General features: G+C 39.3%; 5 protein-coding genes across 8 annotated transcripts; 2 read left to right on the top strand and 3 right to left on the bottom strand.

Moving 5' to 3' along the window:
• Positions 1–1,170: 1,170 nt before the first annotated feature.
• Positions 1,171–3,519, bottom strand: LOC116250612 (xylan glycosyltransferase MUCI21-like). Its single transcript, XM_031624410.2, has 3 exons — positions 3,003–3,519; positions 2,811–2,879; positions 1,171–2,719 (listed from the first exon to the last, which is right to left on the bottom strand). The coding sequence occupies exons 1-3, from the start codon at positions 3,202–3,204 to the stop codon at positions 1,485–1,487; spliced, it is 1,506 nt and encodes a 501-aa protein (XP_031480270.1). The 5' UTR covers positions 3,205–3,519; the 3' UTR covers positions 1,171–1,484.
• A 13,842-nt stretch (positions 3,520–17,361) lies between these two features.
• On the top strand, positions 17,362–18,686 carry LOC116263589 (protein MIZU-KUSSEI 1). Its single transcript, XM_031643329.2, has one exon. The coding sequence runs from the start codon at positions 17,465–17,467 to the stop codon at positions 18,227–18,229; it is 765 nt and encodes a 254-aa protein (XP_031499189.1). The 5' UTR covers positions 17,362–17,464; the 3' UTR covers positions 18,230–18,686.
• A 3,014-nt stretch (positions 18,687–21,700) lies between these two features.
• On the bottom strand, positions 21,701–24,513 carry LOC116245628 (xylan glycosyltransferase MUCI21-like). The gene is made up of 3 exons (XM_031617088.2): positions 24,129–24,513; positions 23,858–23,974; positions 21,701–22,983 (listed from the first exon to the last, which is right to left on the bottom strand). The coding sequence occupies exons 1-3, from the start codon at positions 24,307–24,309 to the stop codon at positions 21,803–21,805; spliced, it is 1,479 nt and encodes a 492-aa protein (XP_031472948.1). The 5' UTR covers positions 24,310–24,513; the 3' UTR covers positions 21,701–21,802.
• Positions 24,514–25,783: 1,270 nt separating this feature from the next.
• On the bottom strand, positions 25,784–29,890 carry LOC116245950 (serine/arginine-rich splicing factor RS31). Of its 3 annotated transcripts, none has more exons than XM_050075632.1 (6): positions 29,767–29,890; positions 28,486–28,623; positions 26,903–27,015; positions 26,582–26,817; positions 26,082–26,333; positions 25,784–25,982 (listed from the first exon to the last, which is right to left on the bottom strand). In XM_050075632.1, exons 2-6 carry the CDS (start codon positions 28,589–28,591, stop codon positions 25,952–25,954), a joined length of 738 nt encoding a protein of 245 aa, XP_049931589.1. In that variant the 5' UTR covers positions 28,592–28,623; positions 29,767–29,890; the 3' UTR covers positions 25,784–25,951. The 3 variants fall into 3 exon arrangements, with proteins under 3 accessions (XP_049931589.1, XP_049931590.1, XP_031473449.1); XM_050075633.1 differs by lacking the exon at positions 29,767–29,890 and adding an exon at positions 27,152–27,510 and having other exon boundaries at positions 28,486–28,626; XM_031617589.2 differs by lacking the exon at positions 29,767–29,890 and adding an exon at positions 27,152–27,504.
• Positions 29,891–45,014: 15,124 nt separating this feature from the next.
• LOC116245710 (UDP-glucuronate 4-epimerase 1-like) lies at positions 45,015–47,313 on the top strand. Of its 2 annotated transcripts, none has more exons than XM_031617221.2 (2): positions 45,015–45,378; positions 45,516–47,313. In XM_031617221.2, exon 2 carries the CDS (start codon positions 45,683–45,685, stop codon positions 47,051–47,053), a length of 1,371 nt encoding a protein of 456 aa, XP_031473081.1. In that variant the 5' UTR covers positions 45,015–45,378; positions 45,516–45,682; the 3' UTR covers positions 47,054–47,313. The 2 variants fall into 2 exon arrangements, with proteins under 2 accessions (XP_031473081.1, XP_031473082.1); XM_031617222.2 differs by having other exon boundaries at positions 45,015–45,382.
• The last annotated feature ends 13,635 nt before the right edge of the window (positions 47,314–60,948 follow it).

Raw genomic sequence — 60,948 nt, 5'->3', positions numbered from 1 at the left:
AAGCAATTCCATTAATTATACCTGTAATAAGCTCGTTGATCTTGTATTTTGTTCCAGCTACTATGATTAACTTGGATCATCCTTAAGCATGACAATGCCTGATATCTGAAGTTGAAAAAGACTATCGACAGAAAAAATTTTGTGTTGAAATCTCCAGAAGAAATTGTGTGAAACAAGAATGCCCAAACAAGGACAATCCATCATCGAAAAAGATTGATGAATCACCGTCGTAACTGTGTAAAAGCCGAATCTAGCTTGGTCATTAATTTCATCTGTTTGTTCCCTTTTTTCCTTATTTTATGAACAAAAATGGTTGTAAAGTGTCCTGAGAAGTTCAGCATCTTACGTTCTCCCCAACCATAGTTCTCGCCTTCATCTGCATTAAGCTACATGCCACCAAATAGTCTTCCTCATGACTCAGGTCCTGTCTTCTTTCACCATTGCATATGGCTAGCTAAAAGGACTGTTTCGGCCAGTTTTGCTGCTATCCATGTGGGTGTCTCGGTCGATCGTCGAAACGCTACAAGGTTGAAATGATTTCGAAAATAAGGTATTTTTGTAGTTTTTAGTTATTTTAAATTACTTTTTATTTACTTCTTAATAAGCCAATCTGGACCAACATATATTGGCGAATACACATTATGTGTCAGCAAATCGATATGGTGCCGATTTCAATATTGGTAACACTGGTTTCAACTTCCAGTCCTTGTTTCATATGGCTGCACCACCAATGAGTGACCACAGTTACTCTTCTATGATTATCTTCGTGGGTTTAGGAGAACAACTAGTTTAGTTCCAATTGCAGAACTAATCCTAATTGCTGTTAAAATTATTTTTTGGTCATGTTTTGAGATCATGGACAATGAAATTACATAGCGAGGTAATGGCAGAGCTATAATCCTAGATTGTACACTGAGGCTCACACTGACTGAACTGCCCATGTCCAGATCGATGGAAGCATTGAGATAGATCGGTTGTCAGGTTGACTGGAATCAATGTGACACCATGGAGGTAATTATATTTTAATGTTGGATTTCATGAACCTCTCTCTCTCTCTCTCTCTCTCTCACGTATCACGTAGACGGAAGAATATCTTCTTGGAAGGTCCAAGAAATATCCTCGACTTGGTTAGTAGCTGGAAGGAAATACAAGCAAAATGTGTTCAAGATGAAGCATACAAATGAAATTCCTCTATACATTAACTTATTGAAGAGAGACTCAAAATGTGTTCAAGATGAAGTATACAAATTAAATTCCTCTATACATTAACTTATTGGAGACGGACTCTTTTGAATGAATATCTTATCTACACCAAGAACAGATCACGGATTCCCCTTCTTCCTTTCCTTTCCCAATACACAAAATCAACAGTCTTGATCAATCAAAGCTAGCATCACCATCACGGCACCACCATCGACAACCAACCATTTAAAAAATCCAGAAAACACAAAAAGAACAAAAGAATTTGATCAGTTTCTAATGACCTAAAGGGAAACAGACCTCCCCACCATCTCCTTTCTTCTTCTACTTACAGAATAGATATAGGCCCTCAACAACCTCTTCCTAAATCTCTTCATCTCCAATGTCACGATCTGCCCATCCAAGTACAGACGCTTGGTGACTTCCCATCCTTTCTTGTTCAATGATTGTGGGTCTGTCAGCACAGGGTCATCCTTGTCATACTGTGCATACAAGGAGCTCTCCCTTGGCAGAATCTTATAGTTGATGTATCTCAAACCAAGCTTCATGGCAGGATCGCCATAGTAGGTCTGTGCAGCCCAGTCTGTACCCAATGGCACCACTTGGATGAAAACAGTTCCAGGCCTCATGAACATGAAGTGGGTCATGGCTGCACCGTGAACACCCACCATAACATCACTAGAGTTCAGTGACCTGTATACCTTGGCCAGCTCCGTCGTCCGCGTCGGGCTTAACACCTCGACCTTGAAGCCAATCTCCTCGGCGACTTTCACCAAGGTCTCCTGATTCAGAATTGCTCTTGAACCATTCCTAGAGATGATGACCAACTTGGGATTGGAGATCAACCTCTGCCCCCTCTCATTTTCGTCCTCTTTCCTCCCTTCTTCCCCGAGCAACCCCCTGATTCTAGGCCTGTACGCATCATCCAGCAATCTGCGGAAATCCAACATGCTTTTCGGGTCGTCGCGCATCATGGACGAGTTCACAGTGAGCTCGTCATGGATGTTGAGGCCTACAATGGCTTCCGAGAAGCAGTGCCTCTGCTTGCTGTTTGCGAAATCAATTGGCGCATAGTTGCTGAGATGAGATAGAATGTCGCTGTACTTGGTTATCCACCAGCTGTGATACTCCAAGATGACAAACACCACCTCTTTTTTGTACTTCTGCGAGGTGATGTACAAGGGAATGATTCCATCATTGAACTCGTGGTAGACATTGCCCGTGTAGCCCCCTGTTGAGAAGAATATAGCAGGAACAGAGTGGTGAGCATCGCAGTGGTGGTGGTAAGGAGAGCTCGATGTCTTGACGAGTGTGAGCTCATCAATGGTGTTCATGAGGCTTGTTTCCCATTTCCTGGTGTACGGCTTGATCTTGATGGTCTCCTTTTCTTGCTTCTGTTCAGTGGTGTTGAGGAAGGCGGTATAGAGAAAAATCGAGTTTGTAGAAGATATGGTTCTTATGTCCCCTTTCATATAACAAACGTCTGTGCGGAAGCTGGTTCTGTCACAACAAACAGTCCCTGCACAATCAAGACATCCATATTAAGAGGGAGAGTTGAAGCATTCAAAAGTTTTTGCTGTAAGAAAAGAGACGAAAAGAAATGGGTGTACCGTTTTTGAGTATGGACGGACAAGGAGGGTTTCTGTTCACCGTTTCAGCAAGAAAGGTATCCTCCACGTCTGTACACGCAGAAAACAGGAAATGGGTTTTTCAGGGCTGCTTGTTAATACAAGGAAGAAATGGGAATCGATAAATATTTGGAGAGAGAAAAACAGAGAGAACCAAGTTACAAAGGGACTTACAGAACAAAGGTAAGTTGGTAAAGGCAGCAAAGAGGCGAGGAGCAAAGAGGAGGGTGCAGGAGACGACGGAAAAGAGGAGGAACAGACGGAGGACCCTTGGTCTGGTTCTTCTGTACATGTTTCCACATTCCACAAAGGTTTGGCACTCGTTCAAGGCCTCCTGACCTTTGCGCTGTCCATGACTTCTGTGATGCTGAAACATTTTCTAACCTTTTTTCTAACTGCTGCCAGACTTGCCTTCCGCTGAGAGAGAGAGAGAGAGAGAAAGAGAGAGAGAGAGAGAGAGAGGAACCAGGGGAAGTCGAAACAGAATGTGGGTCTCCTCTGAACCACGGTTTCTCGTTTTAAAAAGAGGGAGGGAGAGAGACGATCTATTAAATGGAGGCTACAAAATCAGAGTAATTGTTATACCAAAACTGAGGATGGTGAAGAGAAGGTGAGGAAGGGAAGAGGGAGGGCGTGTTGTGAGTTGTGACTGGCAAGGCACGTCTGGTTTTTGGTGCTCCGCAGAGTCAAATGCGTGTGAGAATGGATCTGTACAACCGTCGCCAACAATATGCCAGCTCTCTCTCTCTCTCCCTCTCTCTCTCTACATATATATATATATATATTCTTTTTAATTGAGTTTGCCATAACTATTGACATATACATTCAAAGATTATTATTCTTACAGAGATGGTAAGCAAAGTCTTGTCAGGCACGTAACGTAACCCCACACACGCACACATGTATATATATATATATATCACGGAATTGTCAAATTGATATGATCTTCATGTCTACATGTTTGCATCTCTATTCTTGTAGAATCCCGCCCACCTGCTGAAAACATCTTGACATGAAGATCATATCAATCTGATAATTCGGAGAAATTTACTTGTAAGTCAGCTCTCTCTCTCTCTCTCTCTCTCTCTCTATATATATATATATATATATATATATATATATATATATAAAAGGAAAGAGAGAGAGGGAGATGAGTTAATGGTGGTCAACGCGGTTGTAGATCGGCTGTCGCAATCCAGCAGCCGTAGGATGTTCTGAAACTGTCAAGCTATTGAGTATCAACAGGAGGTGGCTTTCGAAAACCATCAACCAACGAACAAAGAAAACCATCAACCAACGAACAAAGAAAACCATCATTGAACTGGAAAAGGAAAAAGGAGAAAGAAGAAGAAGCAACGGAGAAAAGCAAACTAACGTGGGGGGTGGGGTGTTTGGCAAACTGCTGCACCAAACAGATCATTTCAACCGGGTGGCAGATGAGCCCTGTCTAGTTAGTACATGGGTTTTAGCATTTTTGGATGTACCAGGTTCGAGTCCAACCTGATCACAGATGGATGGCCGGACCGAGCTCGGTCGCAGCCTTACTAACCCGGACCTACCTAGCCTTCAATCCCAGCAAAGTTGGTTCCGTGGCTCGAATTCAGTGCTTCCTGGTCGGCGAACTTGGTCCGATCAGCTCCACGAAACTGCGCCGGATTGGCGCATTGACTAAGTATAGGTCACAAGGGCATGGGTGAGCCTTGAAGGCGTGCTTGACCTTTCCCAATTTGAGAAGTAGGCCGTGAATCTTCCTTTGAATGATGATAGCAAAGACCATTCAACAAACTTGAGGTATGTTTGATAGTCTCGGATTTGAAGTTTTAAGGCAGATCTGAAATCCACAATTTGTGGGAGTGAGACCTATTGTTTAAACAAGTGATTTTAGAATTGTCGACTTAGACCCACTTTAAGTAGCAAATTCTGACTTCAGATCCTCAAATATCAGATCCTCGGTTTGGATCACCTTGGATCTAAGATCCCGACAGAGCTTCTTGCTGTAACAATTTAATTTGATAACGAAAAATTTGGTAGAATTTGAGTTCTATGATTGGATGGGTGGTGAATTTTTATCTATTAATACAGATTGAGTGGTTGACCAAGCTCATTAGTGGCGATCTAATAATAGGGCAGAAAAACAGTAATTTTTTCATAGCAAAGTAGGTGAAACAAACGGGATCCAAGAATGGGGAATGGGCTTTCCTAAGAAAGTGAGCTTTTCCTTACAGAGAAATCAGAAGTAAATGTTTCTTTGAAGCACTGTGCTGACCTATGAAATGAGTGCAAACAAACAGGCACAAGGATTTTCTCAGCTGAAAAAGAGTTCCATGTGATGTGAGATCCTCACTGCTTTTATTATCATTTTCAAAGCATGCTGACCTGCGGGAATGTATGTTCAAGCAAACTATTTTTACAAGGAAAGCGGTAACTTTTGTGAAATTAAAAAGATAACAATATAAAGCTGTGAAAAAACATATAAGAATGAACAAAATTTCAAGTTTGCTTCGATCGACCAAATTCAAATGAAGGTTTGAAGCGTTTCTCCTGCAAACTTTCTATTTATCGTCTGTGAACATAAAGAGGATGAAGCCGTGTTTGTTTAGCCTGGTATATATATATATATATATATATAAAAGCTAACTAACAAGCAGGAGAACATGTGATAATATTCTTGGCTTGGCAATGGAAGTGGCTTCACAGATACCAATGACGACTTTTCATGGTAAATAAAGAATAAAGAACAGAATGACTTGGCAATGTTTATCAGAATCCAGCATATCATACACAGGAAAAGTTAGGAATCATACCTTTTCAGCAGAGTTATATATAGTTGTTTTTTATTTTTCTTTTTTCCTAACTTAAGGGCATCTTTCTAGGAATCTTCGCATCTTATCTAACCAAGTTTATGAATTCCAAGTTTATGAATTCCAAGACTTATCAAAACCTGATGTGGCGCTATTTCCAAGTTATTTTCTCAGGGTATGTCTTCGAAGTGTGAAGTGATCTCCTTTGGTACTTCTTTATTCAGTTGATACTAAAAAGAACTTGTTTTTTGTGTTAAAACCACGTTTAGAAAAAATTGCATTTTAACTCTGAAAGGAAATAAGATTTAACATCATTTTAGCAGAAAAACTATATGATCATTTCGGCGGAATCACAAGAGCTTTGAATTTGGTTTGTCACACTAACAACCCTAAAATATTAAATGTATGAACTAAGTTGATGGATGACATATGTAAGTGATGATCCCATCTTAATTCTGTTGGTTGCCAATTCATTATGCGAGATTCCCATAAGTGGTGCAGATTCCTCTACTATATTTCATCAAAATTTTAATGAAAGTTAGCCAAAGCCATGCTAAGAAACTGGAGACCATGCTTCGTTTTTAGGGCTGTGGATGTTGATATGTTTGAATATTCAATACCATGTTGCGTGTACATCATGACATACATAAAGCATGATACTTATCATCATATTAGGTAGAAATTGATCATCGATCAAGTCATACCCTTGTGGCAGTTACATGCTGCATGATGCATGATGATGCACAATGCTACAATTATGGAGGTTGCCTTTGAATAAGTGCAAGAATCTTCACCACTTACAACCTACAAGAAAACTATCTCAACCATGATTCTTTCGAGAGAAGTAGATTTGAGCTCATAGACTTAAACATAAAGCCAGATTTACTCATTGATGATTCTTACTTTTTTTTTCACCCTTAAAGAGAGGCCCTGCGGCCATTCCCCAGGTTCATTCATAGTTCATGCTACGGGACCTTAAGTTCATTCATAGTTCATGCTACGGGACCTTATGGTTTAGGAGAGTAGCATACTGAGTCCTAATAGAAACAATGGGTTCCGTGACACAGACCTTCTTTTGAGTGAACCACATTGTCACCCAGTTGCGCTACACCCCTCAGAGCACTAATATGATTAATTTGTTAATTCATTCGATATAATAGTTTTCCTCTCTTTTCCACGTTAAGAAAAATCTCCTCTGGAGCTTCCGATATTTTCAAAAGTCCATGACACTCTAAAATATGTCAAGGTAACAGCACTTTTGTGAGGGCTAAATTAAATTCGTATGCGGTTTATAATATATTGTACGCAAAACCCATTCTCATTGAAAAAAACAAGGAATAATTTCTCCGAATGAGCAACATTGTATTAGCTGATGTATTCACCAAATCATATTCAATTTTTATAAGTTTTTTAATAATAACAGAACGAAAATAGATATTTCAAAGGCTTACTTTAACCTAAAACCAGGTTTATAACAAAGTTAATTTTAGAGTTCTGTAAATAATAGTTTTTGAAATTTTAAACACTAAAACCAATATTAATTATGTTATATATTGGCTTGAAGGAGTTTATTTGGAGTAGCTGGTTGGACCAGCAGCCACTTGAAGGTCAGTATCAAATTTCTGCATGTGCAAGCCAATGCAGGAGAGGAGCCTTAACTCATCATTACTTCCGACACTGTGTCACACGTAGGCCTCATTTATCAGTCAGTCATTCTGGATGAGTGAGAGAGACCCGCCACCGAACCTAGAGCCGAAGTTTCCACCCAACTCCTTATCTCCATAGTACTGGTCCATTACATAGATGTAGAACAACACATGGGCTTCTAAATATCAGCCGATATGGTTGATATCCGTCATTCAAGTCATATCAACCTAACTAATAATTTTGAGCTACATTTATGTAAAATCAATGTTCTTTTAATGGTAAACCTATGTAATGCACACTGATGATCACGGTGTATAGAGAGCAGATTAAATGTCACAAAACGGACTACTTACAAAACAGATTTTGGTACCAAACACATTTGCTAACGTTTGAAAAGATGTGTAGCTGAGAATCAGTTCATGTTGCGTTATTTCTTTTTATTTCATAAATTTAATAAACTATTTGAAATATTTTAAAAAGAATGATCATGTATGGAACCCAAAAAGGGCTGTTAGATTGCTTCTGACCTCCAGAAAAAAAGTCTGAATACCTCCCTCCATTCCCTTTGCTTTTGGGGTCATGAGCTGTCACCTGCAAAAATGGAACCAATGATGCACTATCTTATGTTTTTACTTATATATATATATATATATATATATATATATATATATATATATATATATATATATAAACACTAATGTCAAGAGATATTTTGTTGACATGATTGGATTGCTTATGTTATGCACAGTCCAAGTAGTTCTCAACTTAAAAATATAAATATTATAGAGTCGCTCTCTTCTTTTGTAAATCATTCAATGTATGTATCAATTATCCAACCTTACCATGCTAATCAATATATGAAAAATTATAATAACTGGGGCATTTTAGTTGCAATATGTTTGCAAATGTACTGTGTAAGATGTAACAAAGGCTGATCAACGACAATCTTTTGGTGCCATGTTAAAAAAGCTGACCGTATAATGAGAATATCTCTCGAAAAAGTCTAATTTCCGTTAATTACTGATCAAAGCTTGACATTGGCTTCTTCCCCTCTATTTAGATGTAGAGCCCGTTAATTAAGTATATATGTCAGCTCTGATTACACTCTATGATTCTCATGTCTCGCTAAACCGCGTAGCTCTCTCCTACCCATTGGGTAGTTGAAGGTGTTAGGTGAACAAATGGATCGAGTTTGTGTTTATCTACAATACTTTTAAAGATAGGCCAACGATATGTTGTTAACATTGAGTTTCTGTTCGTCCTCGCAACTTCATAGGGCGTGAAGTATTCTTTTCATGAAAAATATGAATAAAAGAGCTTGAAATTGAACTGAACTTATCTTTCATCAGGCCCTGTTTTGCAGTATCTTTGGTTAGCTGGTATATTTACATGATGAATTCCCTTTAGAAAAATTTCTCTTGCATTTGCTTCATGGTTCACATCTAATGCCGCGTCCACTGTGCATGCATCGGGGCAGATGCGTGAAAGGATCCCCTTGATCGAACAGGATAGGAGAGATCCTCTTTATATATATATATATATATATATATATATAGAGAGAGAGAGAGAGAGAGAGAGAGATCCCTCAATGAAAATTGTGGTTGACAATTTTTCGAAGGATCAAAAGACCCTTCAATTGAATCAAGCCCCAAGGTTTCTCATATAAAGAAATCCATTTATTCCTCTCTCTCTCTCTCTCTCTCTCCCCCCCAATGGGTTGGTTTCTACATATTCAATTTAACCTATACAATCTCATCTCATTTATATTCACTTTAATCTATACAATCTGATCTCATTATAATCAATGGCCCAAATAATTCTCATTAAGTTTGGTATATGATAGTATAATATAGTTGACTTTTTTTTTTTTAAAAAAAAAGAAATATTGTGGGTTGTCAGATTGGAAAAGCCACAAAAAGGCTTAATGACAATTTTTTGGGTCATTGATTCTAATGAGATCAGACTGTATTGATTAAATTGAATATCTAGAAACCAACCTTTATTCTCCAAATAACCTAAATCTCCCTTAAAGTGGAGAGAGAGCCTGGAATACAATGTATTTCTTTATATGAGATATTTGACTCAATTATAAAGTCTGAACTTAGTATTTCATGAATCTACCCTAAAGATGAATATTGTTACAATAGCCAAAAGGTCCCAAAAAAATACAGGAGACAACTTCCGAAAATTTTGTCGTTGAGAATAGCATGTAAAGCAGATCTCACATGCCTGAAAGACCCCAAAAATATGGCTCTAACTTTCGACCACAGATTCATTTTTATTTCTAAAATTGAGATACCAAGACACAAGCTCGAACTGGATTTGAAAGTATGGATCTAACTTTCGAGCACAGATTCACTTTTATGTCTAAAATTAAGATACTAAGAGACAAATTTTAACTGCTAACCCACTGATGCCTTACTTTCATCTTCCTACTTATGTATGTAAATGGCTCCAATTCATGTGAGATCCAACCTTTACTGGATTCAAACTTAATCACACTGAGCTCAGGCCTCATGTAAGTTCCTAGCCGCTGTGCTGGGATGGACGGTCAGTATCCTTTTCTCCTTTGTCCATCCCAGTCCATCATGCATGGCAAGATCGGTGCCATGACGTGCACCCACATCAGGGAATTCACCTTCTTGCCTTCTTTGATCCAAAATTAAAATAATGAATCACAGAATCTGAATTAATGGGGACATTTCAACAACCTTTTATGGTCATACAGGCTTCTAGATTATGAGCAAGATGGCATGCTTCTTGTTACATCTCCAAAAGATCAAACCAACTTAATATTGAAATGTTCTACAAGAATCATTATCGCCTCGTTCTGAAATTTTGGATTGAAATTCTGAAATATTGAAATGTTCTGTAGCTTTTCCTGCTTAAGTTTTTCTGATTTTCCACTCTGCTCATCGAAGGGAACATGGATTGATTGGGAGAACACTTGGGTGCTGTATTTGAGTACTGAATCTCTGCTTGGAGATGACATTTAATAATCCAACCGACTATACTTGCTCGTGAACTGCCGCTATTGTTCTGCGTTCTATTGAAATTGAACAAGTTGCAGAATTAAACTGCCCAGTTCGATTTTGATAACCTCCCTCTTCTACTGCCATCAGCAGGTTGAAGGCATCTTGAGTTAGTCTGACATTGTTGAAAGGGCTCTGCATGGTTCGTTTTACTCTGGTTAAATTGTGTAGTTCCACCATTATTTACATATCCGATGGTCTGCAAATATAATATCGACCTTTCAACGTTATTTTCTTCCTTTCAGAAAGAAGGTGATGCACTCGCAAAGTCACGAGCAAAGCACTCTTTTGCGAGCCAAAGCGAAACATTCAAAGATTTCGGTTTGAATGGTCATTGAAATTGTCTTTCATGCTTCTTTGGATGCCACCAGAAGCTTTGTTTACTTGCCTAAAGATTTGGAGGGAAGGCTTTCAAGTTCCAAAAAGGATCAGAATGCCTGTATGAATGGGAACGGATCCTGTTTTGTGGCGAAGTGTATATATAACGCCGTTCCATTTAAGGGAAAAGCTCTCTTGAAAGCAGCAGCAAGGTTGGAGCCAGAAATTTTTTTACTTTCAAAATTTTAACAAGAGCCGAAATATAACCTTTTAAACTTTCTTGTATACATTAAACTAAAATTTTTAAAATTTTACATATACCATTTTGAATTTTCTGAGTTGAAGGGCCACGCCCATAACTTTGGCTTGCTCAAAAAAGTCACGCTTATGGTGAACTGTGAATGTGATCTCAATTTGATTTTAATATGGGGAAGCTTCACTAAGATGAAGACATATGTAGCCCCAATTAGCATGGCGCAAACAGAGGGTCGAGGGTGCGTTAATTCAACTCTCGTCGGTGTTATGGCAGTGAGCTTCGGCTCTTATTTAAGCGAAAAGGAGAAAGGAGGAGCTTCAGACTTTGAAGGGGAAAGGAGATCGGGGAGAGCTTCTGCTCTTATTTAAACAGTGGAATTAGCCCTCCTGCTCACTCAAAAACCGTAGTAAGATACCATGAGATTTTAGAACGTCAATTTTCATGGCTACTGTTCACATAAAAAGTAGCGCCCCTGGAATTTGAACACTCTTCTTTTTCTTGATCAAACCTACTGCAATGTTCACCGAAAGGAGATGAGAAACTAGCGACAGTATTACCACAAAGTCTCCCTCGAAGGGGAAGGCTATAGTGCTGTCAATTAATGTTGCTACTAGCAGGTGCACGTCTAAATCTCGGATATTAAATCTGGATTGCATTTGGTAAAATGAAAAAAGCATTTTAACCCAGGTTGGGCCCTTAGCATAGCCATCATTAATGTTAAAAAGAAAAGAAAAGAATGTATGTTATTAAAATGTAACACTTTATTGTTTTTATAAAACATGTATGTTTATCTCTAGCATTTGATTGTTAGATTTGAAGAGACTGTCTTTGTTTTTTGAAATAAGAACATAGTGCTCTTAGAATAAAACTTGTACAAACAGTTTGAATAACACCATATTTTTTCTCTTTCACTAAAAAGCCTTTTAAAGTTGAGGAGATTAAATTAAAGAGCAATAAGTTTGGCAACACTAACACACTATCCATGTTTCCTAAAGCACATTGATAAAACACTCATTAAATAACGTATGTGAATCTATTTTATTTTTTATGCCAACAACCGAATCAGGTGAACAAATGACCAGTTTCTGTTGCAGACTTCATTGAGCAATTGGACTAGGACAGGCAGCTTGGAACCGTGGCTTGATTCAAAACCCAAGCCCGTCAGTGGACCCTGAACCTAAGAGTGGGCGTCCGGTTGGATACCTAGTACTTGGCTTGACTCGAGCTCAGGATCGAGTCCAAAAAAAAAAAAAAAAGGAACTGGGCGCGGTCAAGCTGGATAAATTTTTTAAGAATATAAAATATATGTTTTTTAATTAAATCAGACTGGGCTTGGGCTCAAGTTGAGCCCGTACCTAGGTTTCGAGTGTCGACCGGACTTAGGTTTCGTGTGTCGGGCCGGCCCGAGCCACAGGCCGACTCCTTATTAGGCTTGGATTTGGATCGGTCAACTGGATCGGGCCTCACTTAGTCTGGCCCATCCGTGGAAACGGAACGGAGAAATGACATGAAGCCTGTTATTGTCTTTTCGGTCTTCCTCCCCAGGCCAGCTGACGTCATCGTGGTCCCCTTGTCGCGGGACACGTCCTTTTCCACTTTGCGCGTTTCATAAATTTTTCACATTCAACCCTACACTTTTAGTCATTTGACATATCGATTCCAATTCCGCCTTATTCACACTTCATAATGCAATACAAGGTGTAGACGCTTCTCGTGGACCGCGACGCTAAGCTTGCTGCTTTATGACTTGGCAGTGCAACCACTTCTCCAATTAACATGAATTTTTCGTATTTGAAAAAATAATGTTACATAAACATATAAAAAGAGGGAAAATATATTTAATTTTTAAAGGGATATTCATATATGACAAACTAAAAATCAAATATGTTTTTTACTGGCGCTTTTTTTTTTTTTTCCCAATATGAAAACTGCTCCATTTTCTTTCTTTGGGACATAAACAAAGGAATCATTAGGAACAAAAGTGCCAAAGGCAGCAACATAGGATGTCCATTACTGCCGAAGAAACAAAAGGCTTCAATGTAATAATCACACAGGAACAGCCAGTCAAAAAAACCCTTTAGTGCCTTATGTCATCATTGTCACCTAATAGCGTGTGTGTATATATATATATATATATATTCGAAAATGATTTTAGTTGTCTCTGATACATCTAACTGTATAAACAAGCCCAAAATATAATACAATAATAAAAACTTGTGTTATGCTAAGACGATTTCATTAAAAAAAAAAAAAGGTTGTTGAAAACCAAGTTTTGTGAGATCTTGGTTTCTTAACCAGTTTGTTCTGAAATCCCGGTTTGAGTGACAAGATCAAAATGATGTTTTCTATAAAGAACATAATGGAGGATGAGTTCTTATAAACCCAGTTTTGATCATTGCCTAAACATATATTGAGCACCATTTTAAAGGCAAAACGGCATTTATATGTGTCACTGAGACAGACCCTTAAAATGGATTAGATTTCACAGTCGAGAATGATAAGACTATAGTTTAATTCAACAATACATGTATTTTATGAATCTATGCATAAATTTGAATCTATCAAAGCAGGACCCACTCAGATGATTCAATTCATTTTTTTTTAAGTCACTATATTAATATAACCTTTCATAGTACAGATAAATGGGGAAAATATATATTATATGTTTTGTACCTTACATATATGAATATGATATGATTTTTCAACCTTGATTATAAACAACAACAATGCTTGGGAAGAGAAAGGATAGCAGCTAGGGTATGGGACTATGGGCATGTCCTTGAAGGATTTTTGGGTTGTAGTGAAAGGCTGTGTACCACCTTTTCCAAAAGTTGGTAGGTTCCATGCCCTAGCCTAAAAAGGAAGGTTTAGAAAATTAGTTACATTCCCAAAAGAATGAAAGGAAGAATATTGGCTTCTCCCTTGTTATGAGGGTGGTTATATGTCATGAATATTCTGGCTTTTTTAATATGCTAAAGCCAAGTGCTCCACTAAAGCATAGGCTTTTATCTCTTAGAGTGGCTCTCTTTGTTTTGTGTGTAGGGAACCTAGTGTTTGACCAAGTTCAAGGTGGACAAGATGTCAATATGGCTAGTCACTTGACATCTTGTCATATATATGAAAAGATAGCTTTCCCTTCATCGAATCGAATGGATTTTCCTGTCTCGAGAAATTATCCGGTCTCTCACTGTTAGCCCTTTAATAAGCTTGGGCATTGGGACGAGTACTACTAGGTACCTGGCTGGATGGGGCGTGATCCTGAAAAAATCAGCACCAATGACATATCGGGCTGGCCTTGTTCGGCCGGACGGGGCCTGATTCGGTTCGATTTATTTTTTATATTTAAAATTTTTTATTTTTCCTTTAAACAAATATTTTTTCTTTTAACTAGGCCCGAGCTAGAAAGTCGGGTATTGAGCCGGGCCCGAACTCAATTTTCAGGTGTCGGGCTGGCCCGATGCCCTAAGATTTCACAGAAACAAAGAGAGAGAGAGAGAGAAAGTCCATCCTCCCTAGTGTTAAAGACAATTAAGAAATGTCAAATATAATGACTGTTTTTCAGTAACATATAGTCAGGATTAAACCTCCCTTTATATATATATATATATCCAGACAGCAAGGAAAAATGTGTTCAGAAAAATATTTATTTAGCATGTATTTGTCCCCAAAAAAGGATATGTGAGTCTGGATGGAGCAGGATTAGTTGCAATATAATTTCTGAAACTTACTATTTAAGTGTGTTCCAAATTTGAATGATATGGATGTTGCGGCTCGTTTAACTATTCTCTCACTATATTTGACCTTTCATTATGTAGTGAGTTTAATTGAGTCAAGTGTTTATGACTCGAACTTGACTCTTTTAACATTTTGATCATACATACATTTGAACTTGAGTTGGATGTGTTTATAAACGAGACGAGTTCTAGTTCAGTTTGGACATTGTTGGATGAATTATAATCGTTAACATTAATGACTTAAATCTGATTTGTATTCATATGAACATCATACTAAACGAGACCGTCTTGATCAGATGACTTGGTGACTTTAGATTGAAGTTGGAACAACATGAAAGTATTACTAATTTCTCATTTTATTGTTGTCAAAACTACAAAAGTTAATGCCTTTATGTTAAAAAAAATCAAAAAATATTTTCAATACTTCTTTTGGGAAAGATGTAGACAAGGATAGATATGTGGCCTTTCAATGTTCTTTTAGTAAACATAAAATCCGAATTATAAGTTTATAACAATGCAAAAATATAAGAACATATACTAAAACTACAAAATTATATAATAACAAATTTTCAAATATGCTAGACTTTGTATGTATTACTTACAATGATCAAATCCAACTGGAATAGTAGTATTGACAAAGCGAATATGCTTGCGCCATGGCGAATTAAATTATTACTAAATATTGCAGGGGAGAAAAATTAAATGAAGGCTTTCATATTGCCATGGAAGACATTTTTATTGACCTAATTAAAAATAAAAACAGAAAACTGACTTCGATAAAGAAAAGCCTCAATCCCGAGCATGACAGGTTTGAGCAGTCAGCTTCTGAGGCTTACATTTTCCGGTGAAGAGTTAGCATTAATTAGCCAGTCAACAATGTAATAATTCTTCGATGTTCGACATCTTTCGTCCTTTAATTCTTCAAAATAAACATCATTTTGCAATTGCAGACTAAGAAATGTCCTTCTTCTTCTTCTTCCATGAAGCAGCAGTCCAGAAAATTTCTTGTGTAGTGACACAAACAGGGAGAAAGTTTCTTCTTATTCGTCGTAAGAGAAGAGCCGGTGGTGAGAAGTGGCAGAAAAAAAGAAACTCTATTAAGTGCACTCGTCCTTTGAAAAGAAAGTTATCTATTCTTCTTCCTTCTACTTCTTCCTGCCTGTGGCCGTAGTAGTTGGTCGGAATTAATGGTTGAAAGCCGGTAACGGAGCTAGGGGTGGGCTATTGCCCACGCCAGCCAACACCAATTCCAAAAAACCTTTATTAAGAGAGAGTTGGATTCAGACATAACCAAATGTCGCGTCCACACCAAACTCATAGAGAGTCATCATCAGTTTGAATCCGGTGAGCATTACTTTTTTAAACCGCAAATTATAACAAACATTAGTAATCATAAGCTCATTCACAACCTAATATCATGAAAACTCAAGGCTACCAGGCGGTGGTGGACTATGTCACCATAGTTCTGGGTGCGAGTGCCGGTGTGGGTGTCGAAACGGTACATCTCAAAAAATTTAAGTGCAGCCTGTAAGAGTATTTTATTATTATTTTTTTAAAATTATTATATATATAACAGAATAAACATATTATTACAATTTAGTTATTAATGTATATAACATACTTGAATAATTATATTATATAAGAAAATATCAAAACAATATATCATATATATAAGTAATTTAGTAATATGACATTTTAATTGAGCTCGGGTGTACTCGCACACCTGACTGTGTGTGACTTCGGTGCAACACTAAAATAAAAAAAAGTTGGGTGACTTACTTAGGTGGTGGAGGCAAGTTCGAATTTACTTATATATTAATATTGCATAACCAATTATTTATTTATACATTGCCGCTCTTTACAGGTCTAACATCTAAAATATTACTAAAATATTAGTATCTCTCGACCAAAAATTTCAAGTCGGGGCCGACTGCATGACTAAAAATATTTATATAATAAGTGAAAAAGGGTACAAAACGTATCATCATTTCCATTATTTAATTTTGGAATTTCTTATGGTGCACTAGTTGACTTCAGACTTTAGAATTTTAAATTTTCTTTTTCGGTGAGACCACGCCATGCGCAGCGCTGCTTTCATGCATCACTATTCACTGGTCTCCTTTTCCATTTTAATCTTTTTTTTTTTCAATAAAGCTCTTATTTCATCACACTTAGGACAATTAAATTTTAAACAGTTCCAGGTTTAAAATAATTAAAATGCCTTTTCAGATGCATATATAAAAAACAATTTTGTCTTAAAATTTACAAAAGATATTCCATGAACCTTTTTTCCATAATAGGATCATCGGTGGTGGCGCGGAAGTGAGAAAATCCATCCTTGTGTAATCAATTCTTATGTCTCATATCTATAAACCTTTCCAGCAAAAACCTGCCATGTCTTATCTAGTGAATACCGTTATTGAACTTTTTATATCCGAGGAAGGTGGCTGAATTAGTTTTGAATTCCAAGAATCAAAATATTATTGCACTTATTTTTTTTAAAAAAAAATAAAATTCATACAATTACACAAATTTATAAATAAATAATACTGTATATAACAAAGGGCATCGTTGAGTTAGCCATGAATGCAAATCCGACCATTGATCCAACGTTACAAACACGGATGGAAAATCAGGTGATGCTCTGAAATGAAGCCGTGCAAATGTTTAAAAAAAAACAGAACAAAGGAAAAGAAAAATTATGACCAAAGCACACGTCATGACACTGCCTTTTTGTCTGCGCTTCTTCTTCCAATGCCATGGAGGGAGGGAGACAGAGCAACATTTCCCAACCCTCCTTCCTCTTCCTCCCTTCTCTGCTCCTCCTCCTCCACGTACTCCCCCATCAATGACGCTTGAACCACACCATCTCCGCAGAAACAGCAGCAGCCGGAAAATAATTCCGGCCACCACCACCGCTGCAACCGACTCCGACGACCTCACCATCGCACCACCATCGTCCTTCAAGAGGTTCCCCTCCTCCAAGCACCTGTCCAAGCCCCACAAGCTAGCCTCCCTCATCCGGTCCCTCTCCACTACCCTCCTCCCCTTCAAGACTTTCCTCCCCTCCTGTCGCTGGTCCAAGTTCGCCTCCTCCTCCTCCTCTTTTTCGTCTCCGTCATCCCGCCGAGTTCCTGTCCTGGGCAAGAAAGTGACCGGCACCCTCTTCGGCCACCGCAGGGGCCACGTTAACTTCGTGGTGCAGGACGAGCCGGGGTCGGAGCCGGCGCTGCTGCTGGAGCTGGCCATGCCGACGAGCTCGCTCGTGAAGGAGATGGCGTCGGGGCTCGTGAGGCTCGCCCTGGAGTGCGAGCGGGCCGCCGGGAAGCCCCTCTTCGGCGAGCCCTTCTGGACCATGTACTGCAACGGGCGCAAGACTGGGTACGCCATGTCCAGGGAGTGCGGCGAGAGCGACCAGAAGGTGCTGGGCTTGCTCCGGGCCGTCTCCGTCGGGGCAGGGGTGCTGCCCTTGGCTCAGGAGGGTGGTGAACTCATGTACATGCGTGCTAGGTTCGAGAGGGTGGTGGGTAGCTCGGATTCAGAGGCCTTCTACATGATGAACCCTGATGGCAATGGCGGCCCTGAACTCAGTATATTCCTTATCAGAATATAATTGACAAAGGAAGAAGAAGAATCATTGTTCTGTGGTTCTTGCTTTTCTCTTTTAGGGGTTTAATTAATGGGTTCTTATGGCTGTTGGTGTTGTAAATTAAGTAGGGGATTTGGATTTTGGGGTTTTCATGTTTCCTTTCTTCCTTCATGTTGGAGAAATTGGGAAGTGGGGATTTTGTTCTGTAGTTGGTAGTTTTGTTGCATTCTGCTGACTGCTGTGCCTGTGGATGTTGGGAGACAGAGGGAGGGGAGAGGACAAATGTCTGAAAGAGGGGAAAGCGATGTTGGTGTTGCAGAGGATAGTTCTTTGTTTGTATGTGTATGGATGTCTCCCAATTATAAAAAAGATGGGATGCTCGATTTTTCTAGTATAATATGAAGCAGGCATCAGTATGCTGTTGTTACATGAAACGCTCGTCCTTGGAATATAAAAATACCAAAAAGAATTAGATATTGTAGATTTCGTTTCTGGCTTTCTTTGGTTTTTTTTTTTTTTTTCAATCCTTCATCTTGTTGTTGGATTGTTTATTCCTGCTTCGCAGGGTCTGTTGACAGAGATGAAAGGAAGAAGACGGAAGATCTTTATGATTTCCGTTATTAGTTTTAAGTGGTTGTCTACCAAACTTTTGTGAATTCTTATATATGAATCGTATCGTCCATTTCTAATGTTCCAATCTATTGGTAGATGCAAGAATTTCTCGGGTTCTGTGCTTATCTGCCACTCTCAGGAATCCAGAGAATCCAAAAACTTCTGCAGCACTCCTGTCTAACACTCTTAAAATCTCCTTCACTTCCAACGAATATCTTGCGGGGAGATGGCTCCGGCTCCCTTCCTTATCAAAAAATAAAATTACTGATCTCATTTACTTCCTTCACTGGGAAGTAGCAGGGATTTTTCATGAAGATGAGTGGGAGAACCTTTTTTTTATGCAGTTTAGCTGAAAATGTGGTTTCTCCTGCAAATATCAACACTATGTGTTTTACCATGTTAGTATGCTTATACATCACCACCCTTTTTTTTATATATTTTTCTTTCAAATATCGGAATTTTTCTTCTTCTTTTTTTCCCACATTAGGTTAAAAATCTCTTGGGTGCGAACCATAAAGTTGGAAAATTTCAAAAATTCGATGATGCATGTCACCATGAATTTCAGAAGCAACCGGTCATGTTCATGAATCTTCTTCAAAATTATGAATATAGATTCATATGACACTTGTATCTTGTTTTTAATGTCAAACAGCCCATAACGTTTATAATTTATAAACTTTGATCAAGGATCAGGGTGTCGGCCTCATAGGTCCGGTCGATGCGATGTGGGTCCAACCCAACCAACCAGAGCTTGTAGGGTAAGCCAGACATGATAGGTCCGGGTCCAACCCAACCAACCAAAGCTTATAGGGCAGGTCAGACATGATGTCTCCTATGCAAACTAGATCCGGACCCACCCACTTAACAAATTCATGAAGTTCAGAATAGAACCTTCGAGTGATTGTCGAAATATGTTGGGTTATATTCATGTCAACTTTACCACATGCTTTCAATTTTCACATTTCAAAATTTCATCTTCATCCGGATGCGATGAACGGCGGAGATGTGAGAAAGTTTTTGGATCCTTGATTGGGCCTGCGAGATCCTCCATGCTTAAAACGAAGAAAGGAGACCGGCCCCCTCTTAACATGTCGGCTCGGACCACCAGCGTTGGTCTTGCAATTTTGTCTCACTACATGGATAATCGGCCAATGCTGCCTGACGTTGGGTGACCATTGGGCGATGCCGGCTGATGGCCTAGACACCGTCGTCAGTCGGCGGAAAGGGAGGAAACTCCTCTCCGTTTCCTCCTTAACTCCTCCCCCTCACCCGTCGTCGGGAAACAATGGGCAGCGTCGGCCGACTCTCTGGGCACTGCCATTGATTGGCAGAACTCAGAAGAAGGTGAAACCCCTTCCCTTTCCACACTTATAGGGAGGAAGGGGGAGGAGTTTATCCCCTCCCGCCGGCTGACGTCGCCATTCGCTCTGTGATTACTGGGTGACACCGTCAGCCGGCAGGAGGGAGAGAAGCCCGTGCCCCTTCTTCTTCCTTCGCTCTTCCTCTTCTTCTTCCCCTCCTTCATTCTAAGGATCACAAAACATCATTAAAAAATAAAGAAAACTAAAAGGAAACAATAAAAAGTGAACTGAAAGAGGAAATAAAAAATGGGCCCTCATTTAATGTTTTGCAGATGGCATCAAAACTTTAGAGTCACAATTCATTGAATATATATATATATATATATATATATATATATATAGATAAGAGAGAGAGAGAGAGAGGCCAAATTAAAGAAACACGAGCTTTAAGACTTATGTGACAAAAAGAATTTTAAGCTAAACTAGCTTACGTATGCGTATAACTAAGCTATGTCTACAATGTTCCTTTGTCATGTTAGGTTAAAAATTAGCTAAAGAAATGCAAAAAAATATGCAAAAGCCGACCTTTATAAAATATTTCCTCTGAAATAAGAAAAATTATTTGGAATTTCTTTAATCACCTCGTGTAAAGACTTCCATATGGTGGGGACTTAGTATATTTTTTTTTTTCCTTTTTCCCGTAAAAAGGGATTATTAATCTTCTTTGCCTCTTCCACTTTTCTACATATATAGTAAAGAGAGACTGACCGTTTGTGTTAATTCTCAAAGACCAGCATCCGCACTGTTGCATGCAGTCTACGGAATCGTTCTTCACTTAGAAATCTTCTCCTAACGCCGTAGTTGGTCGAACTAGTGGTTCTAAATCTTCTCTTAAAATTGTTTAAGGGACGTAACGTAGTTGGTCGAACTAGTGGTGCTAAAAATCCGCATTGTTGGTTTAATTTATGTGAGTTCAAGCTGCCATGACGTTCATAAACAATGTTCATATATAATTTGAATTCCATAGGTCGGTTTGATGAACGATTGAAGGATGTCACTGCCAAGGATCTGTTCTAAAACATTTTCAATAATTTGAGAATTATATTTTCATTAATTTTTTAAATGTTCTCATTCTTTTATCGTAAGTTTTTAATACGCCTACCCAACCAGTTTTCACAGCGTGGCACACATGTTCCTTGAATTTTTTTTATGTTCGATGCTGCATCCTAACGACTTAACCGTTGACGTGTTTATTTATTAATGTTGCTTCTTCAAAATCTCATAATCCAACTTCTCTTTTCTTAGTGAATTTTTTGGGAATACCCAAAAAAATGACAATAATACTAGCGCCACTGGCATTGAAAGAAGAACACCTAAGCTTTGAACTGTTAATTTAAATCAATTTTTGGTCAATGATCACTAGGTTATTAATAACTTGAGCTGCAGTTATGTAAAATAATAAATAATAAATATTCACCAATTCTTTTCTAAAATTTTTCATTTTTTATTATACCAATTTCCTGATTACGTATGCATTCGGGATGAGTGCAATAATAATAATAATAGTGATAATGACCTCCAAGCTGTTAAGCGATATGATAGAAGATTCAAATAATGCATGGAATTCTTCAAAGCCCATGTTTGGTATCTTCCCAATTCATCGCCCAAGTTCATGAACTTGGGTTCACGAACTTCCTAGTTCCTGCTTCCTTACAACGCGCTTGTAAACTCTAGCAAGAAGGTCCCTGAATCTTTTGGTGTCAACTTGGACGTTCTGCCTGTCCATGTACACCCTCTTAGTCTCCCACCATCCTTTGCTGTTCACCGACTCGGGTCGCACCAGAACCGGATCGGTCGCATTGTACTCCCTAGACAAAGAACTCTCCCCGATTCGGACCCGGTACTCGACATAGTCCAGTCCCAGTTTCCTGGCCGGCTCACCGTAGTATGCATCCGCAGCCCAGTTCAAGCCCAGAGGCACGATCTGTATGAAAACCGAACCGGGCCGCATGAACAGAAAATGAGTCAGTGCGGCACCGTGAACCCCTATCAAAACTTGAGATGAATGCAGAACCCTGTAGATCTGACCCATGTCCGAGTTCCTTTTCGGGCTCAAGGTCTCGACATCGAACCCGGCCTTGTTGGCGATCCGCGAGACCGATTTCAAGTTCAACAAGACCCTCGAACCCTTCCGAGTCAGTATCGTGAGTCTCGGCCGAGACAGCGTCTGTCTCGGTTCGTTCTGGGGAGGCCTGAATGCTTGTGCTAGCACCGCTTGAAAGTCATGTATGTTCTTCCCTGACTTGGTCAAGCCCGGGTTTACGCTTAACTCGTCATGGATTCTCAGCCCTACGATCAACTCTCCGAAGCAATGTGTCCGTTTATCTTTTGCGAAGTCGACGATCTCGTGCTTTGTGAGCCGTTGGATGATGGGTCCGTATTTGTTCATCCACCAGTTATGGTACTCCAGAATTACGAAGACTACGTTGCCTTCGAACCTCTCGGCGGTCAGGAACAGGGGGATCAATCCGTCGTTGAATTCATGGTACACGTTTCCGGTGTAGCCGCCGGTGGAGAAGAGAACGGCCGGCGACTGGTGCTTGACGTGGCATGAATGGCGGCGATTGAGCGAAGTTCGAACCGGCTTCAACTTGATCTCATCAATAGTTTCGGTTATGTTTCTCTCCCATTTTCTAGTGTAAGGCCTTATCTTCTCTTCTTTCAGGTTCAAGCTTCCAGAGTGGTAGAGGTGAACTGCAGACGATGAAGACGATGTGCGGATGTCTCCCTTCATGTAACAAACGTCGCTTCTGTAACTCGAGCGGTCGCAGCAAAGAAAACCGGTTTCTCCTGAATCTTCACTACCTGAAATTTTCATGATCATTGTCATCAAACCATCATCATCAACAAACAAGAACAAGCATTGCTTCTTGAAAAGTTCATCATAATCAAACCTCGTGCCCTGACTCACTCAATTTTGCAGCATCAAAAGGATTTCTATTTGTTTCAAGGACGACAACGAACAAAAGCAGGTAAGAGGACTTGCAAACAGCAAAGCATGGCAATGGTGATACGAGAGTTTTCGACGTAAACTTCTAAACGATCTCAGCCAGGCACAACAGAAACAGAGACTGGAAGTTTCTCTTTCGTTTACTTTTCTTCCTTTCCCCTTCTTTAAGGGAGTTATGAGGTCACGAAATTTGCAATGTTGAAATGTACGCTACAGGAATGTGTAAGTTGGACGTAAAAGAACTCATTCATCCCCAAGCTACAGTCCCCTTTTTCAGATGCCTTTCTTAGGAAGACGGGAAGCACCACCTTTTTCCGGCCATCCGTTTTTAGCCAAAATTTCAGGTTCCCTCTTCCAATGGGTAGTATGATACCCAGCTCTGGCTTTATGGTGAAAGACAGCCTTCAAAAGGTTACAAACCAGTGCTGTAAAAAATCGGCCCGAGTCGCTCAATTTGGACCAAATTAATAAAAGATCAACTATTTTTATGTTCTTACTATTTTCAAGTATTTATATAGTTTTCTTTTATAACTCATCTGGACGAATGGTCTCACTGAATCGGCATGATTTAATTTTCTTTTCTTTTACGACATCGTTTCGAACTTGTCTTATTGTAGGAACCTGAGTCATTCGTTTAAGCACTCAATAATGGTTCCTGGCAATCAAACAGTCCATTCAAGCCTAGAGACAACTCTGGTATATCAAAAGTTGTACATAGTAGTCACATACCATCTATCAAAGAAGAACAGTGGCTGGTCAGGGGAAGCCTCTCCTCTTTGCTGGCCTTCAAAGGCTTTCCGTTGACGGTTATGTGAGTCCTGAGCAAGCCCGCAGGTTCCTTTCTTTCTGCGATCAAATGGAAGAGAAAATCAGACAAAAAGAACGATGGTGGTGGTGGTGGTGAACACTGAACGGCGTTTCGTGATTCCAAAAGAAAAGAAAGAAAGCTCCAGGTGTGGGAGATGAATTGGATTGTGACAAGTCAGGAGGCGGGCTTTACCTGGTTCTGCATGGGGAAGGGAGAACAATTGCAGGAAGGAAAAAGCTGCAGAAGATGCAAGGAGAAGGAAGGCGACGGTTTGAGCAGCTTTGTGGAGTTTGCCCTTGGGAACAACAGGCGATGAGACGTTGATCTTTGGCTTCTGCCACTCCCTTAGAGAGATTCTCCCTAGATGAACCATCGCTGCAGCTCTGGACGAGAAGAGAAGAGCCTACAGTACATGCATAAAATACACCAACGAGTTGACTCGGTTCATGGATAAGCCTAGTAAAGATGACCGAGCAATGCGTTCATCCGCGTACATTATACATGAGGATTTTGAATTCGCATGTCTTTGTCAAGAACTGTGAATATTTTCATGAAATTATTGGTCTAGCCTCAAATGGGAAGAAGAATATATTGGTGGCCGCCTACCAGAATGGGGAGATTCTGGTAATTGAATACGAGGGGCTCTTTAATAAGAGCGGGAGCCACGCACGGTTTTTGACACCTACGCGCTCGGCGAGTTGAATGAGCTCTCGTCACGCGACCTGCTTCAAATGTTTCAAGTCAAATCCCTTTGGTAAATTTTATGAGCACTCAGATATTATTTCCTCTAACCTCACTTAATCGCCACAAAAAATTCATCATCAATCAAATCGGGAAGCAATAAAAAAAGAAACGGAGCCTCTGGAGTTGGGCTAAGAACTTGGAGGTCAATCAATACAAGGGGCTCTGCTTTTTTATCGCCTTCGGAATTCATCATCTTCGCAGCATGGAATTGACCACTTAAGGTAAGAGGTTGCCATCAAGTTGGCGTGAGAAATCAAAACATCTCGTTGTTTGGAGCAGTACTCAAGAACGACAGATATTTATTGTATACCTATTACCAACCCCACATTCTTTTGAGAGGCCAGAGACTCTTTATTGGACATTAACAATCATTTGACTTAGCTTAAAGATCCCATCCCATCACAGTATCATCCCCTAACCAAAGAAACAAAATGGCCCTTATCATGCTTATGATTTTTTTTTTATTCAAAATGACCTCGGGGATGATTATGCAGATTTTAGCAATTTAAGTAGAGATTCGAATTCAAAACCTACCGAATCTTCGTGCAACGTTTTGGAAGACGGCCGGCCGCACTTCAGCGGCCACCATCCAGTCTTTAGGGGAGAAGGGCTTAGCTCAGTTGGAAACGCGATGACTTGTAAGCTCCAATCTGATTCCCCAGCTGTGCCTCTGTGAAGATCTCCAGATCTTCTGATTTCTAGAAAGCCCAGAGTAAACCAACAATTTCAGTCGGAAGCTCATCAAGAGGCCATATCTGAGATGCACCCTCGTGCACAACCAACCATCGGTGACAAGACCGTGTGATCAGCAAAAGCCACCTGGAGCCCTATAATTTGAACATTTTGGGTTGTCTCTGTCTTGTCAGTCATGCATGTCCAGGACTAGAAGCTTTTACAGGAGATCCGGCATCTTTCTCAGATCGGAGAAAGGATGCCGTCTTAACAAGACAAAGGCAACGGGTGTAGGCAGAGAGCCCGCCACAATTTGTCGCACATCGGATGCGCGTTCTACTCGAATACTAACCATCAAATGGTTCAGATATACGAACGGAAACGGGTGTGCGGATATCCAGAGAAAAATGTCGACCGACAGAAGAACCATCGACAAGAAACTGTTTCCGGGAACTTGAATTTACATATTGAAATTACACAAGCAAAAGTCTAGCACAGTAAGCTGGAATAAAAGCGGAATAAAACCAGACATACTGAACAGCCGTCCTTCCTAAGAACACAAAACTCAAATGAACTTCGTTCGCCTAGTGGTGCTCCGCTCAGGTCCTCGACCTTCGGATGGGAGATCGACTGTTCAAGGGAACAACAACAACATCGACAGTCAATTGAAGGAGATCAGTTCAACGTTTGCAGCTGAGAAAACCAGAAATAGGGCAAGGGTATTCATACCTGCGATATCTGCCATACTCGGGGCTCCTGTTCCTATCAAAAGCTGGACCGTTGTATCTGTCATATACAGGGCTACGGCCCCGGCCATAGTCAGGACTTGGGCGCCTTCTGTAACCCGGACTGGGAGACCGACCATAAATTGGGCTATCACGCCTTCCATAGCCATCTCTCCTGGGACTGTCTCGCCTGTCGTCCCTCTCACTGTCGTCTCTCAGTGCATATTCAACCGAGATTACGCGGTCAAATATCTTGCTGGAGTCAGATGAGCATTGCAGAAGTATGTTAGGAGAGAAACTGAGCATTGCAAAAAATTTTCAAGTCGTCCAGCAATATCATAGGGTGGAAAACTGATAACCAGCGAGGGGTGTCAATCACAGGATGAACTACTAAGCAAGCCCCACAAAATTGGACCGTAGGTCCTTCAACTAGGGAAAAGCATGAAAACAATACCATCTTCATAAGAACAGTTCGGGAGAATAAGACAAACACAAAATTATTACCTGCCATTGGTCGCTTCCAAGGCTTTGGTAGCATCTTCTTGTGCCTCAAACTGCACGAAAGCAAAATTCCGCCTGATCCGGACGTGCAAAACCTTCCCATAAGGCTCAAAATGCCTTTCAAGATCTCTAATTCTCGTATTGATGGGATCAAAGTTTATCACAAAGAGTGTTTTAGCAGGCCTCATGTTCACACCAGTGCGACCAGATCCTTCACGATGCCGTCCCCTCTCTCCTTGCTGAAATATTATTATATCAGACATAAAAATAGACAACTTTATCAAACAGTGAGGAGGAAACAGATCCAAAGTAGCAGAAACATACTCTTGCCCACTCCACCGATATCCTACGCTTGCGATAGCCAAAAGGTATATCATCAAGACCTCGAATAGCATCCTCAGCATCACGTTCATCTTCAAAATAAATGAATGCAAAACCTGTGTAAAACAAAACACTTTAAGACAGTGCGCCACTCGTACACAGAAACATCAATATATTAAATCTGATCCAGCTGGACAGGCTAATCAGGAACCTCTTTATTCCTGCAAAATTGAAAAAAGAAGTATACAACACCTGATAGACAGGAGAAGGCCTGAAGGACAAAAGGATGGCAAGTATGGAGGCTTTTGGATGGACTAAATGATAGCATAAAAATTTAACCCAATGCGAGTTCACTGCTGCACATGCTTCCCCATTCGTGCAGCAGGCGTGCAGTAGGCATGATTATCAGATTCCTCATACTTGTAAAATGTCAACTCTACATAATGCAGTCGTAGAAAAGATGGACAGTAGACTATCGTGTGAGGACAGTGTAGAATGGCAGTTGAGTGTAAGAGTCTGATGTGCTTGCAGGAAGGATAAATTGCTCTGATATGGAATGTTTTGCATGGAAGTTGATACATCAGAGTGAAATAAGTTGCCATTAACTGTCCCTGCGTCAAAACAAACATTTAAATATAGAGGCCCCGCTGAAGCAACCGCAACATTGCTGTAATCAGATGCCATTCTCTGACATAAAGAAGATACAGACACTGCAGTTTATGCAATCTCCTCCATGTCACTGACACATGTTCAGTGTTAAAGTGGAATTACCAATCTTTTTAACTTTTAGTGCAAATACTTGTTTCTAAAAAAGAACCACTTTAACCATCACAACATGAACAGAAAATATACCTGACAGGACTCTTAAGTTCAACCACCACATTAGCATAAAAGCAAACTCAATTTTGAAGAAAGGCTCCCTATGAATATAACTAGCTGTTCCAATAGCGTGGAGACTAGTAGCAGGGAATGGAAGCAAAAGAATGATAAATCCTCTTGACAATTCTCGTGCTAGCTTTCTGACTTATTTAACAAAGCATAAGCTCAACCACAAAGTTAAAAGCCAGAACCAAGAGATTTACTGAAACAAAAGCACACAACAATCTCCAAGGAAACTGGCAGCTTAAACAGCATAAGCTTATGTGGTCCATCCGCAGATGAATTGCTTCATCCAAAGATTTATCATAATGCTACCATTTTCACATTTTTCATTTCCCAGTAACTAGAATAAATATCGTGATAAAATTATTGCTACAAAGAAGCCAATTTTTCAAGCTGTCTGCAGCCTAATCCTTATGAAATCGTAACTTTCCTTCAGCTATCCACAATCAAACTACTGATACAATGCCTTATAAAGAAGAATCATGAAAGACATTATTCTCGAATACGACATCACACAAAATGCAAAGCATGTTCACCCAGTTTCTGATTTCTGATATGAAACTGTGTGACAATGGATCCTCATCATGCCATCAAACATAAAAAGTTGTTGCACTGTAACTCCAAAAACAATCAAAAAGACAAGTTTAGTGGAAGAGAGAAACCATCATTGTAGGAAATCATCAAGAACGAAACAAAAGTAATACCAGATTTCATGTCGACACGATCAACCCTCCCATATTTGGAGAATAGCCTCTCCAGCTCAGATTGGCGAGTATCATACTCAAGGTTGCCACAGAACAAAGGCCTCATCTTGGCTGCCACAAAATTGATATCCACAGACCCTGATAACCAAAATCCAAAAAATACAACAAATAAATAAACGAGTATAAGACAGGTCGATGATCAAGAAAGCAACTTATAATGATAATGCCTAACCATACGCTTCAATTTACACTCTCATGGAGATAATTTACTGATAACATCAACAACCACTTAAAAATAATAAACAAATAAATCCAGAAATTTTAGGTTGCGTTTAGATATTCGGGATTCAAATAGATGGTTTGCATGAGTTTGTCAGGAATCAAATTTACAAAATTACAAAGCACAATAAGTTGTTCGGAAGCATTGGGGACCAAACAGTTTGGGTATTTTAAATAACTAATGAATTTCCGAAAAAATTGGATGAGCATTCAAGTGATGTCACAACATTGCATTGTCAATAACTATATATTCAAATGATATTGAAGCATAGATACGAGGATAGGATTACATTGCCAACTCCATTTTCAATATGGTCCATCCAGAAACTGGAGGACATTGAAAACCGGAAAAAGGCACTTATTGCTCCCCGTAACACCACGTTGCAAGAAATACCCAAAGCGTATTCGGAACTAATTACCAACAAACTCAATATCGTGCACCTCCAAGTAATTGGATAAGCAAAGTAGATTGCACCCACATATGTACAGCCACCCGACTGTCTCCATCTCGTGAAAATATGTGCCAGATATTTAATAAATAACTGAAGGAAAACAATTGAAGATAATGATAACAGCGATGTTGCTGGAATAACGATGTCAATACTTCAAGACTGAAAAATCATTTCCCGTCAAGAGCTTGCAGACGAAAATGCACAGAAATATGCAAAATACGCCATGCCGCCCAAGATATCTTATGAAAAAAAAACGTGAAGTCGACAAAACACACGGTACACTACATAAACCCGTATGAGGAAAAGAGCCCCAAATATAACGGAAATGATAGTCGACGGTGGTCAAGATACCGCAACTCAAACGCAGTGGTTGAGGACAAACAAAACAAAACCCCAATCAAACCCAGAAACCGTAAAAGAACGCATGGTACGAGAATCAATTCCGAAAAGCACAGAGAACCCAACACAAGAAGCAATTTTTTGCACAGCCCAACTAAGCCTTTAGCCGCAGAGAGAGAGAGAGAGAGAGAGAGAGAGAGAGAGAGAGTACCTGAATGCCTTCGAGAGGAAGAAACCCTCAAGCGAGCACCACGAAAGCAAGAACCCTAGGAAAAAACCCTAACATGGGCATAAAGGGCCCTCCCTTTTTTATAGAGAGACAAAGAGAATCGCTGGAGTCTTGACGCCTCCACATAAATTTGACGGTGGCGTCAAGCTAAGGTTACTGTTACATGGATCGGACTCGGTTGATCTGACCATCCGAAACTGGAAACGGATCCGAGACAGTGGCCATGAACGTGGATCTGGGAAAAAGAATGGAATGTTGGATCAGGTTAGTAGATAATAGCCCTTTTTCCTGCTTTACCGTTGTGTACCTTTTCTTCCGAATTCCAATACTGTGCCTGGATCTAGGTTGAATCTATAAAGATTAGGAACCTTCAATTTTGGATCCAAAGTATTTTGGCTAAACTCATCTCTAGATCCAAAATTGAAACTTCCCCCTAGTCCCAGGTCCAGGACTGCTTTAAGACGGTGTAAGGCAGGATATCCATCAATTAGGTGTCGAACATCTGCCATTTGCAGTATAGATGAGTAGTACCTGTAAGAATCGAATCGAACAGTACCCAATTTAAATGTTGGATTTACAATCTCTCTCTCTCTCTCTCTCTCTCTCTATCTTTGTTGGCACTTACTAGAAATCATGTATGCAGACCAGATTTTGAATTAGTAGTACTTAATTCAAATTTTGTATTTACAATCTCTCTCTCTCTCTCTTGGTTGGCACCTCGTTTTATCTTAAGGAGCCAGCTTAATTTCAACTCTAGCTCCATGTGCCCCGTGTAACTGACTGGGCTGGAGGGCTAAGTAAAACGCCGGTAGTCAGTTTGATTTTGATATATGCTACTCTTTTAGACTGCAAATGGTGAATGCGCTGAATACTAGTCGACGAGTGTCCAACTTTCCATCCAAGCCCAGCCAATCAATCACCTAATCGCCAACTCTAGCTCCATATTGAGGTAGCAAGCGTGTTTTTCGCCATTATGCATTTCTTTGTAGGTTTAGACCATTGGGAAACATCGAATAAGAACACATAACGTTGTGCCACATAAACTGGCAGACCAACAAATGTTATACCTTAAGATGATTAGATCACTCAGCGAAGGGATTATAACTAAAATGATCGATTTCAAAAGTTTGAATTATTGTCCTCCGTCATGAATAACAAAGAAGATTAAGTGGGAAAATTCTCAGTAACAATGTGAACAACTAATGAGCATTGCTTAGCAAGGTCTTTGTCCAAACTGGCTGGTGTATTGGATATGAAAAACCCTTCAAGATGAACCAATCGAGTATTCAATTCCCAGAATTTACTTTTATTAACATAGATCACTGCCCAATCCAACTTTGATCGTTAGAATGTGCCAACTTTTATTTTGAATTTTTCTTCCCCTTTGGACCAAATTCATCTTCCACTTTCCCTCAATCAAACGAAGTCTGTCCTTGAGATCATAGAACAACATTATTCAAAAACCAACGTACAGAAAGTGGGATAAGCTTACTCTTGAATTGGCTAAGTCCCTTCGTGTAAGATCGTCTAGTGTGTTCTTTTCTTTAGTCTTCAACACTCCTAATTCAGCAAGGCAGACTTATGCTGAGTGTTGAACCTATGAATAATTATGCCACAAACGTGTCTTCTTATAGCAGACAGATGTGTGATACTTTGTATCAAAGTAAGTTGCAAGGCTGCCATTGAGACCTCTGAAAGACTCATTCAGATGGAGGAAATTTTGAGAACTCTCATCAATTACTCAGTCCGAACAAAGGATAAAGGTGATGACAACAGTGAACGTGGAGGAAAGGACTACTATGGCCGAACATGTAGAATGAACTCCAAGCAGCCAATGTGGAGTAGTCGACATAACGGCTTAGGATGGGGGTTGGTAGGCAGCCAGTCTTGATTTAGAGTGTTATAGGCATCAACCTTTTGTGATGCAAAAGAAGGTCATCAGAGCATTGAAATGCAGCCCCTATACCATAAGAGGACAAGGGGTTTGTAGGGGTGAACAACGAGTCAAGCTACTCGACCTCGACTCGTGAACGAGTTCGAGCTCGAGTTCATGAGTCAACTCGTTCAAATAATCGAGTTGAGTTCGAGTTCAACATGTAACTGCCGAGTCGAGCTCAACCCTTAATCAAGTTTGTCGAGCCTTAATCAAGTCCATACATTCAAAAGAGTTTAGAGTTTGTTGAGCTCGAGTTCAACACATAACGATGAATATTAATTTTATTCAAACGAGTTTGTCGAGCCTTAATTAAATTGAACTCGAGCTCAACACGTAACGATGAATATCAATTCTATTCAAACGAGTTTGTCGAGCCTTAATCGAGTCGAGCTCGAGCTCAACATGTAACTGCCAAGTCAAGATCGAGACGCTTCTGTTGAGTTATTCTCGAGCTCGAGCTAACTGAACTGGGGCTCCACTTGGCTCGTGTTTACCCCTAAAGGTTAGATGGAAGCTTCAACTCTATGATGAGTGGTGATGATGAGTGGTGATTCTCTTTCACTCATAAAAAAATGTCTCTCTAATGGCACCTACAAAACTTTGCCATTGCTATTCACCAACAAATGAAAAAAGAGCTCAATGGGAAAAAAAAAAACCCTTCCAATGTACATTGGCTAGTTAGTTTGAGAGTTACAACAACGCCTTTGCCAAACGTGGAGGGTTCGCAAATATGTCAACCCTTCTTGACTCTGCTATTTGATGTGAAGAATATGTCTAAAGAAACAAGTTGTTCAACTCAATGTTTAAAAACCTTGTGACCGGGGATTCGATCCATACACTGGTGACTTGTGACTCAGCAAGTCAACTCGGCGACTCAAATGAGTTTTGTTAGCTTTTGTTTTTGAAGGCAAACAGTATATAAATTGTAATTTAAGCATAAAGAGGTTGTAGAATGATCTGATTATATATGCACTTGATAAACAATTCTAATAACATGAAAGTAGAGTCATAAGAAAGTTAGATTTATTCATTTGGTGACAAAACCCAACGGTTAATCATGGGGCTTGTTAAACAGTGTTTCTGCAAGAATAAAAAGTTGAATAGTAGTTCTTTAAATATTTTCTTACATTTAGTGGACTGATTTTGTAATTGTTATGTTGCCAACCCTAATCTCTTTTAAGAGATTAGGGTCACGTGAATAAGAAAGAAAGTGTTTTTTTTCTCTCTCTCTCTAGTCCTCTTCTTCCTCCAATATTCAACATAGTATCAGAGCAATAGACCTAGGGCTGTGTGATCTAGGGTTTCACGCCTAGGGTTTCCTTCTCCTCTCATCTCTCCTCTCTTCTGCCAAACTAGGGTTTCACACTTAGGGTTCTTGCTGTTTACAAAACAAGCAAGTTGAGTGGTTGGTTGGATAGGGGCAAATCACGTTTTTAACATGTGAAAACGTGATTAGCACCCTTGTGTTGCTGTTGTTGTCGTGAAGTTGCTGAAAGCTGTTGCCGTTGAAGCTTATCACGTCATTGAAATGGTGAATTAGATCAGACCTTGCTGCAAAATCAAATCTAACTCAAGTGCAGCTGTGGAAGATGTTCAAGCCAAAGAATGTCGGATCTGCTAGGGCAGTCTGATTTGTTTAGCCGTGTGGTGCCTGGTGGATTCTTACAAGCAAAGGCATGTTTGTGTGGGCAGGTTCAGTCTTTTTCCTGCATCGTTGAAGTGAGACAAGTCTGAAATTGTATGGAGTAGGCAGATTTCTGTTTTCTCTCTGCATCGTTGAAGTGAGACTGGTTTTCTCTATTGTCAAACTTGTGCTTGTTTGCTACCTATTATCGATATCTGAAAGTGCTGCCTACTATCCACGTTTGAAAACAGTCCGCCAATTTGTTTTGTGGTTGTGTTCAACCTGATTCTTAAGTGGATCTCGTGGAGGTTATTATTGCTGTAATCAGATTTTTATGTTGATCGTGTGGGGCAGAGTCAATCCACTGCTTGTGGATATAATTTGACGTGAGGAGCAGAATGATCTACAAATCATGGATATGAAATATATTAATTGAGGTCTCATTAGTTGTGGACTGCTACTAATCGTAAAGTTCCAGCTTGTGTTGCAGCCATCGGCTGAAATTATTTTGTTGAGTTGCTGCCTGAGTTTGTGCCTATGTTGCTGCCTGTTTTAGTGAATTTCTGAGTTGATGATTGGAGCCATAAGTGCGTTCCGGATTCTTCTATGTTGTCGTGCCTTGGTTGAAGTTAACTACTGCACCTTATACATACATATTGTGAGTACAATTCTGGTTGGAATTTTACTATGGCTAATGGTAATGTGTCTAAGGGTTCCAATGACTACAAGATGGCAGAAAATTCCTTCTCATATGCCAGCATAACTGTGGTAGACTCTTCCTTCTCTGTTGGTGCTCCTATCGATGACCTTGATATGATGTGGATGATAGATTCTGGCGCCTCCAGGCACTGTTGTAATCAACCACATATTTTTTCATCATTAGTCAGGTTCTCTACACCACAGCATGTCAGACTGGCTGATGGCAAACTATCTCTTGTATTGGGCAGTGGTGATATTTATCTCTCACATTTAGGCACTATTACCCATGTGCTCTATGCTCCACAGTTTCCTGTTAATTTGTTATCTGTTAAGCAGCTGACTATTGATTTAAAGCGTAGAGTCATTTTTTACCCTGGTACATGTTCTTTTGAGGACTTACTAACTGGGAAGATGATTGGTGGCAGCCATGAACGTGACTCTATTTTTTGTATGTCCCAGTAATGTTGCTGCATCTTCATTCTCCTCAAAGCCATCTTCGTCGCATGCTTCCAAGTATTACTATATCAGAGTTCTTCATATGTGATGCTTGCCAATTAGGCAAACATACACAAAGTAGCTTTCCTTCGAGTCAAGAACCATCTAGTCAAAGTCCATTTGATCACCTTCATGTGGATGTGTGGGGTCCTAGTCGGGTTCCTTTTCACTCGCGTTTTCGGTATTATCTTGTTTTGGTTGATGATTTTACTCGAGTCAGTTAGGTATTCTTGTTACGGGAAAGATCCGAAGTCATATGTATTCTTCCTAAATTTGTCAAGGAAATAAAAACTCAGTTTGGTTTCATTGTCAAAAATATTCGCACTGATAATGCTTTTGAATTCAAATCTTTCGTTCTACTTCAGTTTTATGCCAATCATGCAATTCGACCTCAATATACTTGTCCACACACATCCCAACAAAATGGTGTTGTCAAACGCAAACATCGACAACTCCCACATGTGGCATGTACCCTCGTGCTGCATTCTCACATGTCTGTCTACTTTTGGGGGGATGCTATTCTTACTGCATGTTACCTCATTAACAGATTACCCTCGTCAGCCATCCAAGACTGTATTCTCATTCAACTTTTATATCCAAATCGACCACTATTTCATATACCTCCCAAAGCATTTGGATGCACTTGCTTTGCACACATCCTAGGCCCAGACAAAAACAAACTTGCTGCCGAAGCAATCAAATGTGTATTTTTATTGGATACTTTACCAATCAAAAAAGATATAAGTGCTTTGATCCCCAGACCAAGAAAGAGATTATCAGTGCGGATGTTACATTTTTTGAGTCTCGTCCTTATTTTTCTCCTTCGAATCCTTTTCTGTCTGAGATTCCTAACCTGTTCCTCTTCCCATTCCACCAGTGTTCCTTGAGTCCTTACCGCCATCTCAACCTATGTCACATGAACGTTTCTTTGATCTTCCATTGGTTTACACTCGTTGTCTTGGTCTCTCTTCCAACCGCCTACCAACATCTTCTCAAGAGGTAAATTCCACTGATCAGACTGATTCAGGTTCAAATGATGAACATTATGCATATGATCTCCCTATTGCTATTCATAAGGGAAAGCGATAGTGCACACTACACCTGATTTCTAATTCTATCTCCACTAACCATTTGAGTACAAGTTTGGTGCAGTTTGATCGAGCTCTGTTTAGTCACATGATCCCTTCTTCTCACCATCAAGCCCTATTAGATTCACGATGGCGGCATGCCATACAGGAGGAAACGGATGCTCTTATCTCTCGAGAGACTTGGGAATTGGTGGATCCACCGAGGCACTGTGATGTGGTTGGCTCCAAGTGGGTGTTCTCCATCAAGTATCATTCTGATGGTTCAGTTGAACGGTTCAAGGCACGTCTAGTCGCTAAAGGATATACACAGACTTATGGTGTCGATTTCTTTGAAGTCTTTTCACCTGTGGCTCGATTGAGCTCTATTCGACTTATTATATCTCTTGTTGTCCAGCGACAATGACCTTTATTTTAGCTGGACGTGAAAAATGTTTTCTATATGGAGATTTTTATGAAACTTTCTATATGTAGCAACCACCTGGTTTTGAGAGACAGGGGGAGTGTTCCAAGGTATGCAAATTAAAGAAGGCTATTTATGGGCTTAAACAGAGTCCTCGTGCATGGTTTCATAAGCTATCTGAGGTCGTATCTAGATGTGGTTTTCGTCGGTCTCAACTTGATCACTCATTGTTTATCAAGCAAGGTACATCTAGTATAGTGATATTAATTGTTTACATTGATGATGTTGTTCTCATTGGGGAAAGTGATCAAGAGATAGCTCAGACAAAGGAGTTTCTTCAGAAACACTTTGTCATAAAAGACCTTGGACAACTCCGTTATTTTCTTGGTATTGTGGTGACCCGTAATTGTAAAGGAGTTGTGGTATCTTAGAAAAAATATGCTTTGGATCTTTTGCAAGAAACAAGTTTATTGGGGGCTAAACTTGCAACTCTCCCCATGAACTCTCACATTCATATACATGATGATGAATCAGAGCTTTTTGACTCTAAATCTTACAGATCTCTAATAGGAAAACTGCTATTTAACTGTCATTCGCCCTGACATTAGCTTCGCTGTGAATAAACTAAGTTAATTCATGGCAAAAACCTAGAAAAGTTCATTGGAACACTACTCTAATGGTTGTCAGATACCTGAAATCAACCCTAAGAAAGGGGTTATGGTTTAAAAAGGGAGAAAGTGTTGACATTGAAGCATATAGTGATGCTGATTTCTTGGAGGAGCAAGAAGCAGAATGTGGTGGATCGATCTAGTGCTGAGTCGAAATATAGGGCTACGACTCAAATTGCGGCTGAAATGTCATGGGTCAGATCATTACTTTTAGAGTTGGGTGTTTCAGTGAATCTCCTAATAAAAATGTATTGTGACAACAAGGCAGCTACCTATATTGCTAACAATTATGTTTTTCATGAGAGGACAAAACATATTGAAGTGGATTACCACTATGTTCGGGATTTAGTTCAAGAAAGAATTATTAGCACTATTCATGTCTCCTTTGAAGATCAAACACCAAGACTCTTCCCATAGGCGATTTCCTGAGAGGTTGTAACAAGCTGAGCATGATTGATATCTATGCTCCAGCTTGAGGGGGAGTCTTAAAGAGTGTTTCTGTAATATTAGAAAGTTGAATAGTAGTTCTTTAAATATTTTCTTTTATTTAGTGAACTGATTTTGTAATTGTTTTGTTGCCAACTCTAATCTCTTTTAATATGAGATTAAGGTCAGGTGAATAAGAAAGAAAGTGTTTATTTTTTCTCTCTCTCTCTCTCGTCCCTTTCTTCCTCCAATATTCAACAGGGCTATCTATGATGAAACTCACTCCCACACATAAAACAGACAAGAGAACAAAGTTTTGTACGTGGTTCGGCTTACAGCCTCCGTCAACTAAGGGAGAACAACACAAACTTTTTCGTTTCTCTGTTTTTTGTACATAATATTTGCTTCAATGGAAGGGATGAAGATGACAATGGAAATGCTCACAACTACTATGGCAACATGCGCAACACCTTGCACCTTAATGCCTTGACACACGGGAAAGATGCTCAAATGTCAGTCAAATAGCAAGAATATAGCATCTTTTGAACTTGTTTTGTAGGAATATGTGTTCCAAGTGTTATAACCTGACCCACTCCTGGGTTGGAGCCCCTAGTTCGGCGGATCTCAACCACCCCCTAGTAGTTTTGGCTCCAACTCTATAAAGGATAGGAACTAGAATAATCATCTCATTAATGACCCCCTTTATAAACCCTAAAAGATTCTTCACAATCTTCGATACGAGGCTAAACATTTGGGGCATTACAATCCACCCCCTTAAGGCACACGCGTCCGCGCATGTGAGACCTCAAGTTAGAGTGTTGCAACTGCTCTGATACCACTGTAACAACCTGACCCATTCCTGTGCTCGAGCCCCTGGATCGGCGGATCTCAACCAGCCCCCTAGCAGTTTGGGCTCCAACTTTAGAAAGGTTAGGAACCAGAACAATCATCTCATTAATGACCTCTTTTATAAACCCTTGAAGATTCCTCACAATATTCGATACGAGACTAAACATTTGGGGCGTTACACCAAAGACAACTAGTTGTTAATGATTGGTCGTCGTGCTTCAATATTTGGAATGCGGTGTTCGACACTCATAACAGATTGTTACTATCCAATGGTTCTGTCCTAAAATTTGGCTAAATTCATAAAGCACTATGTTACCGAGTTTCATGAATCTGCCCTAAAATTGCTAAATAAGATCAACTTTTTTTATTATAAAGATTATTACTTTCATGGTCTTAAGGAGAAAGTTTGGATTAAGTTGTGTTCATGGAGCCCGCTGCAGTTTTGCTTAATGGTATGCTTCATTTGGGCTTGGACGCAGATCCAATGCCTACACTTTACTCAGATTCATAGCCCGGGTCTGAATCATCCAGGCCAGTCGCCATGGTCGTCCATGTTAACTGCAGTTCCAATGAAAACGTATATAAACCCAACGTTGTCGGTATCCATGTCAGGTGCAACTCATTTCACATAGATAAACGGCCTGGTTGCAACACTCACATATATTTATATCCAAGACTTTATGGGAATAATTTTTAGGCTGTCGATACGACGGGCATCAAAAGTTTTAAATCTAAAAATCAAACTACTTTTTAAGTGTCTGAAATACCCTTTGAAAAGGGTTGTGGTTTAAGGAAATTCATTTTGTCTTCCTATTTTTTCTCCATCCTCCTTTGAACTACATTTTTGGGCTCTAATGTGTAATGTCTGATCTTCTTAAAAATTCATGGGCTAAATAACCTATATAGATCTACCATATGAAGGTATAGCAGCTACCTTGTTTCTCTCTCTCTCTCTCTCTCTCTCTCTATATATATATATATATATATATATATATATATATATATATAGCATTCTTTGGTTCCACTCCAATCCTTATAGGAGGAGGTCCTCCATTTTAGCGACAAGGGTATTTTAGTCATTTTGGCTTTCATCATGATTGGTCTCCATGAAGAAACATAACATATAAACTGCTGATATTCACTATTCAGGTGGTGAAGTGGGCGCCAGCAGCTGGAAATTCAGTCGCTTTCTCTGGTCGCAACGTGTATAAGCCAAGGAAGCAGCGACACAGTGGTAGCGTCGGGGTTTCACATTGTCTGGCCACGGACGCATTATATGCCTTTCTCATATAAAAATAAATAAATAAATAAAGTGAGATTAGTACCTCACTTTCGTCACCTACTTTGCATTTATATTTTCAGTATCTTTGAAATTGCCCGGTTCTCATGTGGTTGCTAAAGGTCGCAGAAATTTCTCTCATATTGTGGAAAGTTTGGAACCCAACAAACATACGAGACAAAGGTTTGTTGGGGATTATTCAACTAAGATTGAGACAAAAGGTTTTGGACGGATTATTAGGACATTAGACAAATCAAGATCTTAGGGAGAACTTTTTAAATAAGATGATGCAATCAGCAAATTTTAGAACGTGGCTCATGGAGAAAAGTTTCTTTTGGCGAAGAGAACAGGTAAGAACATAGTCGGCAAACCGGTCTCTCTGACTCGGATCGACTGATGACTGGGTCATTAGGTCATTGAGTTGACTCGCCGACTCAGTTGAGTTTAAAAATAACTTGAATTTGGCAAGTCAGGATGAGTCAGGGCCGAGTCGAGGACGAGTCGGACCAAGTCAGCCGAGTTAGGGGTGAACCGAACCAACCGTAACTAGTGGCTAGGTTTTCTAGCTATTCTAGATGGATTCCACTTACGTTTTTTAAACAATATTTGGACTGACATCATAGAATAAAAACGACTGAAAAAAAAACCATTTCAGCCTGAATATCTCTTTTTTTTTCCAAATCCGGTCTGATGTTTATGTATATTCAAAATCAAATTTGATCGGATGTCATTTCTTACATTCAATTCCAATCTGATTTCTTAATAAGATATTAAATTTTATTCATATCTATTTTTTTTTGGAAGGGTTGGGTCAAAATATCCGATCCAAATGAGATACATTGACGTTCTTAATTGAACATCCCTAACAAAAACTGGTAGAAAACTAATCTGGCTAATTAGAAAAAGGTCGTAAACCCAGAACTGATGGAGTGAGTATAGGAAGCTGAACTGAATCCGCGGGCTGCCCATTGGGTGAATTGGCAGATCGAGGTGAGTGAATCAGTCGATTAATTAATTCACTGATCCTCCTAACCAGATGTAAATAAACCCAAAAAATTCATTAAGATAAACAAAGAGCGGGAAAAATCTGTAAAAAAAAAATTAATAAAAAAGTACAATAATATTTTATTCAGTACGAATTGGTAGCCGGACTAATGGTTATGAGTTAAAATTTTATTTGATATTTTATCAAGTTAATGAACCATTTGTAGTGTAAAATTACCTTAATGATAATAATAATAATAATCTTTAAAACTTTACCATGAAGCCGTGCTTGTATTCTGCCGTTTTCAGATCTGCCTGGGCAGTAGCTAACAGGTACGGAACTGCCAATTCAATGTGTCTGAATATTTATGTGCCCGGACGTTCTATGATAGTAATATATATTATCCGACCCGCCATTTTCTCTAAAATGGCGTTCTATATTCATCTCCTTAATGAAGTGGAAAAAAAGTGTGTCAGAACTTTAGAATAAAGAATGCTGTTAATATCATTTTCACATATATTTCTTTTTCATTTTACATCACATTGACTAAAAAAACTATACTTTTTAGTCGTGTTTGGAGGTTGTAGCTCATTTCAGCTTGGTGATGCATTTAAGAGAAGCGCAACAACATGGTCTTTAAGGGCACATTCTTTTCGTCGGAGTCTATAACTCGTCTTGTGTAGGGTGATGTTCATTTTGCCATTTAGCTGCGGCGTCGTTCTCTTCTACAGTTGGGTGATGTTGCCGTTTGTCTTTCCACCTCTCTTATTTTGTTTTTTCTGTATGTCGTTTTGTATATTTTCTCTTTTGTCTTTGTCTTGTGGTTTGTTACTGTATCTAGGAGACTTCTTGTCTTTAAATTTTGATATACATTTTCATTTTATCAGCTCTTTCTCTCTCTCTCTTTATATATATATATATATATATATATATATATATATATATATATATATATATATATATATATATATATATATATATATATGCGCAAACAAATCAAGCACTACATATAGATTTCCTTAAAAATTCATTATATCTTTCTGTTCATTTAACACTCACCCTCACCCCCACCTTGCGTGTTACTCTAATGGTGAGCTGTTTTTAAATTAGTTTTTTTTTTTAATTAATTTCAAAAGGATAAAAAGGGGGACATTGGTGAAATTATAAAATAAGGAATATCTTTTTGAGTCTTTTCACTTTTTTTTAATTTAAAAAAAAAAGTTTCTTTTTTTTCATTAAACATGGACATTTTCATCATTAAGTGGGGATGATGACGGAAGACGTAAGCCAATATGTCATCTTCCAACATTCAATTATTAGGTGGCTGCCTCACAAGAATTTAAAAATTTATAACATTGGATTCTTTTGGAAGCTCTCTCTCTCTGTACTACACTTGCCTGCAACTTGTACTCTCTCCTGTGTTAAAAAGCCATTAAAGCCGGGATTAATTCTCTTCTTCTTCTTCTTCTTTCTTGGGAAAGGGAACCCACATCTCCAAGCCCACAGCTTGCATTTTTACCATGGATCTCCAACTATGGGTGCTGGTGGTTCAGGTTAATCCGACTGCTTGAGTGAAAGCGGAAGCTCTCCGTCATTTCTTGGGGACATCTTATTTTAATCCAACTTGGTTCACATACAAGAAATGTGACTAATCAGCCTCATTTTGAAAATGGTTGGTTGGGTTTTTTTTCCCTCTCTTTTTCTCTCTCATATTCTCTCTCTTAAATTGATGTGTTTTAGAGAGAGAAGAAGAACTGAGAAACCCATCTTATGTCTATGAAATGAAATGTATCGAGCATCGATGATGTCTAAATATTTAAAATTCATGACTAAATATGCCATGAACTCTCTCACTAAAAGCACCAAATATAGTCGTCCTATACCATATGGATTTCATCATTTTTACGAGTTTTTCATATGTCGTTCTGGTATGTTTTAGATGTCCCAAACTAATCGTAATATTAGTACTTTGCCTTTTCATTGGCAAGATGGGATTATGCAAACTTTTACCATATTATGTCCCGGAAGTCATAAATCTGACTTGTCGGCTGTCACATTTATATTTTCTTAGCAAACATGATGACATATATATTGCCCTTTCGGTCAAGCTTATGATTATGAAAATAAAATAAACTTATGCTTACTTCTCTTAAAAAATGTAGTCTGACTTTTTTGATGACTTTTTATCCTGATAAATTTGTGGACAATTTCCCTTACTGTGACGTCATCTGCAGTGGGACTTTTTATCGAGAAGACCAATCAAACGTCGGTTGCATGATATTTTTCCATGTCAAATGCTGCCATGAAACTTCTTTTAGCGTGTTTGAATTTGAGTTTTACCATCCTTTGTTTCTTTATTTCAAATCATGTGCGGGACAACTATATCTCTACATCGTGTCTCTTCTACCAACTTTATGCTCTCGATTCTCATACGTTATATTAAAATAAATTGTTGAAACGATCAAGCAAAAGATTTTGCTCACAATCCTTACACACTTCAAGGACCGTAACAGTTTTAAATTTATTTTAATTTTCTATGATTTTTCTTCCTGAGTAGTGTCATCTGAATCCGCCTCGGTTGGCATGAATCAAACGATTCTAATTGAATCGGTACTTAACCGATTCGTTATGTTTGATTTTCTTTACAAGTAGCAGTTTAAGATTCTTTGTCTGGACTTTTTTGATGTTTCATTAATTAGTAATATAAGTTTTTATTTTGTCCACATAGGATTTCTTAATTTAACTCTTTATTTGGAGATTTTAATGCTTCGTAGTGATGAAGAACTCCTTAGGAAATAAACAAATCAATTGATTTGCTCTTCAAAAGTAAAGAGGAGGACCGGGGCCTTGAATGGTATCCAAATCATTTTTTAAATCCAAATCTAATCCAATTTTTTAATATAGTATTAAATTCTTTTTGAATCAGTTTAATGGAATATTTAGTCTAAATTAGATCCATTGGCAACCCCAGATCCATTCAAAAGTCCAAATTTCAAAATCTATGGATTGGGTGTGACATGACTTTACTATTATTGCAAAAGATTCACATTTATCAAAGTAAGGATCTCAAGCCTGACTTGCATTTGAGATCTCCATTTTTACCAAGTTGCATTTCAAAAGATCAGGGAAAGTGGAGATCAAATGTAGAACCTTGTGGACTCTAAAACAGTGATTAAATGATTTATATATACAAATTTCATTAATTTTAAATTTTTTACATATAAACGCCCCTTAAATTCTGAAATTTAAACTTACAATGCCTCTTAGCCAGAAATTTCCGGCTCCGCCACTGCTACAAACATACATAATAGAGCTAAATTTCCCCTTATCTTGCATTTTTCTCACCTTTTATCCTGAAAAAGGAGTAAAAAATTCATAAAATGCAATGCCTTCTCTACTGTGCATTTAAAAATACGGATACATGCAAATATATAGAGAAAAACAAACCTTGACCCTGTTTTGATGTAGCATACCATCATTGACTTCTCATATGCTGATGTGCATGACCATAGTAAATTGAGAAAATGAGTTAGGTCCTTAACCTTTTAAGACCTGTCTTCTAGGACAGATAATCAACTCCTAAAGGGTGTTTGATAAGACGAACAATATGTTCTCCGTCCGAATACATATATGTCGTTTGGCAACTGTAATATTGTTTCATAAATCTACCCTAAAAATTAAATTCATATCAGATAATATTTCTCAATCTTTGAGCAAATTCATATAGCAATAACGGCCACATATTGTCCGGACTTCTCATATATATATTCTCTTATCAAACCAACCCCAGATTTGAATCAAAAGGGCTTTATGAAAATTAGAACCACTTTTTTTTTTTTTTTTTGAAAAACTTAGAGATTGTTTGGCAATGAAACAGTTTGTAATTGTTCTATATTCTTTTTAAGGTGTTTCATAAATTTGTTTTATTTTTTTTCTCATATTTATGAAAGAATTATATGCGATTCCATTTGCCAGAACGAGTTACTTTGAAAACGTCCTTTTCTCAAAATTAGATTTATTTAACTATTACCTAAACACACTTTACGCGGTAAGATAAAACATAATTTTAGCTCCAAAACTCACTTAAGACTGTCATCCAAAACTTCCCACAAGGTTTCGAGGTCAAGTAAATAAGCTTGTTTGATAAGTGGTGGCGTTCTCGGCGGCCCAAAATTCAGTCGATCGATGGATCTTATTTCCTCAAAAACGGCGCCGTCACGGTGAAACTTCAGAGAAAGCAAAGGGGTATCAGTAAAAATGGAGGAACTCCCACTTGTAGACAGGCGAACAGACGCACGCAGCATTCTATCTGTCAAAAGTCAGCCGTGTTGGTTTTCCGTGGACTCCATGAATGTGTGAATTTGAGAACTTCTTCCTTTTCGGGTTAATTTGTCTTTGTTTAAGCCAATCTGGTCTGATGACCACACTGCACATTTTTAACAGGAAAATCAGAAGAAGAAGAAAGCAATCCCCTTCGAATCAGTTCCTGGTCTTGAAGCTTTAAAAAAAGGACCAACATGTAGGCCGCATCTCACCACGTGGTTACCAATAATATCGTTTCTGATGAATCACCAGTTTTACGGTTTTCAAGGAGAAATAGAGAAACAGATCGATCTTGGTGTTTGGTGTTTAGCTTCTGTTAATGTCTTAATGATCCCTTCTGTGCTGTCCATTAAAGTTTAAACAATTCTTTAAGTTGTTTTTGAACCAGAAGACTTCGGTTAAAATTTTGAATGCCGAGAGACGTGGATGGGCGTCGAGAGAGAGAGAGGGGGAGGACGGGTCCCACGAGACTCGTCTGGTAGAAGCAACGAATCGTCTCTGTTCTACCCATCAAATAAAACCGTGAAACCAAAGACGGGGAGGGAAAGAGAGATCTGAAGCAGAGACGCAGAAACAGGAAACTCGTTATTTTGGACTCATTGTCCTCCCTCACAGTCTGCAGGAAGAACGAGAGAGAGAGAGAGAGAGAGAGGACGCTTCCCTCCATGGACTGCGAAGGGCATTCATCTGGGCCTTGTGCATATCTGCTCTGATTCTCTTATCAATTAATGCAGTTCGATTCTTCGCAGAGAAAACCGCCGCTCTGGTCCTCCATGAAAATCATAACCGTCAAAACTCGATAACTCAGAAGGAAGAGAACAAGTCAGTGAGTTTCTCTCTCTCTCTTACCCTCCCCCTCACTCTCCCCTTCTCTTTTTGTCTACATCTCTCTGTTGACGACCACCGTTGTAATTGGGGTTTAGATGAGAAACCTGAAATGGGTTTTGCTTCCTTCACAGATCTGAGAAGTGGGCATCGATCGGATTTTTCGTTGGTGGCGGCACTAGTCCGACGGGAAGGATGGGGGTTTCAGCCTAAACCAGAAACTGGGGAGTGGAGGAGACATCATTACTACGACCATCTCCATCCCCAACGAGATTGACCTTGCAGCGGGAGACAGGGAGAGATGCCTCCGTCCTCGCAGGATAATTTCCCCTCCACACCGGGGAAGGTGAAGATCGACCGGACGCATCACGGCCTCTTTCGTCAATTCACTCGGTTGGTCACGTCTTGTTCCTCGCCTTGCATTTTCTGGTTCCTCTTCTTCTTCGTCTTCGCAATGCTCTTTGTCCTAACCAAGGAAGCCTTCCTCCACTTCTCCCCCACCCACAATGGCCCCGCCAACAACCCGGTAAATGTCCCGACGAAAAGACAGGCTCTGCTGATCCAATCTTCCTCTTGGGGCGGCCCTCTTTGGGAGAAGCAGGTGAGAAAATCGTGCCACCGGAAGCGGAGCGACGGCTTGATCGTTCTGGTTACCGGCGGCGCCGGATTCATCGGCACCCATGTTTCCCTCGCCCTCAAGAAGCGGGGCGACGGCCTCGTCGGCCTCGACAACTTTAATGACTATTACGACCCCTCGCTCAAGCGTGCACGCGAGACCTTGCTCAACAAGCACGGCGTCTTCGTCGTCGATGGCGACATCAACGACGCCCACCTCCTCGCCAAGCTCTTCGAACTCGTTCCTTTCACCCATGTAATGCACCTTGCCGCGCAGGCGGGCGTTCGCTACGCGATTGAAAACCCATCTTCCTACGTTAGAAGCAACGTCGCTGGGCTGGTCGCGCTCTTGGAGGCCGCCAAATCTGCGAATCCCCAACCGGCCTTCGTCTGGGCATCATCCAGTTCTGTCTACGGGCTCAACGTGAAGGTCCCCTTCTCTGAATCTGATCGAACCGATCAACCTGCAAGTCTCTATGCAGCGACGAAGAAGGCTGGCGAGGAAATCACTCATGTTTATAACCATATCTACGGTTTATCCATCACCGGCCTTCGGTTCTTCACTGTATACGGCCCCTGGGGCAGGCCAGACATGGCCTACTTCTTCTTCACCCGCAACATTCTGCAGGGGAAGGAAGTTGTGGTCTATCAGAGGAAGGATCGCCAGCAACTCTCCCGGGATTTCACCTACATTGATGATGTTGTCCGAGGGTGTATTGCGGCTCTGGACAAGGCCGGTAAGAGCACGGGCAGCGGAGGGAAAAAGAAGGGGAAGGCCAATTACAAGATATACAATCTGGGGAACACGTCGCCTCTTGGGGTGCCCACTTTGGTGAACATACTGGAGCGCCACCTGAGAGTGAAGGCGAGGAGGAACGTGGTGGAGATGCCTGCTAATGGTGATGTGCCTTTCACACATGCCAACATAACGCTTGCGAGTCTAGAGCTTGGCTACAGGCCTACAACTGATCTGCAGACCGGCCTGAAGAAGTTTGTCAATTGGTACCTCGACTACTATGGATATAAGAGCAAGAGTGGCGGCAAGAATAAACAGTAACAAAATCGCAAGAGGATATGGATTCTTGATTGAATTAGAAAAATTCTTTGCTTTTCCTTTTCTTTCTTTTTCGCCTGTTTATTGGTTCAATTTGTCTTGCTCTCTCTCTCGATTTATACGCTTGGTTTAGTTCAAATAGTTGCTGTTCTATCTCCCTGTTTGATTTTTGGTTCTTGTGTGCACTTCTCAGTGATAGGAGGTTCATCTTATGCAGACTCTGTATAGTTTTCCTGTAAAGCATGAGTATCGGGTTCTTTTTCTCTTTCTCTCCTTTTCAACTTTGTTCTTCTTCTTGTTGTTGCTACTATTATTCCTAAGGAATCTTTCATCATGTCAAATGGAAGGAGGTGCCATGAAATAAGGGGGAAGCACCAACTTTAGTTTTTTGTTGTTGCTTTACTCTGTTTTTTATTCATGGAGAATAAAAGATCTTTGCTTACAAGGTAATCATTGTTGTCCCTTGGTGGATGGTTTGCAAACGCAACGACATGGGGAATGTCCATGTAGCAGGTGACTTGAAGGTACAAGCCCATGTGAGTTTTTTGCCTGCCTTTTCATCTAAATTATTTGGAATGGACCACAGCAGGTTATGGCTGAGCTTTGAGTTGGTGAAATCAAATTAGATAGCTGGATAGTTAGGTCACCCTTGCTCTGAATGAGCAGTCCCATGTTTCAATTTCCATGTGGTTAGATTGTCTTCTTTGAAAGAAATGTCTTGAGCATACTCCAACTTAATGAAACTGATATGATGTGATATGATATGAGGTGATGTCAACGACATGCTACCTCTGTTCACTCTTTCCTAATTTTCATTCTCACACTTTTTTGTTTGTATCAATCGAACACATTTGGTTGTTTCAAATATCTAGCCATTGGAATTATTGTTGCAATAATACATTGTTTTTTCCCCCAGGGTGCCATCTTCTGCGTTCATTAGCGAACAGTTTTTACAGCTTTCTTTCTTCTGTTCCAAGGGTTAAAGTCCTTTACAGCAAGAATTCTTTGTCTTTAGTTTTCATTTTTCTTTTGTCATTGTTGGTGATATTGAAGCAGAAGAAAGCAGCAAGTTGCCTTGTCATAATCATTAACAGAAGGGGAGGAACAGTGAAAGAACAAGAAACCAAAAAAATTTACAGCTGTAGTAAACTACCGGACAAAAGATATTGGAATCTCTGGACGGTCTTGTGCGTGATGGGCAGAGATGTTTGCTTGTCTCTGAAAAATATGACCGTTACGTGGTTACAATGAAGAAAAGTTACTCTCATCAATCATCTATACTAGAACCAAGGCTTTTCATCCTCCAATTTTGATGTCAGAGATTTTTTTTTTTTAAAAAAGGCCGCTCCTTTGAAATCTTATACTTGATCTATCTAAACCTAACATTATAATGAAAGGAATCCGTTTATTGCATATCGACGTGCCACTGTGAAAAATGAAGCGGATGTGAGAAATGAAGATATTATACCATATTTACCTAACCAATTAACCTGGTTTGTTCCTGATACCTAATTGAGTGGTAATATATATACTAACTCTGAAGAGTGCAACATGATTGCTTTCCTTCCAAGGCAAGCTATGCCGCCAGTTGCCCAACTTGAAAATATTAACTTGAAAACATATGATTGTCCTTTTGTATAAGCAGCGGAGCACATCGAATCTTTGGATGCATTTAATCTGCAAATCTATGTTATATTTCTCATTTTCTTTATTTGACAGCAACAATGAACGGGTTTTGATGTGCTTTCTCGGGCCTTTAGCTCGAACCTTTATCTGATCAGGGATTGAAAATGATTTCTGAAATCAGATGCCCAATGCTTGTGCGAGCATGATTTCTCTCTCAGGTGGAGCACACACACGGATTCCTGCGTGCACTTTCCCCATCTTTAAATCCTTAAAGGGCCATCTGGTAATGAAAACAGTTTATTACTATTTTATGAATCTGCTCCAGAGATTAGGATATATTATGAAACATTGTAATACAATATTTCATGTATTTATCTTAATTTTTGGAATAGATTCATTTAACGTTGCCAAATATCCCTAAGTTGAACACACCAGGCCCAAACTAGCAGAAATTCAAAAAAATAGTAAAACTCGAAGTATTAGTTGAGGAAGCTTTAGGGACTCTGAACATCGTTTATATCCCCCTTTGTGGCCTTCTCTCTGCTGTCCTTGGTTACGTCCTTTTACTTCGTTCATTCGCTACGGTAGATTTTTCTTCAGATGGAGTTAACGAAACCCCAAATCGCGTCAGTTATGGCAGTGGAATTATTCTAGTGAAGCTTTCAATGCGTTCACCATTTCTTTTGAAGGATAAACTCAGTAAGTTGCAGAAACGTGCAAAGGTAGAAGGCGAAACGCCATGGCATATTTCCACAGGGTTTCAATCTTTTTTTAAGTCATCCGTAACTACTGAAATTAGATGACATGATGTTAAGTGTGCTGCACAGTGGGCTGAGGGCTCCAGTCATGGATTCAAATCTTGTGACCTCTTACAGGACTTTAACTCTTTCTGTGCCAAAGCTCTGCTAGTTTTAGAAGACTTTCACCGTATAAGTTTTAAATTCTCACCCTAATACTTTGGATAGAAGGAAATAGAGAGAAAGAAGATGAAAGAATATAAACAAACCTGTGTTTCTGTGGCAACTTATAGAGGAGATAAAGGAAAGGATTAAACAAAACAGTGTCGGATAGTTAGAAAGAAAAGGAGAGAAGGGAAAACGAAAGAGAAGTACCTGTCAATTGTGTATTTTCAACGTTTTTATAAACGGAAAGATTAGGAGGGAAAGGTATGAGAATAATAAAACATGGCAAATTTACTCTCAGTATCCCTCTCTTCTTCTCACAAAATCAGCCAGCCTCTGGTGAGCTATGGGTCAGTTCTTGGTGAATTTTACCAATGGTCCCTCTACTACTAGGAAAAAGAGATAATGCGTTCTTGGAGAATTTTGCAAGTGGTCTCTATACTACTAGGGAAAAGAGATAATGCGATGCCACATTCATAAGAATGTGCAGAAACAGAAACTTTTTTGTTCAAACTAACAAGGGAAATAAATATAACCTTTGTTAAAGAATCTGAAATTGCGGAACTAAAGTCGCCAATACATGTTGATGACGTGCGAAGGCCACATATACATTTCATTCATGTCGCAGGTCGTGTAAAATAATTACTGACATGATCTCTGTTGGAACTTCGATAAAAATTGTCTTATCTACTTCCACTTGCTGCATGGCGAAAACAAAGAAGAACGTGATATTGGCGGTGGCAGCTCTCTCTAAACTTTCCAGAAGTGAAGTTTGTGAGACTCGTCACATGCTTGGTCTAAGCCAACTTCATTGAAGGGCACATTCCAAATTGAGACTATAATCTGCTTTTCATATTACACACTTGGATGTTGCTTGAGATCTAAATGAGTTCTTGCAGACGGTTTCCGATGCAAAGTGAACTCAGACCCGGGAAATACCGGATACTAATTCGGCGACACGGATCACAGATCCAAACTCAGGGGCAAATGTTCGAGAGGAAGCAGTTGCTCCAGCAGACCCGACCCACAGGCAAGATGACGAACACCTGCATAGGTCCTTGGGGCAGACGAAGGGAAGGAGGAGGTAAGCATGCAACCCATCCTGTGCCGATTTGGATTTCAGAGCTATTTTTGGATCTTCGCCATCATATTCATTTGCTTATTCATTGGATTATTGTTCTTTGGACCTTCATATGTGTAACTAGAAGATCTGGGATCCATTCTCTATTCCCCACTAAGAGATCATTAGACCTGGATCGTTGTCTCTGTCCACATTGTTAACAATGTTATTTTGCTCCGCTAATTCAAGTTCATCGATTTCGTTTATTGCTTTCTCCCTTGATTGTGTTTTCATGTTAATCAAACCGTGGAGATTAGGATTCTTTGATTCTAATCCCCACGTCAATTTCTTGCACCACAAACAAGTACAACAAATTGTTCATGCTACAAATCATGCATCTTGTTCAAAGCCGATCAATTCGGCAAGGGGCCTATCACGGGGAAACTTTGATATAGCAACGGGCCAATCGACCAAACTCACTAAGTCCTATTGCCTATCTCATTCTAGAAGATTCACTACATGCCTTAAAAAAAGTTGAAAACGGAAAATAACTAGCTTGGAAGCGAACTAATGAACTTCCGGCATGCCCGAATCTGATTTATTAACTAGATAACTAAAGCAATCTCATAGTATGTTCCATGAATCTTATCACAAATATTAGGGCAGATTCATAAAATGGTAGAACTAGGTGTCCATGAATCTATTGCAATCTTTGATGGTAGAATCATAAAACACTCTCAAAGTGTTCCATTTGCCAAATAGCCCTTCGAGTATGTGCAGCTGATAACGTGGTTGAAACCCATCAAACATTGGGTTGTTCCATTTGCATGGATTATGTGGATAAGAAATATTCATGTGCCATTGAAGCATTTGAAGGTAGTCCAACAAAGTAAACAATTATACTGCATCTCGTCTTTTTGGATGATGCTGGGGACAGATATCTCAGTGTAGCAACAGTACCATCTTCTAAACATAATCAAGCTAAGGCTCTATGTTGTACTTGAACTCGGTACAGGTGTTGGCCAACCAAGCCTAGGCACAAACGAGGAGTGTGTGAACCTGTCAGTGCTTTTGAGTTCCCTCTTAAAGAACACCTCTCTCTCTCTCTCTCTCTCTGAATTGAAACCTCACACAAGAATAGTGGGGGTGATCTAGACCCTACTCTATTTGTGGAGGAACTGGTAGGCTAAGTCAAAAGGCACAAGCAATTATGCCCACAATTGTTCAACCATAGCAATCAAGTAGACATAACATTAATCACAAGCTTCATCAGGACATCTAGTTGCAAAAGTTTCTCTGATGGAGATGTGAATTCTTTAGGTGCTTGTCTTTCACTCAATTTGGTGGGCATGCAGCCTAGATGTATCCCAGTAGGGGGGCCAAGTTTTCATATGAAATCCTTGTTTTTCATATGGAACTCCTTTTCTCATGGATCCTTCCCTTCCATAGATATCTATTCAGCCTAAACACATGTACGTGTACAATCATATGCCAGCTTCTTATATGGATGCAACACCATATTTAACTGAAGCCCGTGAAACATGCCATCATGTAAGCGGTTGTGCACATGCAAGGCATTATTTGGGAGCCATCTTCATTGGGGAAATGCAGGAGCCAAGGACTTCCTTATCATTCTTGTTGGTGTTGAATCTCATGCATATACAAGTCTCCTATAGAAGGACATCCCTCATGTTCTTGAGGAACACCTTTTATGCATTCCAGCTATAACATGGAACAGGTGGATGGAACAAAAAAGCTAGATCAAGCATAATAATGCTACAGGTGTCAAGAGATCCAATTGCCTCGCTGTCTCGGAAGCAATTCCGCGTGGGCCTCACGTGGCTGTATGAATGAATTTCTCGAAGCGTGTGCCGTTCGTATGGTGTCGTACTCCCGTTCGCGCCATTTGAAACAAACATGCCCTAAGGGCATGGGGATGGTTATTTCATTCATGCCATGTCTGTGTCCAAGCAAAAGCCTATGTGCATACAATCACTTAGAGGTCTAAATGCAGGCCCACTCTAAACATAGGGCCCATAAGTAGCATCTGGAGAAACGCTGCTAGAATAATTAGCCAGTAGACCTGAAAATCCCCATAAAATTCTGTTGGTAAAGTGACTTAGATATCTAGGCATGCTTCTTAACACAAAGCACTAAAAGGTTGGACTTAAACTTGCTGCATCAACTGTTCTTTGTTTGGTTTCTTGTCCTTCAACCAACTGTACAAGAAGACAGTATGTTCCATACATGGGGACGAAAAACCTCCAAGTTATTTTCACACTTTCCAAAGCTGGTTGATCCCAACAAATCTAAATGGTAGTTCAGTTATTGAACGTACAATGGTAATGTGACTAGGCAGCCTGCATTCAAGAAATCTCCAACAGTGATAGCTGGATGGTTAGTTAATGAAGAGATCTGGATATCTGATCTCGTGAATGAAATCGCATGGCCGAGAAGAGGACGAAAAATAAGAGCTAAGCAGATCTAGAATGGTCCACCTAAGGGCTCCACCTAAATCATCAATTCAATTCAATGTCATATTTTACCATTGGTGATTTCTTGGAACTAAGAAGATTACTGTTCTTTGTCATCACTGTCAGCATCATGATCATCCTTGAACCAAATTCTCAACAAACCTGCAGAATTTTGTAGCAGGACTGATCTTCATATACCCTCTGTGAAGCTCAAATCTATATACAGTCCTTTAAATTTGAATTTCCAGATATTGACAACAAATCCACCTAAGTGATCTACAGATAAAGGTGAATAACTATTCAACCTTTTTTGCATTCTCAATCCTTAATTACACGTTCTCTTGATTTTTTCTTTCAGTAACTTCACACGTCCTGTGCAATAATTGCAGGAAAGGCAGCATTCATTTAATTGCACCATGAATTCTACTATAAATTATTTTAACTTGGTGCTCTTGCAAAAAATTTTCATCTTCTACATTAGTTGTCAATTCAATAAACTTACTAGATTCTTTGGGGATTTCAAGTTTTAACTATGAATGACTGTACCACATGGAAACATACTCATATGTAGCAAGATCCATGAAGATACACGCCTGAGCACATAATTCTTTCAAAAACTTTATTATGAGCTCAGCTTTTTATCTTCTTCATGGACAAAAGGTAAATGACGTTTTATATGTCTGCTAAGAAAAGTTTTTCTCTGGAACTTTAGCATAGATCAATTGTATTGTGCTAAAGCAATATTTGAGTATACGTATAAAATTTGATGGTGAGCCCTGTCAAAGAGAGAGAGAGAGAGAGAGAGAGAGAGAGAGAGAGAGAATACACAGACACACACACACACAACATGCTACTGAGTAGTATTTCTGGGTAGTGGACAAGGATGTGTTGGATTTGAGCTTTACATTGAAAAAGAACAGAAACATCCCCATAGGTCGGCCTCTCTGGTACATCGAGAAAGGTCAATCGTTTTCGACGTCACTGGGAAAAGGGAAAAGAGAAAAAGAAGTGGAGGGGATTTCATGTGTACAACCATGGATGGTCCAAGATAATGATGCTTTACTTTCACTATTCTCACCTGCCCAAGTGAAAAAAACAATATCTCACATGTCAATGTTACCAGTAATTGACCTTTTTCTTAAGGGAGATGAGCTATGACGAAGATATTGTGAACAACAGTATGTCTAGATTACAGTATGTTAAACAACCGCTGGGTCATTGTCGTAGTCGTCATTGTCATCTTCATCATTAAGCCTTACGTATCAAGTTAATCTGGCCATGTGAGTTGTATCTCTTTTGACTTTTCCTATTCAGAGTTTAGAGTCACAGTTTTGATTACTCTGAAATCCTTCATGTTCCTCCTTATTGCTTCTAAAACCTCAACGTATATGGCCTTTCTCATTTTCAAATTTCTCTTGTCATGGCAACTGTTCCTGTAAGATCTTATGCAGCCGTTCTCAGTAAAGATCACGCGCTAATTGATAAGCGCGGGCTCCAACCTGGGCACCGATATAGACTTCTTATATCCGGATATGGATCAAATAAAAAATATTCTTTTTCAGGTTAGAAATTTCTGACTAAGGGACACTCATACAAGAAATCTTAAAATTGAGGGGAACAATATATAATAATCCACGTAATGTGGAGAAATTAATATATAAATAAAAGAAACTTTGGTGGCGGTGCGGGCAAGTGCTCACACAAGGCTACCTCTATTGGTAGGGATGACCTTGATATGACGTAAGGGACTGCATATTTCAGAGATTTGCGGTGATTGAGATCTATGGATTCAAAGTCAGAACCCCCTCTACCCTAAATCTATGGTTTTTTACAAGTAATGTGAAGTTTAAATTCTTCGTTACTACTCTACTCAGATCCCTAGTTCGCTAAAACAGATGATCTTTCAAAGCACACCTTTTAATGTAGTTTCACATCTAAGATTTGAGACTATCAAACACAACCTAAAAGTTATCTCGGCAATCAAACATGGGTTATGAAAATGAAAGCAAACCGTCATAGTTTACAAACTTTTTCTAAGTCCCACAGTCTCACCACCTATAAAACTAGCATATTTTGTTATTTGGTTTTGTTCTAAAAGTTTTTGGTATGGTTCTGACAACTCTAAAAAGTTGCATGTTTTTGTTATCTTCTATTTAAGACAAAAGTGAAGAACCACATAGACTTATCCTACAACCTACAGCTGGCTACATATGTAGGTGGTGCATTTAAGACTTTCAGGAGTGATAACATTGTTGAGAGCTTGATACTTGGGATATGTCTCTATCTCCATGCCAAATGTAAATAGCAAAAGGCTTTTCCCTAAAAGTTTTACTATCATTAATTAATCAATAGAAAAGGCCCCCATAATTGATATACCCTATAAGTGGATTTATGTGAACTATGAACTCCTTCCTAACTTGCAATTATTCCACTCACATTGCCGTGACAAGGAAATTTTTCATCGGCGAGTTCACCTTTTAGCCACGATCTCAAAAACAGCCTCACAATATCTAAAATTTCTTTCATGGACCCAATGAGAAACTTAGGCTTAGTTTTAATGCCATGAAACATGATTTTTTTTTGGGTTTTGCTTTCGAGTTTTCAGTTTTTCTTATAACCGAGGGAGAAATTGAGTTTCTCAGCATAAGCTAAGAGGCGATAGTGAAGACAGAGGCAACTTGTGTGTTATGTCCAAGGGCGGAGCCAAGATAGGACCTGCATGGGCCATAACCCCACCTCAATTTATTTTAAAAAAATTTACTTGTAAATTTTAGAAAATTTCACTTGTTTTATATAAAAATAATTGAAAATGATATTTCGGCTCTAGTCAAAATTTAGAAACTTTAATTCGGCCTCTCTTATGAAAAATTTCTGGTTATGCCATAGGGGGATGGGATGTGCTTTCTCGCATGTCCCCCTCTATGAGGTCCCTCGGGTCTTGTGTGACCAAGAAAGCGGGCTTTCGCTCCCATCCCTATTAACCATAACCTGCTCCGGGTAAGCTCCCGACTTATTTTGAGAGTGGAAATTGGTCGCAGTATAAGCAAATTCAGGAAAAGATAAGGCTTCTTTTGAAATTATGGAAACATTATGAAAAGGAAACAACTACCGGTCTAATATATGTCATTTTTCTAACAAAAACATTGGTGTAATTTGCAAACCAATAAGTTAGTAAAATTCAAGTTTCTATTAATTATCCATAAGGAATTGAAAGAGAGCAAGGCACAATCGGTTAAGACGTTGGCAGCGTGCTTTAAGTGAGGCGTTTGGTCTTGACAGGAACTTGAGGTGAAACACGGCCAAGTTCATGAACTAAGATCCCTTACCGGTACTGAAAGCGTTGCACTTCATGAACTCGGTCATAAATGTAGGCTACGACGATCTACATTTGAAGATATCATGCCAGCCAACATCAATGGACTTAATCCATGGGATGGTGCTCACTTATTCACCAAGTACATGGACAGTTGAATCTTTGAGTACTGGATGCGGGCACGCGGACGCATGCAGACAAGCACATGTATGTACATAAACACTCATTCATCCGAAGAAGACGCAGGCTTTGGTGTAACTTGTCGGGCTAGTGACCGGTAAAAGGCAAGCCACTACAAGTTTGATTCCCGTGGGTGTTAATGTTATATGTAAGCCGACACAACTCTTGACCCTAAAAACATGGAGATTTCGATGGACTTCTTGTTCCACGTGAAAAACAGACCAGGAAACTCTAAATGGCTTAACCAGTTTTAAAAAACGGCTTTAATCGAATTGACCCCAACCCATTTTGCCAGAAATTGCAAGCAGTTCACTTCCTATCAGTTTCAAAACATGTAACTTTTATTTTATTTTATTTTCTATCAACCAATTCAATCGAATTTCATAGATTGGTGGATTCATGATCGAAGCAATTACTTGTAAGTTTCTGATTGATATTTTGTGACATGGGGCTTAAGTGTTGCAAATATAATATATATGAAAGTTTCATCCTTTGGCCTATGACGGTCAGTTACTGGCACTTTTCACATTTAAAAGTTTCAAATAAACATTATATTATTATTATTTCATTTGAAAACAATTAAGTAATTTCAAAGGGGCCGATCCTATGCGCATCGACGCGCATGTTGGCGGCATTGGATTGAACTTTTGAAAAGAACAACACTAATTGTGTTCTGACGTTCATGTATATATCGTGTGTTTTTTTGACAAGATGTTACGCAGGAGATCACTGCCAAAGTTTTTTTTTTTTTTTTTTTCCATACAAACACAAATTATCGGCGCAGATCATATCGGGATGAGAATGAAGATATTGTACATGAGATTGCCTGTGGAATTTTTTCAAGAAAATTGTCATAATTTCGTGGTAACCATTGCAAAGTTTGCCGTTTTAATGGCGCTTGGGACCATCACCTTGCAACTTCCCACTTAAATTCAACACCTTTTAGAGGGAGGGAGAGTCAGGTGCGCCAGGGAAACGGCTCTCAACTAGCTAGGCTTTAATACCTATAGGGGGCGCACGAAACAAGAAAAATTCTCAAATCATGCTATTTCTCCATTTTTTCAATATATATATATATATATATATAGAAATTGGTGGAAACCAGGTAAGGATAAAGATCATACCCTTTATTTTTTTGCTAAAAATTATTTTAAATAAAATATAAACAACCTTGTATAATTAGAAAAGCTATTTTGATATAAAACATGCTGTGAATCGAGCTGTTTTTATAAAAAATGCTGATATCAAAATGTTATAAGAGCCATTCATTTTGCTTATTATTAAAATACTATTATAACCCAAAAATGATCAACTTAATACACATTTTACATCAACCTATCATCATTAAGATCATATTGGTAAGGTTAGATTGTAATAAATAAATAAATAAATATCGTATTTAAAGGATCTTATTTTTGTCGCATACTTATTGGTATGGTTTCTACCAATCATATATATATATATATATATATATAGGGAATTGTAGTTTTGAAACTTATGCCTTTTATTTGTTATCATTGAATGTGAAAGAGAAGACAAAATGGAGGAACAAGTCAAATGATGAGAGATAGCCAGATCATGGCAAAGTCGGCGATCTGAGTTGCGAGTCACCCTAGTAATTGTCTATTTACTGGGTCACGAGCTAGGGTTCGTCGTGTTAGTTGGGAATGTCAATTAATTGCATACTTTTTTTCCATGCATTACTAAATACACATGTTTTTTATTTTTTAGATTGTGAAATATCATAAACTTTACTAAGTATATACAAATACTGATATTACATGTTATCTAATTTTAGTTGATGAAAAAAATTCAAATATGAACTCTTAATAGACTAACCTACTTCTCTTTTGATCTAAAAGATGCACTACAAAAAGTTTTTGACCTATCCCAATCAAGTCACCTGAATCGATTCTTTTGATCTTGGGATCCAATCTTCGGAGTACGAGGCATGGGTTTGCCAACTATGGGCTAAATATGTGAAAGAGGAGCTAGACTTTGCAACAACGAAAAAGTTTAGTATGGCGTTGCAGAAGAGAATTCTAATGGCAAAGGAGAGTTGCAAGAAGGCCAGCCAGTTGCTGACGGGATTTAATGAAATAAAAGATACCGACTAGTATGAACCTGGAAGATTGAAGAAGAATGATCTTGGCGTTAAGTTAATAGCTCATTTCTGGAAAAATTTAGAATTTTGGAAATGGCGAGGAAGAAGGGTGTTCCTAGGGCTGCACACGAGCTGAGTCGAGCTTGAGCTTGGTCAGCTTGAGTTCGACTCGACTTAAAAAGCTTGAGCTTGGCTCGAACTCAAGTCGAGCTCGACTCAACTACACAAAATCGAGCTAGAACTCGACTAGTTTAACCCATTTAACTCATACTTATATAACTTGTGAAACCGGTATATAAAATACCAGTCTCTCGAGTTTCTGAAACTTGAACTCGATTGTTTATTGTTTCGATTGTCTTTGTAAGCTCGAACTCGACTCATTTATAAACGAGTCAACACGAACCTAGTTTTTTCTAGCGAGTTAGGGTTGTTTGAGTTCGTTGTGCGGCCCTGGGCATCGGGTACAAGTTGTGAAAACGGAAGGCAATGGAATCGCGGTGAAGTTGGCGTCCACAAACAAACACTTCTTCTGCAAAACAATGAATACAGAACGAATCGCCCTCGGCATAAATAGAAAAGTGAGGAAAACGATGGTCTTTGCCGCCGTACCATCTTCATTTCTTAAATGACTTCCTCCCCACAAAAGAGGGGACAAGGTCAACTCCTCCCCATTGATAACCACAATATTGTTAATAACAAATATTACCGTTATTATGATATAATTGATTGGCGTTAATTAATAAAATTTTTCCTACCCTATAAGAATCGTTATACTTTCCATAAAAGACTATAACAAAAAAGCTTAATTAAAGCTACAATTTCTTTTCTAACAATGTTGTCCTATACAAACTATTTTTATTATATCGCTTGACAAAAAAGAACCTAACATATATGTATATTGAAAAGTTGGTACCACATCATTTGGGTAAGAGACAAAAGCCACCAGATTCATTAAAACAGATTATTAACATATTTTTTTAAGATCTCAGCAGTGATTTGGTGAAAAAACATATATTAAGTTGACTGTTTTTTAATTAAACAATATGTTTTTAATAATAAAAAACGAATGGCTCTTAGAACTATTAAAATTTTGCTAACAGAAAGTTTTCTTCTTTCTGTTTGAGAAAAATAACTTGAACTAAAGCATAACTTATATTAAACTGGTATTTATAGACACATTAGAATGCTCACATTTGTTTAAAATCCTTTTAAACACAAATTTTAAATGATCTAATTTTTATCTCTTACCCAAACCCAAATGGTATCGTATGATCACACTTATTTTTATATATATATACATAGAACAACTTAACAAATTGTTTTTTTTTTTGAGGTACCTAATCCTCAAAAACAAAAAGGTCCCGAGTGTTTACTGAGCACCATTTAATAAAACACAGAAAGTAATGAGACAAAATTAAGAAATGAGCCGATTAAACTGAATAAAATATGCAGGGGGAAGGATTGATATATTGAAGAAGAGGAGGAAGGAAGCAGTTAAAACGATTCTCAGCCAACGAGGTGGTAAGCAGGAGGAGCGACTGAGGGAGAGCGGGAAGAAGGAGCAATGGAGGTACGGCTCTGCCTTCTTCCGGTGGGGGCTCGGTCTGAGAGAATCGCGGCTCGCAGGGCTCGAGGCGTTTCGAAAGCCGGGTCACCTGTTTCTCTTCATATCTTTATTAATTATTAAAGCCAAAGCGCAGAGAGAAAGAGCGATGGAATTGGTTGAGAGAGAGAGGTGGTGAATTCCTATGCTGGTGCTGCTGGTCATCGGGCTCCGCACCCTTCGATTGATTCCTAGTGAAACAGATCATTGTCATCCCCACTGCACCCTCTTTGCCCCCTCTTCTCCTACACACTCCTCCCACATAACCCACCTCCCCTTCAACTCCATATCCATATATATTCATAACACACACAACTCCTTCTCCACATGTCTCCATGTATTAAATAATCACAAATAGTCAAGATCCTCAACCTCCCCACCTTCGTCTCCCATTCAATTCTTAATAGATAGCATTAGATTAGATGAGCTTAATATATCAGTTCATTTATGTTTACATATGAACTTCAGTGAGGCAGCATCTCGTGGTACCAACTCTCAAGAAGAAGAGAGTCTAAAGTCTATGCAAGATGGAGAGGCCTTTGCAGGAAAGCATGAGGGAAGGAGAAGGGCCAAGGGGCTCATGTTTTCACTCCATTCGGACAATCTCTGATGAGCGCCGCTTTTTCACTGACGACG

The sequence above is a fragment of the Nymphaea colorata genome, chromosome 1, assembly GCF_008831285.2.
Source record: "Nymphaea colorata isolate Beijing-Zhang1983 chromosome 1, ASM883128v2, whole genome shotgun sequence".
In the NCBI taxonomy this organism is placed as follows: Eukaryota; Viridiplantae; Streptophyta; class Magnoliopsida; order Nymphaeales; family Nymphaeaceae; genus Nymphaea; species Nymphaea colorata.
The sequence above is the reverse complement of the archived record's forward strand: the minus strand, read 5'-3'. Positions and strand labels throughout refer to the sequence as shown.

Bases quoted from the DNA above. Each gene is read 5' to 3' on its own strand.
- LOC116250612 (XM_031624410.2), bottom strand. From the start codon at position 3,204: ATGTTTCAGCATCACAGAAGTCATGGACAGCGCAAAGGTCAGGAGGCC. The intron at 2,880-3,002 runs GTAAGTCCCTTT...CTGCGTGTACAG, and splicing joins TACCAACTTACCTTTGTTCT to ACGTGGAGGATACCTTTCTT. The intron at 2,720-2,810 runs GTACACCCATTT...TTGATTGTGCAG, and splicing joins TCCGTCCATACTCAAAAACG to GGACTGTTTGTTGTGACAGA.
- LOC116263589 (XM_031643329.2), top strand. From the start codon at position 17,465: ATGACGCTTGAACCACACCATCTCCGCAGAAACAGCAGCAGCCGGAAA.
- LOC116245628 (XM_031617088.2), bottom strand. From the start codon at position 24,309: ATGGTTCATCTAGGGAGAATCTCTCTAAGGGAGTGGCAGAAGCCAAAG. The intron at 23,975-24,128 runs GTAAAGCCCGCC...ATTTGATCGCAG, and splicing joins CCTTCCCCATGCAGAACCAG to AAAGAAAGGAACCTGCGGGC. The intron at 22,984-23,857 runs GTATGTGACTAC...TGAAAATTTCAG, and splicing joins CTGTTCTTCTTTGATAGATG to GTAGTGAAGATTCAGGAGAA.
- LOC116245950 (XM_050075632.1), bottom strand. From the start codon at position 28,591: ATGAGGCCTTTGTTCTGTGGCAACCTTGAGTATGATACTCGCCAATCT. The intron at 27,016-28,485 runs GTATTACTTTTG...TGTTTTACACAG, and splicing joins TCGTGTCGACATGAAATCTG to GTTTTGCATTCATTTATTTT. The intron at 26,818-26,902 runs GTATGTTTCTGC...ATAATATTTCAG, and splicing joins TATCGGTGGAGTGGGCAAGA to CAAGGAGAGAGGGGACGGCA.
- LOC116245710 (XM_031617221.2), top strand. From the start codon at position 45,683: ATGCCTCCGTCCTCGCAGGATAATTTCCCCTCCACACCGGGGAAGGTG.